This window comes from Epinephelus moara, chromosome 7, assembly GCF_006386435.1.
Source record: "Epinephelus moara isolate mb chromosome 7, YSFRI_EMoa_1.0, whole genome shotgun sequence".
Classification (NCBI taxonomy): Eukaryota; Metazoa; Chordata; class Actinopteri; order Perciformes; family Serranidae; genus Epinephelus; species Epinephelus moara.
The window spans coordinates 20,105,198-20,177,286 of record NC_065512.1 but is presented as its reverse complement, the minus strand read 5'-3'; the positions used below and the strand labels follow the sequence as shown (position 1 = coordinate 20,177,286).

At 41.6% G+C, this 72,089-nt stretch overlaps 2 protein-coding genes across 2 annotated transcripts; both read right to left on the bottom strand.

The window, feature by feature from the left end:
• Positions 1–22,639: 22,639 nt before the first annotated feature.
• On the bottom strand, positions 22,640–44,158 carry LOC126392986 (protocadherin-17-like). The gene is made up of 4 exons (XM_050048794.1): positions 40,509–44,158; positions 39,298–39,356; positions 38,977–39,146; positions 22,640–24,081 (listed from the first exon to the last, which is right to left on the bottom strand). Exons 1-4 carry the CDS (start codon positions 42,975–42,977, stop codon positions 23,504–23,506), a joined length of 3,276 nt encoding a protein of 1,091 aa, XP_049904751.1. The 5' UTR covers positions 42,978–44,158; the 3' UTR covers positions 22,640–23,503.
• An 18,007-nt stretch (positions 44,159–62,165) lies between these two features.
• pcdh8 (protocadherin 8) lies at positions 62,166–65,885 on the bottom strand. Its single transcript, XM_050048748.1, has 4 exons — positions 63,443–65,885; positions 63,233–63,303; positions 62,853–62,986; positions 62,166–62,702 (listed from the first exon to the last, which is right to left on the bottom strand). The coding sequence occupies exons 1-4, from the start codon at positions 65,798–65,800 to the stop codon at positions 62,353–62,355; spliced, it is 2,913 nt and encodes a 970-aa protein (XP_049904705.1). The 5' UTR covers positions 65,801–65,885; the 3' UTR covers positions 62,166–62,352.
• Between the last annotated feature and the right edge of the window lie 6,204 nt (positions 65,886–72,089).

Genomic DNA, 72,089 nt, shown 5'->3' with positions numbered 1-72,089 from the left:
GTGCACTTACCCTTTAAGTCTGTCAAATACTAGCAGCACAGCTCAGGGAAAATAACCTCTCATAATTTGATCATAAATTCTGCGCATTTCATTTCATCCTGTCACACACATTTTCAAGTAAAACAACCAAAAGTTAATTTGGTTGTGCAGGGGGGGAAACACACACACACACACACACACACACACACACACACACACACATTAATTAGCGTTTAAGCATTTTAGAAACACCATGACAGGAAGCAAAAAAATAATGTCGTTTCACTTGGCTGAAAAATAATATCCAAAAACACTGTGAGCCGCCACTTGAAAAATGCTACATGTTCTGGTTGTGGAAATCAGAGGGGCTGTCTGAAAGCACAGCTGTTTACTGTCTTCACAGCTCCTGCTTAGGGCTGATGGGAGCAAGATAAAGTCTTGACATGTTCACTAAGGTCAATTGCTGTGTGGTGTCTGTATGTACCCAGATACCAGGAGGGCTTCCTACCCTCTTAATTAAATACTACATCCACCTTATCTCAGTTCCTCATGCTGACAAGACTCTCCTGCAAACTAAAGACATCTTTTCTTTGGCTGACAGATCAAATGCTAATGAATAAACAAACAAGCAGAAATCACCACGCAAGCCGAGAATGAACAACTGTGCTGAGGCTCTCTGAGGATTGCAAAAACCACACTGCTAATCTGATGCAGAAAGATCTCTGCGGCTTTATCTTTGACTCCGATGACTCAAGAGCCGAGGTAATTACCTTGGTCAGAGAGGTCGTGGTGGAACATAATGGAAAAGTAAGTGTGCGGGGAGTTGAACTTAGTTACATTTAACCAAGTCGGAGCAAGGACGCTGAATGAAATTACCAGAGAAAGAGGAATATGTCAGCTGTGTGATCGTCTTAAATCAGTAAGGGAGCGGAGACGAGAGACACAGCTGCGTTTGTGTTGTCGTTCAATTACCGTGACCTACATGTGTGACAATCAAAATTTGACAGTTTTGTCATTTTGTCTTTGGAGTAATTGTTTTAAAATTAAATCCTGGCTAACACGGAGCTACTTTGATTGTCGAGTGTTGATACTTTGCCTACTTTTCCCCACAGAAACAGGTTGTTACAGAATTCCCCACAGAGAAGAGACAAACAGTGGATTGTAAAAGTGTGGCAGCAGGGTACTTGAGCTTTATTTAGCTATGTGCCTTTAATTCTCAGGGGGATTGGGTGCAACGTTGATTGTTCACAGCCACAGCATTAAAAAAAAATGGAGGCCTCTATGATGTTGCCACGGTAACACACATTGTGCCTTTAATGACAGCCTCTGCTCACATCTTTTGGGTGATCATTTGCAGCCATGATAGTATCCAACTCACACTGCACAGCCTCTCTGTGCTGAATAAGTCATGGGGTTGCATATGTCTTACTCATTTACTATGCATTTCATAATGGGAAACATATTGTGTCATTCACTTGTTTACACATGCTAATTAGCACCCATGCAGTGTGTACATTTGCATGCATGTTGTGTCATGTTGTCTGACAGTGTGCCGCTGTATGTTTAAGACTTTGTACGTGTATCAACACGTTGCTGCGGTTTGCTTGGCGTCATGTCCCTGTTCCACACCAGCAATGATCATTCGGCTGACCATCACCCCTCTCCCTGCTCTCATGTGGATTTAGTTATAAGGCTGGGGAGAGCACAGGCTGAGATGACATAAACAGCATGAGTATTTCCATCACGTTTATCAGACCATCCACCATCCAAACAGTTATGGAGTTGCTTTCATTTTCTGCTCATATTTGTATAGCCTTAGGCAGTAACCCAGAGTAATACCTAGTGGCAGGCAGGACTCAGATAGTTGTACATCACTGACGTTTTAATGTCTTTACTCAATTAAGGTGAGAGTGCATGTTTGTGAAATGTTATTCCACCTAATAGCCCAGGTTTCTTGCTGCCATTCATAATCAATATTTCATCTGGATATGCATAGAAATAGGAGCATGCGCCGGTGTATTCATTTAGCCTGGATTCTCTGTATAAGATGACAGTCTGCGCTGCATACTTAATTGCAAATTCAAAGGATGAGGGGATAATAACTTGTGTGTGCTTGCACACGTGCAAATGTGTGAGAATCTGCAGCCGGCAATACATCTCAAGGTCTTCCTAAAATAGAGACAAATTTTCATTTTAACACATTATCACCCCATTAAGTCATTTGGAAATTGGTACCGAGCAGTCTCTTGAAAGCTCAGTCTGTTCATCTCAGCACTGAGCTCTATGGACTTTATTTATGCTTACCTTGAGGCATCTGCGTGTGTTTGTGCGGTCTCTTTAAAACCTCCTTCAGTAAGCAACGGTGGTGTTATGAGGATTCGAGAAGCACACATCGCTATGAGTTTAGAGATAATCTTTGGAAGTAGAGTTTTGGCCTCAGTACACCTTTGCTCAAAGAAAAGGTTTGTGTTTCGTTTAAGCTCCTGGAAATGACACGCTCCACGCTTTTGCTTCCTTAAAACAATGTTCTTTTGGGGGTTTATTTTGACCTGTTGGAATTTCAAAGAGAGAATATTCCAGCTGTGGGCTACCTCTAGGACCTCAAATACTTAAAAGGACCGTGTATTCGCATGTTTGGGGATTGTTTTGGGGCCTTCACGAAGACTTCAAAGAATAATGGGATAATTATTGCACTTACCACCAGAGGGAAAGAGAAAGGGAGAGAGGCAGACACACACACACACACACACACACACACACACACACACACACACTGAGATAGATAGACAGAGAAAGAGAGAGGGAGGGAGTAATGAGTGTTCAAAATAGACAATAAATCTAATAGCGTGCAAATTGAATGGAAATATGCTTTCACAGGAACATCAAATCTGTGATTATTATTATCAACTTTGATGCTGTGATCTTGTCTTTTTTTAGAGGGGGTTATTTAATGAGAATTCGGAGTTTGAAATTGCTGTAAGAAATGTTGAGTGTTCAGCCCAGGTAACACAAAAAAACAGCTGGTGCAAGCGTGGCTGATAGCAGCATGCTCACACTGATTAAATTGCAATCGATTGCTGCAAAATGTCAGGAAACGCCAGGGTCTAGTGCCATTTAATGTGCGTCAGATGAGGGCTGAAGGTAAGGGTCTGTGTTATCACTCATATGTCACAGAATGTGGGGAATGACAGGGTGGTGCCAGGAGTTTAATTGGCGTTAACACTCGTGGTGTAGAGTGCTGGCTGAGTCTCCAAGGCAATGCCCAGTCAATGCGAGTCAAGAGAAGCACTCAACAGGCTTTGAAGGGAAGCAGTTATATTTACTTACTGAGATGGATTTTGGGGGGAATTTTTTATAAAGCCTTACAACAGTCTGGAGAGTGATGGGAGGCATGAAGTTCAAAAGAAATAAAAACAGAAAACAATAACTTGAGTACACAGACATCAGGATCAGTCAACACTGGGGCTCTCCTGAGCAAAAGAAATCCTTCGCTGATAAAAACTGACTTTATTGACTAATAAAACAGAGCCTATGATCAATATGCCTGTAAATTGCTTTTGTTGGATAAGGCGCCACTTGAGCTGAATAAATATAATCATGCAAAATAGCCTCCCTAGATCTATTGGTTATCTCAGACCTATTCATACATGTTGCTGTTACTGCAGCAGAGGCAAGTTACTATGGAATAACTTGTGTAGAAAAACAATTGCAAACACAAATGAAGAGCAAAACGACAAAGCAATTGACCTAAAAGCATCTCAGCTGACAAAAACCATAAATACTAATTAGCCTCCAGTAATTGACCAAGAGGGGGCGGCCAGCCCTGGTCAACCTGCTCAGTTAAAGGTATCAAAGACATGAGAAGATTATTCTTTTGGATTACCTAAATGGCTTTGCAGGGAAAAAGCCATTAATCAAAGGCACCCACTGCTCAGGAAATAGCTCCATAGAAAATATCTACAACCTTCTCATTTCGGTGCGGAGATCTCTGGCGAAGCTATAAAGCACGGTGTCATGAATGACTGGCCCCACTCCAAACCCATTAATGATGTGATGATTGAACTCTCATTCACAGAATAACCCAAGACACTCAAAATGTCATATCAGGTTTGTCAGCAAGGTTCGTTCTGACAGACCAAGGTCACACGCTGTAGATGTTGATGCCTCGATGTCTCTTGTTAACTTTTTGAGTAACAATGCGCTCATAATTCTGGCAAATGATAGACAGCCTTTGCATGCACATACCTCACAGACCTGGACCTTTAATCATGTCGACCGTACATAATCATTTCCAGAGCACATCAAGTTGTCCAGGAAACAAAACCTGACTCATACTGTATGTTGGCCCATTAACTGCTGTCAAACAGAATAAATGTGACATACAGTATATAAGAGCTGCGCCGAAACACTCATTTTAGAAACATTATACACCACCTCAACGGCATCAGCATAGAGACAATGAATCTATTTCCCTTGAGAATTTGTTGTCATGAATTTCATGGTCATATAAATTTCCCGATGATAAGTCACTCTCTCTGCCTCTGCCAGTAATGCTCTGTTTCATTCATGTAAAACACTCTCCTCTGAATGTTGTCCTCCTTTGAGTCGACTCGGAGGATCCTCCAAAATTCCCACACGAAGCATGACAGATAAATAAAATGGAATTCAGTTGGAAGTTGTCTCAAACAACAGATAATTTATTCTCCTTTTGTTTCCTTGTTTTTCTTCCTCTCTGCAAGGGGTAGGGAACATGTGTGAAGTGCCGGCTAATTCATCACACGGCAAAACAGAAGATTATCTGATGAACACCATGCATATCATAGATGTATGTGAATAATAAGCCGTTACTGCTGGCACGCATATGCATATCGGTGAAGTTAAAACTCTTTAGGACTTGCAAAGCTGCAAGAGTAATGAGCGAGGTGGAGTGGGTGGATGAGAGGGTGAACTGGATGTGGGGGAAGGTGTTTTGTGTGTTATTTTGCATTTTTCTGTCTGTCGGTTGTGTTCGTGCCGTGCCGTGCTGTGTGAATGGAAGGAGAAGCTAATACAAAGCTGGCCACAAAAAAGACATTATTCATATCCTATGAGTGAATTTGTAGCTTTAAGCTATCGTTTTTTTATCAAGTTCCAGTTCTGATGATAGTTTCTGAGCTTTAAATTCTCTATAAGTCTGCGCTACATCGTTTCTCAGAAGATGCAATGTTATTATATTACTTTTTTCCACTGAAACGGCCAATTACTCTCTGCACTGTGGCGCTGCTTCCTATCAGTTTTTGGCCTGGGGAGGCCGAGGACAAGAACAAGTTTCCGGGGGGTCAGAGTGCTATCAAAGCCGTATGGGACTGGTAGTTGTTGAATGCTGAGAAAATAATTGCTGCTTTATTTTAGTGCTGAAAATATGAGGTGATGGGAGCAAGCAGTGCCGGCCTTAGCAGATCCAGCGCCACAGGCGAGCTCCCCCTGCCTTTGATATTTAGTGTATTTATTACAAACAAGTCTAAAAGCTAATCAGAAATCAAGACAAATAAACAATTATCTAACAAACAATAATAATATAAAAAATACAGCATGTGCAAGTTTGCAAATTTTATCCTCTTCTTTTGTTTTTTGTTTTTTTTGGAATGTGCTCCACCACCCTGTTCTCACCCCAATGTGTCAAATACTGCCGACCTAAACAGCAAAATATGACATGCTAGTTACCCTCCTGCATCTGTTCTGGGACAGCTTGTCAATTGTTGTTACATGCATTCTGTCCTTTCAAAATACACTTCCATTTTTCCAACACATTCTCACTCCGACCTTGTCACATATTGACGTTTGGTCATGGACTTTCCACGTCCAGATACGACAAGAAAAGTAAGGTGGTTGTTGACATTCTGGGACGCCATGTCAAGTTCTACCTGTTGCATTGTCTTCTTTCAAAATACACTTCCGTTTTCACAGGAAATTAACCGTTTACATACAGTCTCTTTCAAAATAAACACACCACATCGGCACAACACCGCAAAGATGTTTTTTTTCCTTCAACAACAAAAACACGTGGTTAGGTTTCAGAAAAAGAATAGGGTTTGGCTTCGGAATCTTACCGGACAAGAACACTGCTTTCTTGGGTGAAAGTCGGTGTTTGTTGGACCCATCCACCACCCCTCACACCTGCCCTACGCGGACTTTCGCCACTTTAACTTTGGTTCTTGTCCCGCTGCATTTCCCTCCAATGCCGCCAAGTGCTGTTAAACTATAATGCGTATCATGCCAATGGTAAAGGACGGCTTTTTTCGTCAGTATCTGATGCCGCAAGTCACTGCTCAAGCGCTGGATTTCGACGACTTCGGAGTGAGACCAGGTTGGTTTTTCACAGGAAATGTAGTTTCTGCAGGTTACATGCACACAGTCTTATTCAAAATTAACTTCCAGGGCTGGTAAAACACCTTGTTTTTACATTAATTTCCTCAAGTTTAGGCAACAAAAGGCGGTGGTTAGGTTCAGAAAAAAACATCATGACTTGGGGTATGGTTGTTACTGATGTAACGTAACATAACGTAACGCAACTCAATGCAACGCAACGCAATGCAATGCAACGTAACCTTGTCAGGGAACTGCCCATTGGTCCGACAGTCCATTGGTCCGACATCCCATTGTTCCGACCATATTAAACCCATTGTTCCGAAGTCCGTTCCGAAATCATCATGATGCCCTGTGGTTGAGGTCTGGTTAGGTTTAGACACAAAAAACACTTGGTTAGGGTTAGGAAAAGATCATGGTGTGGGTTAAAATGAAAAAGAAAGTGACAAACACATAAGCCGTGAGCCTGCTTCGCCTCAAGCCTTTCCCAGCTGACCCAGAGCTGGTCACGGCGCACCATCAAGGTAGAAATACGTCCGCCGGGAGCCGTTCAGCACCGTGGACCGTCGGATTAATGGGATGTCGGACCAATGACATGGACCCACCTTGTCATGTCACATGACGCAGCATCACCACATCTCACGTGATGTCACACAAGTCATGTGACATATATTACTACTACAGCATCCTACACATACTAGCACACCACACTGATATGATAATAACTCCACTGACTTTTGGTTTCACACGGGAGATGAACAGCGGGTTCCTGGATGAAAGTCCACAGTTTGTTTGACCCATCCACCTCCCCTCTTACCCACCCTATACGGACTTTACCGCTCTTTATACTACTATGTAGTTGTGTGTGGCATTACAAACTCTTGCCAGCTGGTGCATTTTATAACACCGCGGGGAGTGCCTTTGTTCATAGGTATCACAGACGTCAAGTGATATTTAACAACTTCAGTTGTTGGCCTCTGCATCAACAACCAAGATGGCTCCCCCAGCTTACAAAAATAGACAGAAGATCTGTGTCACCCAATGTGTAGTTAGATTTCTGGGGAGGTGCACGTCAGGCTACAGCATAGGGTCGACGTAGATCTGTAGGTACAGTGTTGATTTGACGCAGAAGTATCAATCCTGCATTATACAGATGTCAATTAAACATTGTTGCTACCTCCCGTGGCGGCCTGAATGTGAGACCATTCTGTCCCCCCATTCCGCGATCATACCTCATAAACAGCATGGTGAGGCAGCATAGCAGCATGATATCCCCTCCAACAGGCAGTATTAAAGGGCCTTGTGTCACCTGTAGGAGGATCTGTCACTGATAGCAAGACTAACTTTAGCTTAGCATATTGGGTAGAAAACCCCAGTTATCATATTACAGCTTTTCAGAAAGGCTATAAAAGAAAGACTGTCTGAGAAAATGTTTTGTGGAGCCGAGGCCAGTAGAACAAAGGCTAGCTTGGAAAAAGGGTGAGACTTCTGCGCTCCATGCAAAACTGCCTTAAGATAAAGTTCTTAAAGTGGCTGTCAGATGCTGCACTGAAGTCAATAGTGAAACTCCCGCAAGAGGTTCTTCACTGCTCCCTTTTATTTCCCTCAGCCTGAGAAAAACAGCACTGTCCTGAAAGGAAGGAGATATTGCAGTCCCCACATGTCCTTTCTCCAGTAATATTTTAAAGATGACACTCAATTCAGGTGTCAGTTCCAACCATTGTCACTTCATTATATGGCAAGCTTTTCTTTTAGCTGGCCTATTTCAGAGCTGTGGTTGTCTCTTCTCAGCTCCTGATTCCTCTGCCACACTTGACCCCATGATGCGTTTCCATCAAGGTCAGGGAGACGTGGTTTTAAAAGAAAAAAAAACACAACATTGTATTCAGATCCAGCTCTAATCTCCTTTCTCAAGATGACGGGGGGGGGAGGATCACATATGACGGAAGAGTCTTTATAATGGATTGGAATATAAAAAAAGATGACGAGAGCCCACGCAATCACTCCACCCTCTGGTGCAAGAACTAAATCCCCAAAGGAAACTCCTCATAAACATTCGATTTGTTCAAGGCTGCTCAAAATGTGTTCAGTTTCTCATTTATTGTACCTTTGGTGCATATCCAGTGGAGCGCTGTGGTAGCATGTCGGCCAATCAAATAACCTGGAAACAGGTTTCCTGCTCCTGCCATGACTGCCATCATTTCCACCCCTCTGACAGGCCTTCCAATTCAATTCGGTTTAATCTCGCTAAATTATACATTGAATTAATTGTATATTAATTTAATTTCATTTGGGTTTAATCAGAGGCATGATTTGTTTGTTTGGATCAGCAGGAAAGGTTCATAGAGAGGCTGGATTGTGGGATTTAAACGTCATGCTGGATGGTTACGTTTCATATCCCTCACTAAAGGGAGAAAAAATAAGGGATCAAGGGAATGTAAATGCTCCCTCACCTCATCTAAGCCAGAATGAAACTCCACTTTGGCTGCCATTTTCATCCACACATGTGGAGTTTTCAGGAAAGGGACTAGTGAAAAGAACACATTTGCCTTCACAAATTGCATGAAATCCTGCCCGGGATTTAGTGATAAGGGTTTGGGGCTTGAGGAGACACACACATTCTGTCGGGGAAGCTTTTGGTAGATGCCATTAAAGCGTTTTTTCCATCCGCAGTAAAATAGTGACCTTGAGGAGGCAGTTGCCTAATTACCAAGGTTATAATATTCAGAACGATTAGAGTAATAGTGTTTTTTTTTTTTTGTTGTTGTTGTTTTTTTTAAAGTTGTTTTTTTTCTGGGTTAGATGCTGCGTCCTTGTTGCAGACAGACCGTAATGAGAATTGAAATGAGAGTGGATTGGACAGGAGGTATTGCATCACTGTCTGATGCGGAGACTTCAGTCGGTGCCAGTTAAAGCATGCAGGTTTGAAATGGGGATCCAGCTCATTTTAGTCGAGCTGCCTCTGCTTTTGGCTTTGTTCTGGCGTTGGGTAAACAGACCCCGCATGATCTGACTTTAAATGTTTGACAGTGTAATTATTTCCAAAAAGGACTATTTGCAAAACTTAACTGAAGAATGTAACATTTTACTGTAACACATTCTGGGGAGGAGAGCGGCCAGATGGACAAGAAACAGAGCAGTGGATCTCACTGTAGCCGCGGCTCTGGGGGTCAATATTGCAAACAGTGTTTCGACTCCAACACAAATAATTTTGATCCTAGTGCTCCCACTGATCCAAACATTTACTTATCCAGATTTACTTCCAGTTATTGCCTGAAAAGACAAAGCAGGCCTTTGCCCAGCAGAGTGTGGATGCTGTTACTGGATGTGCCGTGTGATCGTCGATTTAGCATTTGACACGCTTGTCTGTCAACTCGTTCTTTGATGGTGTTTTATCGCTTTGTGCACCTACTGACACGAGTTTAAGATTCAGGTCAACGTCGAGACCTTTTTAACCTCTAATCAGCATAGATGTTGCACCGTGCAAGCACTGAGGTTTCCGGCTTTAATTATGGACTATTATTATCATTGTGGGATGAACGCAGAGGTCACTGAATCTTTACAAATTGACCCTCACAACTCTGCTTTTGTTCTCCGCTTAGACTAATGTTCTTCTTGAGGTTTCAGAAGGAGGATAAATAAAGAGCAATGCATCTTTCACTCCTACATCTTAGTATCATCTGTGTAGAAATGAGCAGGAGCAGCGATGAAGGGCTATTTATTGTCCATTAATAGATACTTCCAAGGGCACGCAGGCTGTTACAGGGAAAACTCATCTGTCTTCATGGTTTTGGTTTGGTTTTCATATAGCACAGTGACGATGAACAGGATTGAAAAGAGAGATATAATACCATTGCATGCAATTAGATTCAGACCCATGCAAGAGCTGAAAATGGATGATTTCCCAGGGGGTTGTACTAATCCACTCAAGTGCCATGGCACCTTGTCATGCACTTCTTTAAACAAATCATATTTTTATCTTGGCGTAAGGTCACCCTATTTACATGCATTTCTGCGGCTGCCAAAATTATTAGTTGGCGTTACTTCTTAAAACACTGCAGCCTGTTCTTGGTAGCAATTTACCTTAACTGGGCATTCATAATGGATCCATTACACGTCTATAAATGTACTGTGCTTGTGAAACAACAGCACCACAGGACATCCATGTCAAGTCTCAAAATTGCATTGTGTTTGATGAATGCATGTAGCGAGACTCCATCATCAAGCAGCTGCTGGTGAAAATGAAAAGAGTGGCAACATTCATCAACACTTGCACATAAATTCCAGTGTGTAGGGTGTTTTGTGACTAAATAGTTGACGCATAATCACGCACACCGCGGTAATAATGTGTTCCTTTGTAATAACACTGACGCTTACCATGTGTTAACCTCTGCTGATATGAGCTGTGTCAGCGGCTACATGGAGCTACTTGATTCTCATGCTTGCCCCACTTACAAAAGGAAACCTTGACTTTTGGGTCAAAGTATGGGGGCTGCTATAACTGGCCTATAATAGTTCATATAGACAAATGCTCTCATTATGAGGTTAAGAGGCTTGGCTTGCTGTGATATTTACCCGACTTGCACAGCGTTATGGTTAACCTACTTTCGCTCATTCAGAGAGGGAGGGGGTAGCTGGCAGCTGCTTTTCATACTTTTATGCCAGCGGACTGATCTATCTGTGGGTGAAACACCACGATAGGTGGATAAGGATATTCTCTTAAATGCTTTATTTATGATGACAGAGCTTCTCATTTGAAAAGGGTATCAAAGTTGCATGAAAACAGCTTAACCTATGTGCCCTAACCAGAGTATGGCTAATCGAGAAGATTATCTGCGGACACAAAGCTGCTGCTGGCGTGTGAGAGACTTTAAATTACCCAGTCTACCAGTTGCCGAAACCAGTGAACCTTTAATGTGTATTGCTGTCAGATTGCTCGGCTGATTTGTAACCAAAAGATGACCCAGAAAACTTCATTTCAGTCACAGCGCGACATGTTTAATGTTTTATTGACTGGGCTGCGTCGTGTAATGATAAAGCTGTGGCTTACTCATCCCTGGCTAACAATATAAACATTCTTTCAAAAGCATTTTAATTCACGGAAAACTGTAGCATATCAGTAGAATGGAAAAATCCATATGTAGCATGTTAAAACAAACTAAGGATAAACAAATCAAAATAGCCAATTACTGTGAACGCTGCACTACAGCAGAAAGCTGTGTGTTGAGGACAGTGGGAGAAAAGGCAACTCAGGAATAATTTGAGTTCCAGTGCTAATTTAAGAGTCGAAAACTTGATGGGTAAATAATAATTAAAATCAATAAATTATTAGTGTTTGCCCATTTTCCCATAACAGCTCTGACACATCTATAATTTGCCTTCATTTGACATAAAATATGAAACATATCTGAGACAGGTAGTCCATTCAAGTCAACTCTCATCTCTGTTTCATATCCATTTTCAGCGGTGCTCTGACACCTTAGACTTAAAGGCTCCATACAGGCGTTTTCAGTTATTCTGCCGTATCAGACCTCTGTTGGATGTGAGGTCCCCAAACTCTCATGTACTAATAATCATAACGGTGTAAATTGACTGACCCTAACAGGTGCAATAAAGCAGGAGAGTGAGGGAGATGTCAGTGGAGCACTCGTCTGTACACACCCACACAGTCCTCAGGCGAGGTTTAATCAGCCAAAATGAGTGAAAACACCTGGGTGGACCACGGGTGCATAAGGGCTTTGATGTCAGTGGAAGTGCTGCAAAACAGCCAACTTTTGAATACAAGGAAAAACTACTTTACATCCTCTTCATAGCGTGCATATTGGCTTATTTTTGTCTTGTGGGTTTGATTTTCTGACAATATTTGTCACAAATGCAATGCCCTTTAAGAGCTGACACTCAAATCAAGGATTTTAGAGTGTCTTTGAATGCACTGAGAGAGGCTGAGTTTAGTCACAACCAAACTGCAACACAATGAGCAGTAAAAATAAGTACATGTGCAGTGTGACATTGCAGCTCCTCTTCCTAAAGGATGTTTCAGCTCTCTACAAATTGATTTGAAAAACAACTTGAAATGCATGGAAACTAATGGCTGCCTGTTGCAAGTGGGAATCCACCGTCAATGTAAATCCTGCGTGCTGTATATACAGTAGCCTATATAAACATGTACACCCACACATACTGTACATAATCACCCAGTCTTTGTCTATCCATTCAGGATGTATTTATTTCCACTAATTGTATAGTTTAAGACCTATTAAACCCCTGGATTGTATGTAGACAATGTTTTTTGAGTTGGTCTTCACTCTTTTTACTTTCATGGACCCCTTTAAAGACTGTATCTTAAATAGATTCCCTTTCAATGTGTAATGGAAGCCTGAAGGCTCAGACAGGAATGGAGTGATCGAGCTCATTCTGTTCAAAAGATATGGACTGTCAAATATGTCTTGTGCACTTGTGACTTCCATCCCCATCATGGGGTTGATTGCCCCTGTGTTGGGAAAAATGGAGGTGATCTTAAAAATGAATTCAGAAAGTTTCATTTCATTAAAATTTTGAAATTTTCCCACTGAAATGCAACAAGAGAACATATGCATTCCTACTGGTACATTTTCATCCTTATATATAACATTATAAAGACCAAAACAAAGAACAATATCTGTGACCAACAATCCAATAAAGAGAATGTGACTAGCAACTGGGATTTTTTTTTGCTGCTGACAAAGCTAGCAGCCACGTGTTGTAGCCTAGCTTAGCTCTAGCTACGTAAACTAAAGCTCTCCCTTTATCAGCCCCTCAAGGATGTTGTGATTACACACAGTTATCGCAAATTCAGCCAATTCCTATTCTGCATGACCTTGCAATCATCTCTAAGCACTGTAAGTTGACAGCAAATTTGACTATTTGAAACTGTTGACATTTAATTTCACTGTGGAGCTTTGTGTAGTGTATTGATTCAGTCAAGGAGAGGGGCAAGGAGAGCAAGAGGGGAGCAGCTCCCCGAGACAGTCTTTTAGCATCATCGGCGATCAGCTCCCCCCATCATCACAAACAGGTCCTAATTCTGTGGGAAACACTGAATGCTCATAACAACAGGCTCCGAATCCGAGACAGCATCACAACTATTTTGGCAGACTTCATTTGCCCCTGTGGTTTTATTCCAAAAAATGAATAAATGCATTGCAACATCCATCACAGTTTTTAGACATTTCAGGCCACAGCGATCACAAAAACAACCTGCAAAATCTTGGAGAAACTGCTTCATACTTCTTAATGGTAATAATTGTTCTTCTTATATAATAATAATTCTTATAAACCCACTTTGTAAAAGCCTAGAGAGAGAAACACAGAAGAGATGGACAGTTACATTTGGACCAACCCGGTCTCACTCCGAAGTTGTCGAAATCCAACGCTTGGGCAGTGACTTGCAGCCTCAGACACTGACAAAATAAAGCCGTCCTTTCACGTCGGCATGCGGTTACTGATATAGTTTAAAGGTGCTCAGTGGTGTTAGGGGAAGATGCGGCGGGCAAGAACGAAAGTAAAGGTGACAAATGTCCAAGTAGGGTGGACAAGAGGGGTGGTTGATGGGTCAAACAAACACAGACCAAGATTACAAAGCCAAACCCTGTTATTTTTTCTCTCTCTCTTATTCTTTTGTTGCCTAAACCTAACCATGTGTTCTTGTTGCCTAATGCTGCATTCCCGAGCATTGGGAGCTAGATCCAGATTGTCTGGAATCCAGCATTCCAGACGATCAATGTTGAACGTAAACAACAAACATGGAGGACCGCAGATCCAGGTACAACCAGATATCGCTATGTAAAGTAATTGGGCATTTACATTTCACCGTGTATCGTCATGGAAAGACACTATAGCAACATATTTTCACACCGACAGCGTGCAGAACGAGTTGTGTTAACATTACAGTGTGTAATGTAACCACATACATGCAGAGAATTATAGTTTCTTGTCAATTCGTTGAAGTATTACCTGTCACGATGTGCATCTCTGTGTGCGCCGCCATTGTTGTGTTGACGTCACGTTGTTGATTTGCGGTGAGGTTGGGGTAGCTCAATCTGGCCCGACTCCACAACTAGGACCTCTGGCTTCGACGGCATTTCAATGCTTTTTTTCTAGTTGGAGGTCTGAAACTTCCTACCTCCCAGCACTTAGGAACACACCATAAACCCAACCACATGCATTTGTTGTTAAAGGAAAAACGACGTAGTGCATTTATTTTGAAAGAGACTGTATGTGAGCATTACATTTCCTGTGAAAACTGGGGTGTATTTTGAAAGAAGACAATGCATGTAACAGGCACCCAGGGTACCTTTCACGACATATCTTGACGTGGAAAGTCCATGACCAAACGTCGATATGTGACGAGATCAGAGTGAGAATGTGTTGTTTTGACATGACAAACAATGAAAGACCTCCCACCTTAATGCAAAGCATCTCACCCCTGAAACTGCTCTGAAAATATCAGTACAAATGTTTTGTAACAGTGCCCTCTAGGGAGTGAGATCTAACCAGCTCGGCCATCCCCCACATAATAGTCCTGTCTTTGTCTTACCTTTATTTGTCCAGCTTTGTTGTCCTTGCCTCTAGCTGTAATCTTAAATTATGTGTAAGTACATTGAGAGCATTGAAAAATGAGTCAGATTCCTTGTATGTGTACACATACTTGGCCAATAAAAGTAATTCTCTCTCTCCTCTCTTCAAATACTTATATAGTTAATGTGCTAATGCATGCAAACTGTTAAAAAAAAAAAAAAGCCCAACTATCTCACACTGAAACCGCCTCCAACCAAGGTGGCTGCATTATTAACTGCAGAGTTAACACACAGCAAATGCTAATGAGAACTCCTCTTTAACAGCTATAGAAGCTATACAAAAAGCTTAACGTTCAAGCTATATGACATCCTTCACTTCACTGTTACCTTCACCGCTAAATAGTGTGGAGACCCGCTGTGTCTGACAACCCCAAGGATGGCACACTTATGTCTGTATGACACTTAATCGGGCCACGGTACTCAACATCTACCATTTTCGTCAGACAGACAGGTTTCGCACTACACCAAACTGTGTATTGATTCAATAAACTGTCTATTGATTCTAAAAAGGCTGGGCATGTTCTATACTCCGACTCTCTCCGTCGAATGCTCCCTTTCTCCCTTTCTCTCTCTCTCCGTCTCACCTTTGAATTTTCCATCTTATTTGTGATGGCAGACAAAGCACTTAAAGGGTGAAGCTTTTTAGACTCAGGACTTTTGAGCAGATGACAGAGCGCATTAGCTTTTCCACTTTATGCAGATATTGGCCCACTTTGTCACTAAAAAGGCGTGTAGAGGACTATTTTTGCCCAATTCAAAGTGAGGAAAGTGTGTCATGACCCAGTAACACATAGTGAAACCTGTGTGAAGTCCTGCCGGATCGCTTCCCTTATGCTATATCCTTTCTTGGCGTTGAACATTAATCATGATTGACAGATTGGCGTGCATTTGAACTCCTCCCAGAGGAGAACGCCATAAGTAACACCTTTTTTAACAAGCGCTCCAAACCGAATGGCTGTGTAGTCTGGAATTTACTGTCAGACGGGGTCAATAAAAGGGGTGTTAATTCCTGTGGGTCTGAATGAAAGCTAAATGCAGTCAACAGTGTCATACTCCGGGAGGAGAACAATGTTTAAAGGACAGTATTTTGCAAAAGCCTCTCACGCTGCCCTGTCAGGTCTGTCTACAGTCACAAAGGGGAAATAAATGGTGAAAGTGCGGCTGCTTCAACACATGCATATCTCACAGTGCTACTTTGAATCCAAATTAAGGAAATCATTGCCGAATAGTGGAAGATGGCATTTACATTTATTTCCATGTCACAGTGCTCTGTGGAAATTTAACAACACATTAATCAATTTGGTTAACTGCTTTTTCTCAGTGTGGTTTCAGCAGGGATTTCACAGTCATCTCCTTTGACCAGTTTACTCTTACTTTAGACATTATAACAGCTCTCTCTTCTCTCTGAAGAAAACTGCTTTTACAGTTTCCACCAACGCACGAGGAAAAAAAGCTAAAACAAAGAGACAGTGCATAGGCTATATTTTAATATCACCAAATGGCAGGGTGCTCAATATTTCTTGCTTGAACCAAAATCTTGCATGGTCAAAGTGAGGATAATATTCTCTTATGAGTTTACAATTTGCCTCATAAAATCTGCTGTATGAGTGAACCAAATTTAGCAAAGTGACCTAAAAGGATTCTGAATCTGTGCATTTGTGGTATTAAACTGTGAAACAGGTTTCACGGTTTTTTTAAAAATAGTTCCCTGATATTAAAAAGAGCGGTTGGACGATTTGGGAAATAAGTTTATTTGCCTTCATGCTGGGAGTTATATGAGAAGACTGATCCCTTTCATTTCTGTGCACTAAATATGAAGCTACAGTCAGCAGCCAGTTAGCTTAGGTTAGCATAAATACTGGGAACACAGGAAACAGTTAGCCCGACTGACTTCTCACTCTTTGCTGTAGGCTACTTCTCAGGCATAATTTATGTTAAACTATTCTGACCAGCAGTGAATTAAAGGTTAAGGTCTCAGCTTTAAATAGATATGTTTTAATGTACACAGATCTTTTTCTAAAAACAGCTTATTAGTGACTAAAATCATGTTGTGCACAATGTTAAAATGCTACAGGCCAGGGGTGTAAAACATACAGCCGGCAGGCCAAAACCGGTCCACCAAGGGTCCGATCTGGCCCACTCAGGAAGCCAGTGCACTTGGTATGCTTACAGCACCTTTCAGAGCTCAAGGAATATTATATTCAGCACCAATATCAAACTCATCATGGTGATAAATACAACAATTTGTGAGGAAAACAAAGAACAGGGAAGATAAAATATTGGCAGGTTTTAAGGAAAAAGAAGTCTGGGTTTAGTTTTAGCAGTGCAGCTGTGGAACTAGCTACCTTACTGCTAACAAAGCATCAGCACCAAAGCCACACCCTGAGGGTGAGTTTGCTGAAAAACAGATATATTGTTGAAATTGCATGTTTTTTTCTGCCATTCTTCAGCCCTTGTCTCAGGCTGTTTATCGTTTGTTTTGTACATGGATTGTTCATTCATTGATTTCAGACTGTAAGCTACTTGTAGGGTTCCTTCTTTACACTAAAAGAGAGGGACACATTTGAAGGCTTTGTTATTTACAGGTATTTATGCAATGGCCCATTGGAGATCAAATTGGGCTGTATGTGGCCCATGTACTAAAATGAGTTAGACACCCCTGCCATAGGCATTCAATCATTCATTATCCTTAACCACTTCTCCAGGTACAGGGACGAAGGGGTTGCTGGAGCCTATCCCAGCTGACACTGGACAAGAGGCAGGGTACAGCCTGGACAGGTTGCCAGACTATCACAGGGCTGACACATAGACACAGACAACCGTGCATGCTCACATTCACCTACAGGGAATACGGAGTCACCAATTAACCTGCATGTCTTTGGACTGTGGGAGGAAGCTGAGGAAGCCAGAGAAAACCCACACTGACACGAGGAGAACATGCAAACTCCACACAGAGGGCCCCCAACTGGCTGGTGAGGCGACAGTGTTAACCACCACCATTTAATAACTGCTTAAAATTTGCCTTGTTTAAAAATAAGAACATTTTTAAGCATTTCATCAGTAGGAATATCTAATTACTTCTGTCATAAGCCATTACAAAAAAAAATAATGTTGTTTTTTAAAATAAATTTTCAAAATAGTTTTAACTTTTTAATTAAAATTAAAATAGAGTTAGAGCTACAACTGTTGATTTTACACTTGGTTGGGACCTGTGAGATCGCAGACCACTGCTCACATTTGACCCACCTTTGTGATGAAGCCAGCTGCCATCACTCATCACAGACTTTTAAACCTTATATCAAAATGTAGCTGTGTCAATGTAGATTCCTTTAACTAGAAATAACCATTTCCAGTATTTCTATTTTTATACTCTTTTTAGTCCACAGACCACTTATTTATTTATTTATTTTTTACCTTTGATACTATGAAGCGAGGGAGTTCAAGTGTCTCGGAGTCTTGTTCACAAGTGAGGGTAAAATGGAGTGTGAGATGGATTGGCGGTTTGGTGCAGCGTCTGCAGTGATGCGGGCACTGTGCCAGACCGTCGTGGTGAAGAGGGAGCCGAGCCAGAGGGCAAAGCTTTCGATTAACTAGTCCATCTACGCCCCAACCTTCACCTATGGTCATGAGCTATGGGTAATGACCAAAAGAATAAGGTCACGGATGCAAGCGGCTAAAATGAGTTCCCTCTAAAGGAGCTCGGACATCCGGGGGGAGCTCGGAGTAGAGCTGCTGCTACTTTGCGTTGACAGGGGTCAGTTGAAGTGGTTCGGGCATCTGATCAGGATGCCTCCTGGACGCCTCGCCTTATAGGTGCTCCAGGCACGTCCAACTGGTACAGTAGGAGGCCCCGGGGCAGACCCAGATCATGCTGGAGGGGTTACATATCTCGTCTGGCCTGGGAACGCCTTGGAGGAGCTGGAACTCATTGCTGTGGAGAGGGGTGTCTGGAATACTTTGCTCAGCCTGCTTCAGATAAGTGGTTGAAAATTGATGGATGGGTGGATGCTATAAAACTGAAATTTTACCCTCACCAAAAAGTTTGTGACTTTCAGATGTTTTAAAATAGAAGATGAGTGCAGGTCAGGAAAGCAAACATTCTGATGTTACATTTTTGTTTCTGTGACCTTCAAAGGAGCAGAAAAACGCTGTGTGCCAACCAACCCCGGTCTCCTCTAACCTTTCATACACTTTGTTCTATACCAGAATTAAACAGATGAAATATAATATTTCAATGTGTGAACTTCAGAGGTGTTAGAAGGCAGATTTGTGTTACTTCAAGAGCAGAGCCAGGCTAGTTGTCTCCTCTGTCTCCAGTCTTTGTGTGCTAAGCTAAGCTAACTGGTTGCTGACTATAGCTGCATATTTGCAATCGAGAACACGGAGCAAGAAAGAGAAAATCACATATTTTCCAAAATGTCAAAGTATTATTTTAATCCACATTTAAAACTAATGATAATGACAGCACACTGCAAATCATAAAACCTATTAGTGTCATCTCTTGGCTCATGTCAAGGCATTTTGTCACTCGGTGGGACAATGTTGGTGAAAAAGGAGCATGACAAACGTTCACACCAGTGAAGTGCTTCTAGCACACTTCAAAGCCTGTCATTAAAAATACATGCATTGTGTTAATGAACCACTGAATGAGTGTATTAATGAATTAACAGTATGTATCATACAAAGTGATTCTCCAAGTAACACCTCTTTAACTTTAAACTCAGCAGGGTCACATTTACATTACCTAATTGGGCTCAGTTTTTGCTATTTATATGCACACGTTTGTTTTCTACGCTTAAAACAAACATGCAAATAAACCTAGAAGCAGCATTTTAATATTTTCACCCCGAAGGCATGCACGCTGTGCTCAATGACATCTCTCGGTTAAAATGAAAACTACACTCTCAATAATGCTTATGTGTTGTGTTCGCTGTTGTTTCCCCACCAACAGTTCTCAGCCAAGTGGAACCATCTCCCATAGCATTTGGTGGAGGTGGAAGACAAGCTCTTAATCGGCTGTGTTATTGAATTATTGAATTAAAAGCTTAAGTACTCAGGGTGAGCATGTCAATTTTTCACAACTGAATGGTACACTGCTCATTCCATTTTCATCTGAATAGATCATTTGTGTATGTAAAATGTAGAAGAATGGAGGTATTACACAGATCTGTTTCATTGTCTGTAATTCCCTTTCACTGTGACTGTAATCATTCTGAGAGACAAGTCATATTCATTCAACACTGCATGTTAGTCCTTAATCTGCATTCAGCTCCCCTCAACAACATAGCACTTTTTTTTTTCCCGTCAAGCATCTGTACTGTAGCACAATGTTAATTAAGAAAGGGTTTGGTTGAAAGCAAATTCTGAATAATTACGGCAGAAGTGGAAGTTTAACCTGTGTTACTGTCTTGTGATGTAAAACGGCGATATAGTGCTAAAAAAATTGGAGGTGTAAGTGTCGCAGCGGATGGTTCAACCCTTTTCTACTTGACATTCTGCTCACCTGTCTTCATCCCCCGTGTTCTGATACCCTGGGACTGATACAGATAAAATGATGTGATGTTTCTGTCTGTATTTCAATGGGATGAGTTGCTGTGACCCACGCAATCTCCCTCTCAAAGAGTATTTCAACTTATGCAGATGAGCTCATCAGAGCTGCCTGCTGAGATGAGACATCTAGGTCTGGAATTGTGTCAATACCAGCACCAAAACAAATGCAAATCAAAATCCAAATTAATGTGTTTTCCCTGAGGAGAAACTGAGTCGTACTTATAGTCAGCTCTCAGTAGATGACAGGATTCTGTTATCCAGAGCTCATGAAAAACAAGGCATTCTCAAACCGCTCACCGAGCCGGGGTACAAAAGTCAGTGTCTCCAGATGGAGAAACTAAACTAAACTAAGTAAAAAGAAACAGGAGGCTCTTTTGTGATTGTTTTGCACATGAAAAACAGAAAAACAGTTCTACATTTCCAGGATTCCTAAGTTTAGTGATCCATCTCGGTAAACATACATCCATGTTTATATTTAAACGTTCTATATAGATGTCAGGCAGACGTGGTGGATATGCTGCAGGTTCTCTAAATAATATTACTCCGGTCACGGCGACGTTTATGCCCTCTGTCTTCTGCTTGAATGAATAAGAGGCAGCCATGTTTAAAAAAACAGCAGAGAAATGGATGGACTGCAGCAGTTTTGGCTGCTAAAATATGTCTGCGGACTGTGGCCTTCTGTCACGACAACCACCCTTTCTGCATTTGACTGAATAATAAGACATGTACAATGCATACAGTATAAACAGCAGTTTTGCACATGCACTCTTGCAGATCAAACAGGGAGCAAATGATGGACATCTGGAAATCTCTTCAGTGAAGACGTTCTATTTTTATTAGTTGTATAATTCTCTTTTGTATTTACTTGTGATAACCTTTAATAGACTCTTTGTTCAATGCTTTGCTGCTGCGATGACCCACTTTCCCCCACAGTGATCATTAAAATTTTATATAATCCGTCAAAGAATTCATTGAGAAAAGTCTTCACTTGTTACCGCTAGTTGCAGCTGAAGGTTAAAGGGAAAGATCTGATTTTTTTTGAAGTGGGGTTGTGTGAGGTACGTGTCCATAGCCAGTGTATTACATACAGAAGATGTCAGTAGGCATGCTCCTAGTTTTAAGGGGTACTGAAACTGAAGCTGAGCAATGTACTGCTGTGGATGGCGGCAGCAGCAAGATGTATTTTAGCCACAAAAATTCTATAACAGTGTAAGTGTACACTATGTCAGACAGCCCGTTCCAACAGGGGAGCCGTTAATGGCTTTAGTTCCCTATCTGTGCTCTTGTCTAAGACTCCATTGAGAATAACAGAAATTTTGGCTCGCTTAACACAGAAGCTGCTGGTCTACCGCTGCCTCGATCGGATACTTTCTTTGCATTATAGTGTGACTCTGGTGTATCCAAATTAACCCTTCACAACGCTTAAGTCACACAACAGCACAAACAAAATAAGTGATCGAGGCAGTGGTAGACCAGCAGCTCCTTTGATCAGCAATGTTAAATCACTGTTTTTCTCAATGGAGTCTGGCTTTGAAGAGAGCGATGTAACAGCTTCAGTTCCTTGTTGCAAGTTGCTGTCTGACGCTAAGAAAAAGCAGTGAAAAAATCTAAATATAGCACACTTCAAGTGATAATGAATTTTTTTTAGGTGGCTAAAATATGTTTCGTTGTTGAGCCCCTCCCCCCCTTCCTTGTTGGACTCCAGCCTGCTTCTCCAAACTGGGGGTGCCAACTGACATCTATGTAATACACTGCCTATGGATAAGCACCTCATACAAACCTGCTTCAAAAATTCTGAACTGTTCCTTTAACTTTAAATTTTTTAAACTAGACTCATTCCTCGTTATTGTCAGACACATTCATAAATAAACCTGTAATCACAAGTAGACATAAACTGACAGCAGTGACTTTCAGAGTACAAAAGCGTGAGCACTGTTTTCATCTCCACCTCATGATGCATACTGGTAATAAAAGCAGTGAGCAGAGGAAGTCAACTCATATTCCAGTGGGTGCACTAATACACAGTGCCTGCTTTTATTTGCGTTTTTGAATATAAATAGCTGTGTAAAATGTTGATTGTGATTTTTTTTTTTTTTTTGAAGTTCCCCCTAACTAGGATCTAGACTACTGCTAGATAACATGTGCTGGTATACAGTATATAGCTAAAGATGGCACGTTTGCAGAGTGCTTTTTGTCATGAGAACACGTATTAAGCACCTTGTAGACATAAATGCACTTCTCTCACCTAAAAACATGACAGCTTCAGAAGCTGTCGCCAGTCAAAAATAATTGCCTTCCATGCACACAGTGTATACAAATTTAATAAAATACACAACAAGTACAGTAGCCCACATTCACGTGTAAGCTCAGCTTATTTTCACATAAACTGCAGAGGACAACAATAAAATTACAAATACATTCTTAAAAAACTTGTTTTTATAGGAACCTCAAATGGTTTTATGAAAAGGGACATTCCCTGTTGCACCACCATTAACAGTTCATAAGACACTTCACTTTTTGTATTTAACGTCACTGATATGTATTTCAGTTGCCTGTGATATTCAAAGAGATGTTCCTTATACACTAAATGGAGACAAGAAGCTTCACTGTACAAAAGCAGACAGGACTCAATAGCTTAACAGTAGCAATTTGTTCCACAGCCTCACAAAATTGGAGCTTGAAATGTGTAAAATACAGACATCTAAATTGACAGGTACAGTACACCATGGAAACACTTGAAGTCAGGTAAGCACTGATTCCCCCCCCGCCCCCCTCCCCAAACCTTCACAGCAGTCAAGGACACATATTTCACCTAAACACAACAAGTCACAAACTAAAAAAGAAAAGAAAAAGGGGAAATAAAAAACAAAAAACAGACAAAGCAGATGGTTTTTGGTTATACAATGCGTGTCTGGACACCTTTGTGGGTCAAAATAAATCACATCTTGGTCATTAATCTGTGATATCATCATCACACCCCTGGCAGGTGAGAGCGAGCGGGATCACCTGCCCTGTCAGTTACCGGAGTCCCGCGGGTCGAGAGCACACTCTGACCCCCCACACTCCTGGCTGATGACAGAGCTGTGAATGAGGCTGCTTGACAGGGACTTGGGCCTGAGCTCGCAGGTCAGGTAGGAGGGCTCCTCCAATTCGGTGTGCAGCGGGGAGCACTGGCCATCTGGAGGGCCATAGGCACTGCTGTCTGAACCCCCCCCTCTCTCTTCTTTGGACTCTTGGTTGGCCAAGTCCATGGGCACACTACTCTTGGTGGGACTACTGGACGCAGATGGACTCTCCTGGAGCGGTGGGCTTAGTGCACGCTGCGATTTTAAGTAAGGTTTGACATTGGCCACAAGGATTGTGCTGTCCCGCTGTTCCTTTCCAAACGTGCTGAGGGTTTTTCTGCTGCTGCAGCTGATGGTGCCATAAATCTCTGTCTCTACCATGGCATCCATTCCCACAGGGATGAAAAGGTTGGTGCGATTATCGGCGCTGTCTGCTTGGCTTCCTACCCGTAACTTTGGCATCCAGCATCTGTCAGAATGTCCCAGTGCACGACATTCATCGGTGCAGTGGACTGATTTGTCTTGCTCTGCAAAAACAGTTAAACATTTGTTATTGGACCCTGCTGGGGTAAGAATAAACAACCTAGGAGGAAATGCAGATGACATTTTGAGGGATGAGCAACAATAATAAAACTCTCCAACAAACACTAAGTCCACTACTATTCATAGAATCCTACAAACAATACTATCTCTGTTGTTATTTAGTATGCATCGCTGGATTTTTTTCCAGCATAAAATAAGAACCAGCAGCTTGTTGCAGCAGCTATGGGCTCAAATTTAGCAATCTTGTGTTAATGTATTAAAGTACACACTTTTCTGTTCTGGACATCAGTCGCAATGCAACTTTAAAGTGATAACATCATGTATACGTCAGGCTGGTCAATGTAGCAAATGAGTAATTCAACCTATCCAAGAAACCTTTTCCCTCTGCTATTCTCAACGACCTGTGTAGGTGTTTCCTGGAAAATATCATCTGGTGCAGAGGAAGTGATGTGCTGTTCATTTACATTTCCAGCAGCAGAAGCAGTTTGTGTTGAAACACGGGAAAAAAAAACAACAGTGGAATTTGCATGAGCAGTGATATTCACCATTTCTGATCAGAAAATGCAAACTCCCTAGTTAGAATGCTGTTAGTTGGAATATTGTGAGGGCTCATTATTTTAATTTTTGTGTTTTTCAAAACCGAGATGACAGATGGGTGATAGTACAGAATTCATCAGTGTTAATTTTGGGCAGTCTGAAATTGGGTGAAAATCAGATCAATGACTGAAATAAGAAATTCAAGGTGAATAGGATCTTGAGATTCCATTTGTAGCACAAACACTCATTAGTTTGACCTTTGGTAATTTTTCTAATTACTTTGAGGGACTCTGGTGCATTCTCAGCAGCCCATTTGCATTTCCTGCCCATTTTTAATTTCACTTCTTATTAATGAACCTAAATTGTGACCTGTCCTTGCCACAAGAGGACCTTGTTTACTAAGAACAGTGGTCAACAGTTTCCTCTTGCAGCAGGAAACACTACTTTTAGATGTGTAAAAAGCAATATGAATGGATTTGAAGCTGTCTAGCAGAATTTGGGAGGAGGACCACACCTTAACCGTGTCACTTCCTGAATTAATACCTGCCTTACACACTCCTCCTTTCTCTCTCTCTCTCTTCCTGTCCTCTACATAGAGTTCTGAGGGGGTTCGTTGTGCCTGGTGCTATATAGAAATTTCCTGTCCAAGCTATCCCACAAAGTATTCAGCAAAGTGGATGAGCAACAAGCAGTCCAGACCTCGCACATCAGTCATGTTTGTCTTTAATTAAACACATCTTGTTGATGGTGTGGTCCTTGCTGGTAAAATGCCTCTCTGGATATGCTCGGTGCACATTGCCAAAAATGCAAAATAAGCTTTGTAGCACCTGACTAGAAATAATTAACTAAAAATGTAATGTTGCCCGAAAATGTGATGATATTTAAAGGTCCAATGTGTAGGATTTAGGGGCATCTATCGACAGAAATTATATATAATATTCACTATGTTTTCACTAGTTTATAATCACCTGAAAATAGAAATTGTTGTGTTTTTATTACCTTAGAATGAGCTGTTTATATTTACAAAATGAGTGGGTCCTCTTCCAAGGAGTCTGCCATGTTGTTCTACAGTAACCAAGAATGGACAATTCAAACCCTGCCTCAAGATAGGGCAATTCACAGAAGACGTTTCAGTTCTGCACACTCACCACTAGATGTCACTATATCACACACTGGACCTTTAACCTAGACAAAAATGTAATAAAACCCAATAATGTAATAACTTGGCAGATAGTGTAAAGTGTGCAAGAGTAAAAAAAATTATCATACTGTGTCGTGTACTGAAAACACAAACATCTGACACTGAATTTGTGTTTAGAAATGTAAACCCAAGGCTTTATGTAGAATTTGAAATTTGCAACAGATGTTAAGTGGGATGCTGTTATCAGGCAAAAATGCATTAAACCAGTGGCTCCCAACTGGTAGGTCCCGGTTCAAAAATGGGTCGCTGGTCCAATCTGAATGGACTTGTATGTCGAATTTGAAAAAAACATTCTTTATTTTTAAGTACGGTGAATTTCCAGCACAGAGCTGCATTTTTTAAGTGCTGTTTCCTGCTGTAGAGTGAGTGACTAACATACAGCTACTTGACAGAGACAGCAACCTAGCTCAACAACATGGCCTAACACAAGTATGACACTGAATTTGTTCAACTGTGTGGACCTTGACCTTATGATTAAGGAGAAAACTGGACCTTGTGGCCAGACCAGTTGGGAACCACTGCATTAAACTAAAATCCCTACCACTTGGAATTGAACCTGCCCATACTCCCCCATGCTGATTGGTCACTGTGCATTATACCAGAGTGGATCGCAGATTAGACACCATCGAAAGAAGCCTTTGCTGTTGGCTGTGGGGTACTATGTAATTTATTTTGGAGAACAAAACATAGATGTCTCATAAGCTTGTGTTAACCAAAGACCTTATTTCAGACATGTAACCAAAATCCCATTCGAAACTCCCACTGATTTCATGATGAGGGAAGCCAGAATGCTGAAACGCTGAATCACTTGTGGGTTTTAGGACTCATTCCTGCACCATTCTATTATGCAAGGGAGCAATCAAGGAAAACAGTTGATTCAATGTCAATGAAATTTTCTTTTTGGACTTCTTATTGGATGAAGTGTCTCTTTTGTCTCACTTGATCTTATGAAATTTCTTTGTGGGCAGAAGGGAGTTTACACATCCAAACAGCTTAATTAATACTAATAAATATCTTATACAAATGAGGAAGTGGGTAGAGAAGAGTTTGGTTGTACTTTACAAATGTATTTACTTACTATTAACGAGAGACCTAGTGATGGCGACCCGTCGTTACACCAGTACAGCTTTCATATTTTGGGTTAGGGTTAGATATATGATGTCACTTTAGTTTACGGTACAGTTCTTTTTTAAAGTTATTATAATATCTATCAGGACATTTGATCAAATTGTTGGTCAGTTTCTGGGTTCAGTGGAGTAGGCTTTGTTTCAACACTTGTCGGCACACAAAGCAGCAACCTCTGGGGCTGAAAAATGAAGCCGATGTGGAAGTGCCAAATACTGCAGTTCTCTGAAAGGCCACTTGAGGCTGGCTCCAGAAGCGAGTCAATCCTCATAGACCCCCATGTTAAATTGCCCTGCTTTATAGCAGAAATAAACACGTTTATAGCCTGGTACAAAAAACGATGTCAGTCTCTATAGCTATTTTTTTTTTTATAACTCACCCATTAACATTTTATCAAGGCTTAAAGTTACATATATTTAAGGGTTCACTTAAGGGAAAGGCTGTTTGCGAGACATGGCTACAGTCTATGAGTCAGATCCATGTCTCGTTCCTCCACAGCTCCACTGTCTCATCCAAATATTGTCAATTCTGTCTCCAAAAACCAAGATGGTGACGGCTGAAATGCCAAACTCGATGCTTCAAAGCAGGAGTCCAGAAAACAAATAGGTGACATCAAGGTAACTACATCCTTTTTTTATACAGTCTATGGTGGACAAATGAAACAGGGTTTGGGGGTCTTCTGCCAGAGCATTTTGAGCATCAAACACTTAATTCCCCCTAGTGAATCTGTATGCACCAGCTTGTGTCTTTTGTTCATGAATTTATAGTGTTAATGTTTTTAATTTTGTCAACATAAAAAGTCCTCTGCTACTTCAACTAACTGACGGAGACATATCCCGTGCGTCACGCCTGAAATCTACACCTATAATTGGGTTTTATTACATTTTCAATCAAGTTTAGCGCAGGTTTTTTAATTCACATTTTCAGGAAGTTATTACAGTACTGGGTGCAATAAGCCTTAAATATAGCCCACATTGTACTGACTCATCACTAGACTAACACTACTAGTAGTAGAATTTAAAATTAAAGTGTTGGTCATTTCTGTTACTTGATGCAAAGAAAACATGCAATCTTTTCTCCTTAACAACTTTTCGTTGATTGGAGTTGTTCCCTGATCCTTCTGTAGTCGACTTCAGCTGCATGAGTTGATGGTGAACACCAAGCCAAACGCCACGGGGCTGAACAACATGTGCGACTGACTGTGTATTAGTGTCAGCGGTAAAAACTGGAGCAATGGGTAAAGCTCTGTCTTTGTGCCGTAACTCAGTCTTTTACATTTCACACCACATCTAACCCTGGTAGACATGAAATAAGCACACAGAGAGCAACGCGCAGAATGAGCCAATTTCCACGGTGCTATGATGAAGAAGGTGTCATGTTTTTTTCTGTAGCCATTACACTATGCTATCAAATTAATTTGACAATGATGCATGGAGGTATTTTGCATGTGGAGTCATGAACCAAAATGTCAAATGTGTCTTTGTAAATTGGTAGTAAATGACAGTTTACCTTCATTTGTTATACATGGGAGCAGAATTTCATTTGTAAAAGTAGAAATTTAATCTTCTTGTTGTTCTGATGACTGATTCAACTTTACTCTAATAAATGTGTCTTCTTTGCTGTGATTGCCATGAAGTTGTAATGTCATCCTTTATGCTGGATATGCAAACGAAATTGAAATAATGGTCGCTGAATTGATCAGAATTTGACTATTTATTTAGGGGTTTCAACACTGTGATTCTTGTCAGACTGCAACTCTAAGAAATGAATGAATGATCCAGTGAAACTCACACAAGATAACATGCACCACATCTGCAATATCTCCCACTCAATGTCGATGTCTCTCCCCGCAGGAACCAAATGTTCTTAGTAAAATATTATGACAAGTAATAGAAAAAGTTCTCACATCTACAGATGCAGTCACACGTTAACACTTAATATCCCTTCTCTCTCTCTCATAAATCTGTTTCCAAAAATTCCAACCAAAACATTAAACCTGTTTTTTTTTCATAGGAATAATCACAATATTTCATCCAATCACAACATGGTCTGATACTCCACTGATCAGCTCAGCTTTGGTCTATAAATAAGGCGTCTCTATCTTGCTCACATGCCATTCTGTGATATCAAAGACAATGAACAAGTGACTAGCTGTGAATGAGGTACTTGATCTCATTTCCCTAACCCTGATGAGGACGAGAATATCAGCCTGGAACGAGGGAACGCTCCACATGACGAGAGTCTTCCTAGAAGAGGTGGGGAGCTCCTCTTGTTCAAAGGCAACAGTACCTTCCTCGCGCAACCAGCCTCGGCCAGTTTGCTGGAGGAAGTTCTAACAAAAAAAAAAAAAAAAGGATACAGTCTCTGTCTCTACAAGTCCCTCAAGAGATGGGAAAACCAGCACCATGTGCCACACATGCAAAGCGAGCTCATTTGCAAAGTGCCACCACTATCACATACTGCTGCTCAAGTCCATGAACACCCACGCACACACTTCCAGCCATAGGACAAAATGGAGCAGTTAATTATTCGATGACTGGACGGAGATTTAACATGCTAAATGGGGCTGTTAATTTTGCACCCTAACTGTTTTAGAGATTTAATAAAGAATGCTTACATTAAAAATGTTAAAGGAAAAGGCTTTTCGACATTTCCTGCCAAGAAATATGTATCACATACCTCCTTTATGTCCCGCATTCCTTTCTTTATTGCATTATGTGTTTTTATGTGCGTAGTAAATTGCTTTGGGATAATGGGTGTCTCTTTGTGTCATAGGATCTAATTGTAGGTGGGGCTTTTTCCTGAGGGACTCCCTGAGGGTGCATGCACACCAAATCAGGCGTTGCTGTGAAAATACCACTCCTCCCATTCATTTGAATGTGATTGGTATGTTTAGGCTGTCATGCTGGGGGAAGCAGGAGATGCCAGAAAAAAAAAAGGACTATGGTGAAAAGTTGAGCCAGAATTACATTTAAGGGAAATCTGACATCATGCTGCAGTGGTCAGACAGAAAGATGCCCACAGTTGACGAGGACAAGTAATACAGCCTCTTTGTTTATCGTTCAATATTATAGTGAGTTAAATAAATAAAGTATGTATTAACAGCTACAAGGTCGGCTTGTTTGTGTGTGAGCATGTGTATCTTTTGTGGCAGTAGAGACAGCAAAGCCCCATTTACACCTAGCAGTATGATACGGTTCAGTTCGGTTCGCTTTTTTTCCATTTCCACTGTGAAAAGTTGTGGATGGTACCAATGGAACCGTTCTGTACCGTCCCCATTTTTGGTCCCCCCTCTGTTGGGGTACCTAGCACACAGATCTGGTACTAAAAGGTGGAGCTGTGAACACTGCAGTCTGTTGATTGGTCAATAGCAGATGGTCACTCTGCTCAGGGCTGAGTTGTGGCTGGTTTTGAGGCTCATTTAACCACTGTTCATACCGTGGAGAGTTTTATTACTGTAACTATAAAATGAAAGGATGTTTTGCTGCCTCTTGCAGCAGCTGCAGTCAGAGAAAAAAAAATTGAATTCACCGGGCCGACAGCCGGCAACTAAGGTGGAACGTTTACCTGTAATGTTACTCAATGCATGAGCTGACGATGTGAATCCATCAACACACCTTAAATTTTAATGTGACATTGAGCATTACTTTAGTTTTTATTGTCTCTCTTGGATGACCCAGACTTTTAGTAACGAGTGGATCTTCAAGCGTTTAATTATATATATATGTATATATATATATATATACATATATATATAATTAAAGTTTATATATATATATATACATATATATATAATTAAACGTTTGAAGATCCACTCGAAATTAATATATATATATATACATATATATATATTAATTTCGACTGGATTATCTTAATTGCATATACTCTAATCCTCACTCGTAGAAAAAAAAACCGTTGTGGATTGTAGTTCCTGTGGGCTGCAGCAACACTAAGCCCCTGAGCTTGCCTGAGAAGGACAAAATGCACAAACCCACTATTCACTTAAATATTCCATGGAGAGAGACTCTCACTGCAGCCTTTCTATTTTGTTCTGAAAATGTCAGTGTGCAGTGTCGTTCTGTCGATGATAAACGAGGTGCAGACTGATAAAGGAGGAAATACAGTGAGTGCTGGATGGAGCAGTGAGTGACAACAACCTCGCCCACATGAAAGTACTGTTTGCGGTGGAAATGCTAAGCGAACCTAGGGTCTGGGTACCATGTCTGAAGGGTTACTTTTGGTTCCAAAGGTACCATACCAAAAGTGTTTGGTGAAAACAGATCTTTTAAGCCAAAATAACCAAACAAAGGCAACCTAAAAATCTGGTATTTCACCCGGGAGCTGTGGCTTACGCCCTCGTCAAACACTATTGTGCACATGATGTAAAATGTTGGCGGCTCGCATTGGTTCATCTCATCTATTTTTGGATAAGCTAACAAAAATATAATCTCAAATGTTGTTTATTAGACAAACTGTTGCCTTAAACCCCCAGAGGACCTTACACTTAACTGTAACTTCAAATAGAGTTGATTTTTCATTTTTTGTAATCACTGATTTATGAGGATCCACTTACACTTTTGCTCCTTGTACTGCTGCACAGCTGCAAAAATGACCAGACTCCCCTGCAGATTTTCAAATTACTCCTACCTGACTGCTAATTAAGTCTCAAATTGACCATCATCACATTATACAGGAAATATGTACAGCTAAATATAGTGACATTAAGATGAACTAAATTATATCCAACAACAAAAATCTACCTAGATAAGGGGTCTGTATTCTGGTATCAATGTAGTATCTGCCATCACGTCCAGCCCAAATAGGCTTACAAGGCAGACATCAGTTTCCATGGTGTGATTCAACTTATAGGAAAATATGAAGAGTATTCTGTATACCTTCATACTTACAGCATGTATTATTCAGTCTAGTTTGCCACTCAGTCCTCATTTTAGTCAAACCAAAATAATCCAGGATTTTTGTTCTGCATCCTTTCAAAGGCGCACGCAGGGCATATCGTGCTGTGTAAAGTAAAAACGTGCGGCAGTCAGAGCACAGGCTGCTGAGAGGGTCATGGAGCTTGCTGAAGCGTGCACTGCTGCATCCTGCAAAGCCACGCCCATCTGGGTGAAACACCAAGTTTTCAGGGAGTTGCATTAACCTGAGAAACACTTTGCAGGTCAAAACATTGCATCAATTTTTGAGAGATTGCGATTTTTCCACTGTTCAGAAAACCTCTCCCTTATGTATGCTGTTTTTATTCTGTACTTTCCCCCCTGTGTCTGTGCACACCATTCACCTTCTTTGGTTTACATAAAAACTACTCACATGAAAAATAAACTTTACTTGTCACGCACTAAAATCAGTTAAGTCTGCTTTGACCAAGAACACAACAGATGCTTATTTAACATAACATTATAAACCTTGAAACAGCCTTTATTAGGATCCTGCTTAAATAAATATTAAATAACATATTAATTATGCTTATTTATTCAGATCAAAGTGGTAAAATTACTGCTGGTGAATTAAAGTCAATTTCAAGGATCTGGAAAATAGCACTCTTAGTCAATGTGTTTGCTTTTACAGCTTGTACTTCATTACCTCAGCCAAGGAGGTCATGGTTTCGGAGCCGTGTGTGCATTTGTCTGTTAGCGTGTCTGTTTGACAGCAGGATTACGTTAAAAAAAAACAACTGGCCTGATTTTCTTGAAACTTACTGGAAGGATGAACTGTGGGCCAAGGAAGAGCCCATTACATTTTGGAGCAGATCCGAATCACAATGTGCATACACAAATTATTTTTCACTTTCGTACGTATTGTGAGATAGAGCATTTGGCCTTGGTGAATGTCTGCACTGTCTGAATGCCCCTCTAGTTTTGGATAGTTTTGGAAAATCATACCTGTTTAAACACCTGAACTGAAGACTGATTCTACTCTTTGATTGCATTTTAACTGGATAGTGCGTACTCTTTGTGCATCCTCTCTTGCAGTGTGTGACAGTCCATTTATGTTGTTTGTATTTATTGTTGTAATGGTGTTTTTATGCTGCCCTCTTGGCCAGCTCTCTCTTAAAGATTTTAATCTCAATGAGACCTTTATCTGGTTAAATAAAAGAGATTGAAAGGAAATCATGTGAAAATGTCTCATTTTTAAGAAATGGTGCCCCCAAAGGACCATGCCAGCCCTGCTTAATTGGAGGCTGACATTACTGTGTTTCAGAGGCTGTTGCGGCTCTTTCTTTTAAACGAGTGCTAAGGTAGTAGTATCTTTGACAACATAAGGCATCCATTGGTACCTTGTCAACATGGCTTGTTAGGAAGCGGGCTAAACAACGCTCCAAATTTATAGGCTAACTTTTGGCAAGGGAACAACTGGCATGGCCATTTTCTTTTTTTTCTTTTTTTTTTAAAACTAATTTCATTTAGTATCAAGGTTGTACATTGATCCCATACAATCTTGGACATTCCTTGACAACAAAACTCCATGTCCATCTCCGTACAAAAATGTCTTTTTTCATTTGCAATTGTGCAGTTAGTTCTTCCATTATGTACACCTGTCTTAGGCCCAATCCCAATACCCCCCCTTGTCCACTACCCCTAGCCCTTGCCCACTACCCCTAGCCCACTACCCCTTGGCCCTCGAAATGAAGCAACGAGGGGTAGGGGTTGAAATCTTTCCCTAGGAATTGTGACATCACTCACTACGTCACCGCGTCAGTTACGTTCACGCATATGTAACTATTTCAAACACGAAGCTGCAAGCCATCTACATTTCCAACCAGCATCTACAATGGAGTCTCACTCATCCTACTGATCCCGTTTGCCGCATTCATCATGCTTTGTTTGATGAACAACAGACGACAGGGGACTTCTGCTAGCTAGCTAACCAGCTAGCTGTAATCTCACTTTTAATGTTCTCCCAAAATCTCTGCAGTTTCGGACAGTCCCACAAAATATGTGTATGATCACCAACCATTCCACATCCTCTCCAACATAGTGGTGAGGATCCTTCAATGAACTCAGACACTACTTTAGTGGTCCTGAAGTACCTAACCTTAACTTTCCAATCAAACTCTGAGTCAGATTGTTTCAGTCATATCAATGAAATACTGTTTGATACCTGTTGGTGGTCCCCTTATTGCTTCCCACTCATTGTGAGCCATTAGATAATTCCTTATTTAGTAATGACAGAGGTCTTTCGCAGGCAACCCAAACCTTTGCTGTAGCTTTGCAAAGGATTTCAACTGATCACCTTCCATTAATTGGTTAATTGTAACCAGGCCTGAGTCAGCTCATCTTCTAAAGCCTCCATCACACAAAGATGGGCAGAAATCTGTATTACCAGCTAAAGGCATAGCCCTTGATATTGAACTTGGTCCTTTCCCCCTTTTCCTTATATTTTCCCACACATTCAGTGTGTTTTGTATCCAGATGTTTCTAATCTTCATATTTTTCCAGTGTGCTTTCCCCCAAATATATTATTGATCGGAGAGGGGTCTCTGGAATCAAATTTTGTTCAATCTGTACCCATCCTGTGTCCAAGTCATTATTAATCCAGTTCACTAATATCCGTAGTTGGGCTGCCCAGTAATAGTCTTTAAGATTTGGCATTCCTAGACCACCTTTGCTTTTTGGTAAAAGGAGTGTTGTTAGCATAACTCTGGGTCTTTTCTTCTGCCAGATAAATTTTGATAAAAGTTTATCTAGTACCCTGAAGGCAGTTGCAGGAACTTGTATGGGTACAGACTGAAAAAGAAAAAGAAATCTCGGTAGCACATTCATTCGACCTGACTCTATTTGTCCCTAGAAAGAGAGAGGTACAATTTCCCATCTAGCAATGTCTGATTTGACTTGTGAAATTAGCTTCCCATAATTAGTTTGATATAATTGATTGGTCTTGGGGGTTAGAGTGATTCCTAAATATCTAAATCCTTCACTAGCCCAGTTGAAGGGTGCTATGGCATGGCCATTTTCAAAGTGATCCCTTGAACGCTCAAGAAATCAGAATGATGGGTAACCACAAATTTACCCTAAACTCGAGAATGCTTGTTCCCAGTAAATGTTTTGTTCCTTGCATTAAGTTTACTCCTTCAAATTAAAGCTGTATATTTGTCTTCTTAAGGAACAGGGTGACCAGCCTGTTTGCAGAGCAATGAATCACCTAGCATGCATAATACATCAAAAGGATTACTGTGGAACTCAAAATTTTAACTGTGCCAGTGTTAGTCCATACCAGCGCTGTCCAAACCTTTTGAATGGGAGCCAGATTAGATGATGTGAAAATACCAGGGGGCCAGCTGCTTCTTGCATCACATGGGTTACTAAAAGAAATGTCCCATACAAATGACACAAATGCAACTTTTTCATCTTTGAGTGAAAAAGTAGTCAACTTTACACCTCTTTTGAAAGTGGCAGCCATCACCCTTGACTTTACGCTTTTTTGCTGCGACCATGTCTGCTATCTTACACGAAATATCTTGTGTTAGGTAATTATTCGTTTGCTTGTTTACCATCTGTCTACGAAAACACATTAGTTCTACCTGCGTAGTCCCTACTTAGTGCATGTCTACAAACTGTATCATAGTCCTGCCATCGTGAGGTGAATGAAAAAAAGAAATGCAAAGTGACCTTGCTTGATTAAAGAATATCGTGTTATTCATATATTATATTGAAAGACGAGCCAAGGGCTGTTTAAAACTGGTCTGCAGGCCACAGTTGGCTCCTGAGCCGGACTTTGGACACGACTGGTCTGTACACATCAGATTATTACTGTCACTACTACTGTAAAATAAGAAACCAAGGTATATCAGTATGCGATTTTCTAACTCTTATATTGACATAGTTCTCAATTAGTCTATATAAATTCAGTTATGGCTTTTTGTTTTGGTGTGCCACCCTGAGATTTTCAGTGGCATCATCTGGCCATCCCTATATGGATAACTTCTGGAGGTATAAATGAAGTTGATTAAAATAGTAGTAGCAAAGTTTCTCTTTAAGAATTTGCTTGGCTACTAACTTCAGTGCTGAGTTTATGGTGCAACAAATCATACTGCACCTATTTACACATGACTACACATTTGTACGTGCCATTTTTAACTGCAGCTTTTTGCAATAAGTCTAAATTCAAGGCTGCACACTGTGATTTTCCCCCTCTGTCATGTTACATATTATGTGAACTTACATTGTTGCATTCTTAGCATAGAGCATTCTGGTGCTATCTCTGTCAGGACTAAGATCAAGAGAAAATACGCATTTGGGTTCAAAATGCATTTTACATCAAAAGGGAGAACTAAATGATGGCTTTGATTTGGGAAAACCGCAACACAGATCCTGCATATTATCGCTGCTACGCTTTGAAGCAACTAGGTACACCCCAGATTACAGCTCTGTGCCCCATGATTTTGTGTTTCTGTCTTTTTTTTTCTTTTTTTTTTTTTTGTACTAGCGCCATAGAGAAAAGTATTTTTTAGGCACGGATACACGAGGCCGGAACAATGAGCATAAGCAGGGAGACACAGGGAGATGCTGAATTCATTTTCATGGTACCTATCACCACCGCAGAGGAGCTAGCAGATGATGCTGATGCAAAGAGATGTATGCGCTTAGAAGGTTATGAAAAAAAAAAAAAAACACAGTAAGGTATTTTTGTCATTGTGCTATTTGTCTCGCTGTACAACCGGGAGCAATTTAAGGAACATGTCTGCATGTTTACATAACATTTAATTCTTAATGCTTACAAGAGATTTATCTTCCCCTGTCATAATCGCACGCTTTAGTTTCCCTTTAACACAATATATCAAAAAAAGCCATTAAATACATCTACCAATATGGAACAAATACATGTATCACAGCACTGTTAGTAGCTTTATCATTTCTATTATTTAAAAACAATAATGCAGACGGAAGAGGATGAGGAAGTGAGGGTGCTTTCATCTATCGCGCCTGGCATTGGCTTTCCATTTTTCCATTTCATAACTGAATAAAAACGTGTTAAATAATAGCTCCAAAATGACATGAGTTATACAATGGCTTTATATAGTCCACTGCATTAACATAGCCGCATAATAGAATCATGACAAAGTGACAGAATAGCTGTGATCTTATGGGCAACTGTGAGAGGAACAATACCATGTTCTCAAAAACAAAGAAACTGCCTGCCCATTATAAATAGAATCAGAGAAAGCCTAGCAACATACCCACTGTGCATCTGGTGTCTGTGAGAGTGAATAAATATTCAGAGTGCATGATAGTGGAAGCTGCACAGGTGCATATATTACCTGTATCAAAGCAGCCAGGAGACTAGAGGGATGGTAAAGGTAAAGACATAAAAGCAATACTACTTAACCCACAAGCTTTTGTGTTGGTGCATTTGGAACTAAAATTCTGTGGTGTCTCCATTTTGGATAATAGTGCTATCTTGTCAGAATCTGCAAAACAGTGACTTTGTTGTTCAATAAATGTACCTGTGTGCGTGTGTGTGTGAGCGAGAGGCAGAAGGAGTGTGTGGGTTGGAGGGTGATGTTTTTAGTGATCAGGTCTAAGGCATTATGCGTAATGCAGATCTTCCATCTTGTACTCAGCAGACAGTGACACCATTTAATGTTCAACTGACCAACCCCCGAGAGAGAGAACACCATTTAATCTAACCATTAGTTTTGTTGTTTTTTTTTTAACTACATTCCCCACATGCAAACACGGAAGGCATTAGCAAAACCTATTAATATTAAAAGCAATGCCCCACTTCTTTGCATTTCTCTTATCTAACAAATGCAGGTCTATAAATTAACTGACATTCCCGTCAAGCGGGCGTCAGCGCCGCACATGTAAATATTCAGTCTTGCATGTACAAAACATCTCTTTCAATATCTGTCTATTTGATTGGCCTTAGAACTTGGGCTGAATCAGATTCAGAAATGTGCTGCAAAAAAAAAAAGTGTGATTGAATTTACACCTCCCACAGAGTCAAGTTTGGTCTGCCATAATTCCTCATTGCACACACTCACACAAACACACACAAGTGAGATAGATAGAGAGAGAGAGATTCACACATCCTTTTGGCAGCCACAAGAGTGTTTCCATCTCTGCCCTCCTGAGCATGCCACAAACAAACAGTTCATAGCAATGTAAATGGTGTGGAAAGTACTGCATAGGGACCTGATGACCAGAGCCATTCTCTTGCAAGGCTCACACAAGGAAATGAGAAACACCACCACTTCGTTCAAGTCCCCCATTATCTTTTATCTCACCAGTGAGAGTTGCTTTCATATTTTCAGTTTATATCCGCAACAGCTAAATATATCAGTCCCTATCAGGTCAGCCAGGTTGCAACAGATTGACAATCATCTATGATTATACTCCTGGCAGTGTGGATCGTTTCAGATTTGCGAAATAAAATTTAACATTTCTATTTTCAGTTGCAAAGCAAAGCTCCTCTCAAAACAGTGTAACCGCGGCAAAACCGATAATAACTGAGAAAATCTTTCCCAGCAAAAGGTGGAAACACTCTGTCATGTTGCACCAGAAATACCTGTCATTTTGCGCTGCAAGTGTCTATCATGCTTTCTTGTCTCTGTCGTGTTATTCAAGACATTCATGCGGCGAATCTGTGTTCAAATAATGACGTGATCAAAAGAGACACAGACAGAGGTACACTTTGCCATGCATATGAGCTTGTTTGATGGCAAAATCAGACGCAAGATGTTTGAACATTTTCTACCTTCAGCCAATGGACTCTTTTATCCTTTTAAACTACCATCTACCTTCCACTCTGGTGCCTTCATGTCATCTTTGCAACACACCTCAGGCTGTCTGCAATGTAAAGCGGTACAAAGTAGCACTACCTGCGTCTAATAACACTGAATTTACATCTTCCGTGTTAAATGTTTATCTGCGTTGGCTCGCGGACCTCCACTTAAACACCGGCGAGCAGCATGTTCTCAGTGCGTAAAGTATAAACAATGTGAGGTACAAGAGTCAGTTAGGCATCTTCAAGATGTCAGGAAGAGAGTGCATCCACTCACCCTGCTCAAAAGGCTGGCCATTAACTGCTGTTGCTTTCATCTTGAGGGCCTCCCTAGCAGACGTGTCGCAGTGTGAGCCTTTATTAGTATCCTGGTCACTATCAGCCTGGTCACTATCACCATGGCCACTGTCTCGGAGGCTTGCTCGTTCTGCATCCTTAAATGTTGAGCTGCAGCAGAATGGAAGGAGGGGGAAAAAAAACATAAGTTACCATTACCTCTGCATGAGCGCTTCCATTTGATAGCCATAGTCAGCTGGCTTGATACAAAGATGAAGAAGCTAAATGCACTGGTCAGGAGGCTTTTGGATAGAGCTCTTACCTTTGAACAAACGGCTGCCTGCTGCCAGCATAATTGGGCTCTGAGGGGAAATTTTCCGTCTAGAAATGAAAGGAAATAATATTTTGCATTGGTCATGTTAAAATTTTCATACGGTTTTCGACAATGGCCCGAGCAACATGACATTCAGACAGGAAAAGAAATCTTTTCAATTCAATTTTTTTTTAATATTTATCAGAACACCTGAAAGATGTCAATGAAAGCCATAGAGCACCTGCCAGTGATGACGGCATGATAAGAACAAATTTCCATTGTGACCATATGTGCAGCTTTGGCAAGGCAAAGGAGAAAAGCATTAGCCACTGTCATCAGCATCCTTTTTCTCCTATCTTGAGAATAATGTGTTTCACACCCACATACCCTAGTGACTGGTGACAGTGCCAGGCCTTGTCATCTGTGTTATCATCTCCAAATGAGACTGTCTGCGAGACTGTCCTAGATATTTACATCGTTTACAACAGATAATTCTGCTGTGCTAAACAGCACTACAAGCCCATGCTGTCAAATTAGCATGTTAGCTGGCTCGTGTATACAACCCTGCCATCTCTACAAGGCAAGGCTGGACCCTATTAATGGCCTTATCGTGCCAACTTTGGATGCGGATGGGTGGATCTGGCCCATATTTGCAGGGAGCGAAAAATGCGATTGTAAGGTTATGCTGTGTGCATCTAGCTGTCTGGTGCACATTGGTTCAGTAATGTGATCGGACAAGCTGCTCAAACACCTGTCCAATCCCACATTTCAGGCAGGGTTTTGTTTTCACTCTATAGCAGTGGATCTGGCAGGGTCACAGCAGCCTTGTTCAAGACTCACACTGTTTGCATGTCTAACTGCGAGGACTTTCTGATTATGCAGGCCACCTGTACCATTTTGCAAAAGTGGACTTACAATGGAGCAATTTCCCATAATGACTCTGATTCCTCAAATGCAGAAAAGCATAAAGTATATTTAGTGAAATACCATTAACAACACATGAATAAAAGCCGGCACCAAGTTTCCATATCATGCAGAGCGTATTTCATATTGTCATAACAGGGAAAGAGAAGTGATAATAATGATGTCTGCTCAGAGTGACAGAGTTTCTCCTTTTCGGTCGATTACTTTTCTTTTGTCAGATTTGTATGGCAAAGCAGCGGGTGCAGATAAGAGAGAATAAAAGGGAGATAAAGAATACAGTGCAGCATCCTCCTTACCTGTATCACTGACATCCTATTCGCTGGAGTGTCTGTGCTAAGCCCGGCAAAGCTGGAGTGGCAACCTGCCCTGGGGACTGTCAAGCTGTTTGGGGTGGTTTTCAGGTACATGACCTCTGACCTGGGCAGTGTGAGTGGCAGAGGGCTCTGGTAGTCAAAACATATTGGTGAAGTGATGAGAGAAGGACTGCTCACCACATTCATCCGGCTCGCAGAATCTCTCTCCTCCATCTCACTCTGCACCAGCATGATGTCACTCTTGTTGATCCTTTTCTTTTTGCCTTTCCCCACTGGAGGATTGGAGTACTCAGCCATGCGGCAGTTATAATTCCCAGTCTCCTTATCTTGATGTTTGGACTTGACAGCGATGGCGGTCATGACTGCTAAGAGCATGACAGAGATAATGCAGAGGGTAACTATGAGGGGCAGGGATACATCCCAGTGCTGCTGTTCCCCGCTCGCGCTGGAACCCCCTCCTGCTGCCGTTTCTGTGTTCGCCTTAATGATCAGCTTAGCCACGGCAGATAAGGGGGGCTTGCCATGGTCAGTTACCTTCACCACCAGCTCAACCACTGGGGCGACCTCTTCCCAAAGAGCATGAGCAGTTCGGACCTCCCCTCCCACCGGGTCCATCTCAAACAGGTGGTCGTCATTTCCCTCTGTGATCTCATAGGTCAAATGGCCACTCTCTCCGTGGTCATGGTCCACTGCTTTCACTGTAGCCACAATGTATCCAATACCTACATTTCTAGGCACTGGGATTTCAGCTGTATCATTTTGCAGCAGGGGTAAAATGATAACTGGGAGATTGTCGTTGACGTCAAGGATGTTGACCCTGACTGTAGAAGTGCTCTCCATGTGAGGGGATCCTCCATCTTTAGCCTGAACTTTGAACTCAAAGGATTTTGTCTGTTCGTAATTGAACGAGCGTGAGGCATATATGGCTCCATTGGTGGGATTAACAGACACATAGGTGTACACTGAAACGTCTCCTATATGTGACGGCAGAATGGAGTACGACACAGTTCCATTTCGACCTACATCTGGGTCGTGGGCGAGAACGGAGCCCAAATACTCCCCTGGGATGTTGTTCTCAGGCACCTGTAGCACGTACACTGTCTTTGTAAAGCGCGGCGCATTGTCATTCTCATCCAAAATTTTCACAGTGAACGACTTAGTGTAGTTCAAAGACGGGATCCCATTGTCTCTCGCCACTATAGTCACATTGTACTCATCTTTCATTTCCCTGTCCAGGGGTCTGTCTGTGAGCAGCGTGTAAAAATTATCATTGTTTTCCTGCAGTCTGAAGGGTACATTTCCCAGCACCCTGCACTGAAGTTGGCCGTTGCGGCCGGAGTCTTTATCTGTCACTCTCACCAGCGCTATGACAGATTCTGGAGGTGCTGCCTCACTGATGGCTCCCTGCCGGACAGAGACAAAACTTATTATTGGCGAGTTGTCGTTTTTGTCAAGCACTTTGACAGTAATTTTACAGTGGCCTGGTATCGGGTTGGGCCCGAGATCCTTAGCCTGTACATCAAACTCTATGATTGGATTCTCTTCATAGTCAATTTCTCCCTGGACCTTAATGACGCCAGTATTGGGGTCAATGGAGAACAAATCTTGGATTCTCTCAGATGCATATCCAGTGAAGGAATAGACAACCTGCCCGTTGCTTCCCTCATCTTGGTCAGTGGCGTTCAAATCTATGAGCACTTTTCCAGGAGGCGAATTCTCCGTAATCTCAATCACATAAGAGGATTTTTCAAAAATGGGGCTATTGTCATTCGAATCAGTCACTCTGACGTTGATTTGCATGGAGCCTGATCTTGGATACTCCCCACCGTCAATTGCAGTGAGGAGGAGGGTGTGATGACTCTGATCCTCCCTATCCAGAGGTCTCTGAACCACCAGCTCTGGATATATAGTCCCATCACCCCTCACTTTTAAATCCAAAGAAAATGTATTGTAATCATCTCTGGTGACCTGATAGGTCTTTATCCCATTCTCCCCTGAATCTGAGTCATGTGCAATAGTCAGAGGGAAGCGTGTCCCAGCAGCTGCGTTCTCTGAAATATCAATATTCACATGATCTGAGGGGAAACTGGGCGAGTTGTCATTTATGTCCTGTATATCAATCTTGATCATGCATATCTCCTTGTCGTTGGCAAACACCTCCATGGAGAGCTGGCACTTTGGGTTGCGCCTGCATAACGTTTCTCTGTCAATCCTTTGTTTGGTGAAGATTAGTCCACTCTCTGGGTCAACATCCACCAGATGTGGAGCAGAATTCTCCAGTACTCTGAAGTTGGATTTTTTCCCCCTCTCCATGGTCCCATATCCAGCATCTTTTGCTATATTACCTATAACAGTGCCGGGTCCTTGCTCCTCCGGGACAGAATAATTGAGATTTTTCAATGTCAGGGCTTTAACCCACAGCAGAATGAAAATGGGTACAGAGAGACGCATCCCTTCAATTGGATATGCGGTAGTGGCAGACAGAAAGAAAAAAAATCCTCGTTGACTTTCAACCTGTTGATTACGGCAAACCTAGAGGACTAAACCCAAACCAGGCATGTGGTTTACGCCGATCCCACACTAATTAGGTATTAAATCGATCTGTGAATCCTTACTGCCTTTTTAATCTCTATTTTAACCTCTTTCACATGCCGCTCGGCTATGATGAACTCTTTCTGTAAACAAAGATGACCGCCCGACGACACCTAATGCATGAATAAAAGATCAAATTCAACATAGTGTACGTGAAATGCTTTGTTTTTCCTCACAGGGGGGGACTTAATGAATAATCGATGACTATAAAGTATTAATATTCCCCACTGCATCCAAGGTTAAAGCGTTTGAATCTCTGTGGTGAAGGTTAGACCGTAGCTCACAAAAGCGCATTGCCCTCATGCGACATCTACACCTAGGCTACAGCAAATACTGACATGCCCGTTCAAAATGCAGCATTGTCCGATGTTACCATTCACAATGCATTTACTTTTTCTCCTGTGCGGCACACTGTTGCATATGGGTTCTGCTCGCGTTGCATATACAGCCTGCCCATGCCACAAAGTAGAATAAAAGCAGGATACAGAGCTGTTAATCCCGTCCAACCTTTTGTGTTCCCGTCATTCAAGAGCATCTATAGCACGGCTGCGACTTTTGCCCGATGATTGTCCTATAATCAGTCCAGTAATCCCATAATCCAGTCCAATTGGACCCAGTGCTCTTGCATCCTTCATTCGGACAATGCTCATCTGCACTGCCCCTGTGTGAACGTTTGCCGGTGGAAAAACGCGAAAAAGAGGTGCTGGAAGATTTGAGATAATCAAAATTAATCGCTTTTTCCCTGCGCTCAGTTCTCTCCGCGTCAACTGTTGAAACCTGCTCCCTTCGCAGTGAGATCTGACCGGAATCCTCTCGACGCCTTTATAACAGACTCCAGTGTATTTCTTGCTGCATTTAACATAGTTTCTGATCGTCTTCCAGCAAATGAGTGAACAGTGACAGATCTTGCCTTGGGGGGGTTTCTCCAATAGGTCTGGCAAGATCGCATGAAGAAGGGCTGTTCTAGTGCTACGTGATTCATTTACTGATGTGCGCGCACAGAGCAGCAGCATCAGAGGGGAAACGTGCTGGTGGATGTTGCTCCTAATACATGTGGATGTGAACTAGGGATTATGAATAGATCGACGAAATGTGTCTGGATGGGATGTAGTGGGAAGCAGTGAGTGGTCATTCTCGGGGAGAAGTGGATCAGATGGGCAATGTGGTGTGGAAAATGTAAAATTAAAGAGGACAAAACATTTTAAAGATTTACTGGGTTTCTTTTTCCACCCTCAGAGAGCTGTGTTCTCAATATCAATGGATATTCAGAACTGAAGATTCTTATCAATAATTGAGAACAATACAACCTGTCTCCTGTGTTGCACATTGTTATCATTAGTTCTGAGACGAATCCAGCCGCGAGATAAAATAAAAGGACAGACTGTGAGTGTTTTTGCAGGATAATCTCTGTAAAGGACATAAGAGAATTACTTATGCTTCTGGAAAAAAAACAAGGCTTATTTCACAGCTCAAATATCACAGCTGTTGGTATAACCTGCCTTCTGCAGCTTTCACACTTGCCTTCAATAGCCTATCCACATCAATCTCATATCTCATATTGAAAAGATGGACTGACATTTAGTTCACTCAGCATTTCGACAATATGACATTTGCATTTTTATTCTCACTTGACCAGATCTCGGTGACGCGCGGGGCTCCTTGGGGATGCAGGTACACACTACGAGAGTAATTCTGAGAGGAAGCTGTGTCAACATTAGGGCAAGCTCAGTGTGGCCTGGTTCCTCATTTAATTCCATGTTGCCCAGGATCTAAATCAACCTTGAGTTGTCCCTGAGTTCATTTCCATTGTCTGAAACATAGCTGCTTTCTTCCTCTGGGGAGCATCAACTTTGCCTGGCCAGGGTGCAGCCTGCATAAATTGGCCATTTCTGCAGGTAAGAGATAAGGACAACAAAGGGAAACTAATTATCATTCAGTCTATGTTAAAACCTGCAGGAAAGGACTGCTATTGACAATTGTGTCCACATTGTCACAGTCATTTAATACCATATCAATACCATACCATTTAATATGATCTGAACCCCGGATGAGAGGGTGGTTCATATCCATAATAAATAGGCCACATCCTCATGTGTGGCTTCGGCCGCCTTGTTTTTGCAGAAGCTGACGACTTTGTCATGGATAACTTTCTCTAATGAGACCACAGCACCTGCCCTGGAATGAACCGCCATCTCTGCTGCTTTGTTGGCAGTAAAAAGACACGGATGCATCGGTTGTTTCATGACGAATTGATTTTTACTTGAAAGCACATTATTATGTTGGTGTAAAATCCTACCTGTTGTAATTCCACAGAGGTTGAAATGACAAACAGTAGCTATGCTCATTTAAGCATACGTGCAGTATCTTGGCATCGCTTTCATGCGATTCACTTACCACTCCGCACAAGCATGATTAGAGGTGAGATTAAGTTGTTTATCATTCTGTTTTTGCGCCCGTTGCTGGTTGCACCACACCTCAAGCTGCACACTGGAATACTGATGGTGGTGAGTGGGGGTGACGAACAGCACAAGTTGGTGGATTTTGCCGCAGAGTAAAATGCATGAGAGCTCTGTTTGGAACAAATTTCTCCATGTGACATTGTGTTAACATGTGGATTTCACACCAAAAAATGAACATGTACAGCAAGGGTTTTAAGAACATTATCTTAATCAGTCACAGAGAAAATAAAAGTTAAACATCATAACTTCCCTAAGACTGCCAGAGTAAACACAATTCAGTTGAATCATGTTACCACTATCACTATGATGAATATTTCTATCCAGTGTTTTTTCTCTTGCCAACTATCATGTGTCCTCTACCCTGTAATAATGATCCATATCCCTGCATAATCCATGTGTCATGACTCCTCAGCAGAGTACCCAATTTAAGGGGTCAGTTCACTCTAGCCATGCATAACTCTTTAGTTCCATGTGTCAAGATTTGGAAAAATCCACCCCTGAAACTTCTGCAGCCCAATACAGTGGAGGTAAATGGGATTTCAATTTTGCTGCTTGGAGAATTGAAGTAAAATACATTTGAAAAAAACGTTAGCAGCATGTTTTTTTGTAAACAGTTTCGCACTTACTCTGGATAATCGACAGAACTGATACTGCCCATACTTTTCATGGGGTGTATTCACTTTGTAGAAAGTAGTTGAGATGAAATCTGTCCACGGAGGTCTGTGACTATATCTGCAGTGACATTGTTTCTAGATAGCAGCTTTGTCATTTTCCAATGTTTTGAGCACCCAAAAGAAAATGCAATTCTCTTCCAGTCTATCAGGGTGCCTGCAGAATCGGATATCTTGAAACTGCAGCAGATAAAACTGACACTATTGGGCGTGGCTAGGCATGTTTAAACTGACAAAGGAAACGCAAATCGGCGCAGCATCGCTTGGATTGGCATGGCCAAAAGTGCCAATGGAAAACCCCTATGCATGGCTTGACATCACCTCGGTGGCATGGTGACACAGTGGTTAGCTTTGTTGCCAAACAGGAAGTGGGTTCCTGGTTCAAACCCAGGGTGGGAGCCCTTCTATAGAGATTTTTTATGTTCTCCTTGTGTCAGCCTGGGTTTTCTCCAGGTACTCCGGTTTCCTCCCACAGTCCAAAGACATGCAGGTTAATTTGTGACTCTAAATTGGCTGTAGATGTGAATGTGAGTGTAAATGGTTGTCTGGCTTTACGTGACAGCCCTGTGATAGTCTGGCAAGGGTGTGCCCTGCCTCCCACCCAAGATGGGGTCCAGCCTCCCTGTGACTCCCAACAGGATAAGCGTTTACAGAAAGTGAATGAATGAATGAATATCACTAGGGGCAAGACCTACATTTTTCAAACCTGGTGATGTCCTGTAATATTGTATTTTCAATATTTGCCAATGTTTGTGGTGCAAAATGTGTTGTTTTTTTTAGGATAAGTGTCGTGATATTCTCTTTTTTTTTTATCGTAAACAAATCCCACAAAAGACAAGACGACAATTCATGTATCCGACTAACAAGATCGTCAAACGTTAGCTTATTTACTTACAAAAACCACTAAAAACTTGTCTATTAGCTACAGTGTCAATCCTGTTTCTTAGACATGGGCTAAAATATTACGTTTATAAAGAACTAGGACTAATGGTGTAAGACAGTGGTTCCCAACTGGTGGGTCGCGGCCCAAAAGTGGGTCACTGGCCCATTCTGAATGGACAGCAAGTAAATTTCCAGAACAGAGCTTTTATTTTGAAATGCCGTTTTCTGCTGTAGAATGAGAGAATAACGGACAGCTACTTGACAGAGACAGCAAACTAGCTCAACGACATGGCCAAACACAAGTAAGATGTTTGTAGTAAACTGTGGGATCTCAAGCTAATGACTAAGGAGAAATCTGGATCCCATGGCTGAACCAGTTGGGAACCACTGGTGTAAGGTACATATGATGTTATCACATCACTGCTCATATTACGCCAGCTAGAGCCCTTTGTTTCATGTTATTCCCTTTGCTTTCTCCCCTAACTGTCTCTACTGTCAACTATAGAGTATAAATGCAAACATGTCAAGAAAAAAAACCTCGATGGTGGAACTAAATATAGGTATAGGACAGATATATGTCATTTTTGTTTGTTTGTTTGTTTGTTTTCTTTACACTGTATGACCAGGCCTTGGCCTTCCACAAGTAGCCATTATTCCTGCATTTCTGTAGGTTGACATTTGTCATGTGGGTCTTCCACACAGAGGCAGAGAGGCAGGGTGCAACAAAAGGAGCCTCACACATCCCACAAGCCTTGTTATCATGATACATGTCGAATAAATTATTTTTTGTTACAGACCAGCTGTGGATTTGCATGTAAATGCAACTCCTCAAGGGGTCAATGTGCCAATTCTCCAACATTTCAATTCAGAATCAAAACTCAGGAGTCGAGCCGTGCTCTCCAGAGTGTAGGGGTTCATGAGGTGATGTTTTTGCATTAGATTTTTAGAGAAACTCTCTGGGGCTCCAACAGCTAAGTCAACCCTCTGCCAAATTCCGAAAGTCCGACTTGAAAGCATTTTGGATTCTTATAGCCTCCAGTGGAGTTTCGGCTGGTGGTCGGTAAGATGGGTTTAATAAATTCTGGACCTGATCTGCATTTCGGGGAGGAAGGAACTAAGACTGTGACTGTCTGCTGAGAATGCGCCTTTTAAAGGGTTTGTACAAATATCCGCCCAAAAACTCTCAAATTACCTGCTCATCAATCAGTCTGGAAAACAAGCGTGTAATATGCTGCTCTGATCCAAACACAAAACACATTAGGATTGAAACGTGTACTCTCCGGAAGAGAATTCACATTCAATTCACATCAAACAGTTGAGACTGGAATCATGAATATAATTATGAGAAACAAGAAAACAAACATCATAACCTGCGATGAATCAACAGACAGTCCTTTGGGTTTCCGCCCTGACAGTAAATGACAGGCAGACTGAATATACTGTGATGTTCAGGGGGTCAGGGTTACAACAAGAGAGCTTTCTAATTGCTTTCAAACAAGCCAAAATGTCAGTAGGTTTCAGATTATGTTATGTTATTACCTGCACTTTGTCATGGCTGCTGGTTTATTGTTCAACACCCATATTACAACCTTGTTAATAAGTCAACTAGTTAACACAATACAAACAGTCAATTACAGTGACATATTTGTGTCTGCCTCTTGTTAAGTTGCAAATGAGAGATGGTCGCAATATTGTAACAGCAAGAAAACACACATGCTTTGTAAATATTTCAGCCAATCCATACTATTTACCATCTAATCAAGTCGGTTTTATAAAAGAATCTGGATTTGTATTACAAATTAGTCTTCAGTAATTGTAAATAGCCTGAGCTGGAGAGACTACAGTATTGCAGTCATCAGGAAGAATCACCCGTCCAGAAATACATTGATTATTCATCTCAGTAATGACCTCGTGTCCCAACTTGTTAGACTTCAGTACTCTACAACCTGCCGCGTGGCTTCAGAGGCTCTGCTTACAATTTGATGCTCAAATTTCAAAACAAGCCTTTAACACATGTTCACAATTACTGAGAGAGTCTTTATGTCTTTGATGATCATAGGAATACAATACAATATTTTAAGTTTGAAATTTTGAGTCAGGCTTTCAACGGCGGTTGGCAGCTCAGTTGAGGGCTTTTTTTCCCCCGTCTGACAAGCCTATTGTAATGTCTGCGACTCACAAGGACTCAGCACTTACCACAAACTATTCAACACTTTAAGATCTGCACTGATACACCCTAAAGATAGGATACAATTGCTGGTACCCCCACTGCCCCCCCCCCCCCAACGAAGATAATTGGAGGCAGATATTGCTGTCTGTATGTGGTGCAGTCATTTTTTAAGCTAAGGTAGTGGTTCCTTGTGAAACTAGACAGCCAAAGGCAACCACTGATATCATCCATGTCGGCATAACTTATCAGGAGGGGGGCTAAATGATGCTTTAAAGTTAGGAATTTGGTGAGGGAGCAACTGGCATGGCCATTTTCAAAGGGTTCTATGGTTACCCACGAGTCTCCCCTAAACTTGAGAAAGCCTATATCCAGTAAATGTGTCTTATAATCAATATACCCCTTCAAATTATAGCTGTATATTATTTGTTTTAAGAAAAAGGACAACCAGCATTTGAACAGCAAGTTAGAGCTCCTGAAATTCAGTTTTGGCTTTCGCTTTTGGTGTCCCACCCCAAGATTCTCAGTGGTCCCTTCTAGCCACCACTATGAAAAATTTCTAGAGGTTATGGACCTTTTTTTTTACCTTTGGCCATCCACTCTACCTGGACTATTATGAGTCATCCTGCCTTTTCATTGTGTAAGATTTAAATGGGATATAATTGTTTGACATTTTGACAGGACCTAGAAGAAAAGATTGGTACGTCTCTCATGTCCGTGCATTAAGTATGCACCTGCAGCTGTGAAGTGATAACTTAGCTAAAAGACTGGAAATGGGGAAATAGCTGGTGTGACTGTGTCCAAATTTCCAAAATATGCTCACTGGCGCCTTAAACCCTCCCTGACTGATACAGTGTATTAAGTTTGTTTAATCTGGATGCAGTTATGTAAAATTGGTGGTTTTAGAAGGAGCTGTGATGTCACAGCTTCTTTATCTGTCAACCCAGCACGTCTGTGCAGCGTCTTCAGTGGTTGCCTGGTAACCTCAAAGGTAGCCATGGAAAGTTGTAATCTCCCATACAGCCCATTCTCATTTCCAACTCGTCAAATACTGCTGCTTATTCACTGATCTCAGTGTCACATATTGACGTGGTGAGGCATCTTCCGTGGGGGTATGATGTTTATGGGTGGCAGCGGTTGTTGACGCAGTGGGCGACATTTGAACTTGTCAAATACCCCTGATTTTTTGTATCTGATTGATCTCAGTGTCAGATACCGAAGCAGTTAGGCACCTTTCACAGCGGTATTCATGCAGCAGGCAACAACCAAACTCATCAAATACCGCCGCTTTGTCAGTGGACTTCTGTGTCTAACAATGACACACAAAGGCACCTTTCGCAGCATTATAAAACGCATCAACCACCGTAGTAAAAAGAGCGAGAAGTCAGTACAAGGTGGATGGATCAAACAAACCTAAGACTTTCACCCAAGAGCCCAATGTTCGTTTCACGTGTCAAACCAAAAGCCAGTGGAGTTGTTTTAATAACAACATGATGTGTTAGTATGTGTAGTGACGTATAACAGTGACATGACATGACGTTGGTAATAACTGTACTTATTTTAAACCAAACCATGGTGTTTTTTTCTAAACCCAACCACGTCCAGATCTGTCGTAGGTGGGTACCTAGTGCGTCATATTGTAGCATTCAGGTCCACTGACAAAGCCATGGTATGGCGGTATATGACGAGTTGGGAAGAGAACACGTTGCATGAAACCACAAATTGTCACTTTACATTTCTGTTTGTGCATAGATTAAACAATCATGACGCACTGTATTAATTACTGAGCTTTAGAGGTGCTTGTAGACTGATGCTCAAGCTTTAGATGGATCTAAATTGGCATTTCCACTGAACACTTTCAGCATAGCACCCTGAGAAACCGTAGGTAACCTGACATGTACCTAAACCTTAGATCTATTTTGCGTTTCCACTGCAAACAGAACTCTTAAATGTAGACAGGGTTGTTACTGTATGTCATTATGCAGAGGAACGTCTGCACCTCATTGATCATCCACAGTATGGGGGTATGTGCCGACACTGTCAGAACAAAAAAAAACAAAAAAAAAAAACAGGCTTGAGTGTTAAGAGTCTCTGTCGCAATAGATGGGATATTTAAAAATAGTGGGGATTGTACATTGAGTTCTGTTGAGCAAGAGTGAGGATTCTTGATCAATCAACAGACTGCGGTGTTGTTAGCGTCACCATTTAGCATTGGATCAGTGTGCTAGGTACCTCATCAGAGGGGTGATGAAAAAACAGGGTGGAGTGGAGTGGTTTTATTGGTTCTATTCAAAACGTTTGACAATGGAAACACAAAAATTTCTAGTGTGTAATGAACTGGACTGAACAGAGCCGGACTACAAGGTGGAGACCAGGCTAAAGCTAGCCTTATTGCTAAGCTAAGCTAATTTTCCTTTGCCTTCAGCTCCACACTTAAAGCACAAACATAAGAAAGTCGTATCCCATCCAACTCTCAGATTTAATCCTGTAAGAATTATATAAAGGAGAGAATAAAGCCTATCTATAATGGGATTTGGGGAGTACACAAGTTCAGAGTAAACTTAACAAAGACTTATGAATGTTTAAATCTATTTTCATCTCTTTTCTCCAGCCCTGTGCTCTGTATCGAATAGTGAGTTTGATCTGTGCCACAAAAGATCCATATATTATCAAGATAAATATAACATGTGTGCCAGTTTATTTTTGGGGGGGCCTCTGTCTAAATTTCACCGAGCTGAATCTAGCGCACAGTCTCAGGAAGGTTGTGCCAGATGCCTCGTCTCACTCTTAGCTCAAGTGTCCCACATACAGTGTGAGAGAATTGCTGGTTACACTGCTCTTAGGACCGGCAGAGAAGCAGCAGGTTAGAAAAAAACACCTCCCAGGAGAAATGATTCAAGGTATTGGAGAGCCAGAGAGGCGAGTAAAGTGAATGCAATTTCAAAGGGGAAATAATGGAGGTCATGGTGTTTGATGTTCCTATGCTGGCCACGAAAATGACTTGGTTGATGATGGAATCAATCACACCTCCATGGCACTGAATGTTAATGAAGATATGTTTAGTTGTTTTTTTGCATTTTTAATAACAGTGTTAACATCAAACCTAGCCATCCATTCCTCCAGACAGAGTGAAGTGCAGTTATCTGCAGCCGTGCCGGGTGATATCAGCTGACTGAAGCAATAATATTTGAAATGTGACGGGTGGGTTTTTTTTTTTTTTTGTTCCGCTTTTTTTTTTTGGTGCTGTTCTTCTCTTGTGTTTTTGTTGTGATGAGTGAACACAAGGTCAAAATGGAGTTTATCCTCTGATATCACCTGCCAGTCCGGACAAGAGAAATGCTCACTCAAGGTGACATTACTTTGGTGTCTGTACTCAGCATGCCACTACATCTTTCATTTCCTGTGAGCTAAAATTTACAACTTATCCTTTGACAGGAGGAGTAAACATCTCTAATATGACCCAGGCTGTGATCTTCCTGGGTAAACAAAAGAAAACCTGCCTCATTCTCCACGATCCCTGACAATCCCACAGAAAACAATAAACAAAGCCCTTTTTTTGTTTTTATATATTTTAAATATTAGACATGAGTCAGAAGCCCTTGAAAAAAACGCCTTTTAAAAATGCAGGGTATTAAAGAAGTGTACAACAATGCGATAAATTCATTATAAGATTTGTGATGTTGACAATGACTCAATTTCAGTATTCTGTGTGGGATTACTCGAAGGTGAGAGCCACAGAACGGGCGCCGCTTACATAATTAGATGGAAACAGTGATAAGAGATAGATACAATAGCAGTGTGATTTAGGAGAGCTCATGACATTTCCTTATTCTTTCTGCAGTGGCACTTTATCTAAGGCCGGGGAAAGTTATTTAGTATGCAATGGATCAATCACCATCCTCAAGAAGTCATTTAAATTAACTTCTTGGGCAGATATCTATCCAGCAAAGTGGTCGACAGAGGGAAGGGACTATCAGAAAATTAAAAAAGGGACGCAACAGTTTTCTGTGTGAAATAGAAATGGAACAAAACTGAGCAAAGCATCGGCTACGCAAACATTCCAAGATGTTCCCTAACAGATTGCTTTACTCCTTTTTTTGTCTTTGGGTGTTTTTCTTATCAAAATTTTAAACAATGAGGAGCAGACTTGTTATCGCATCATCCTCGTTCTGGCACATTCACACTCACTCTGATTGTGTCCTATAGCTTGCAACTGATACTCTGGTCATCAAAACCATGACAGCTAAATTCATTTTTCAGTGAAAACACTGTCCGGCTTATTAATACTTAAGAAGAACTGAGGGTGAAACCTCTGCACCGAGGCTCCCTTTAAATTAAGAGGAGTCCAAAGTGAATGTTTGATTCTCACTAAATAAAAATAAGCCAATGGCCATGCAGTGCATGTCTAATTGCAGATGAAGCATCAAATTAAAATGTCAGGGACTAGTTGGAGGAGCAGTGGCTGCGGAGTTAGTGCATAAATTTATGTTTGAGATTATGCCATTTTCAAGGAAGGTGTAATTTGTGCAGCAGTATAACCGGAGCAACACCATGTTATTAGTTTCGACAATTCTCAGTCATGTTAATGTCGGGGAGGAAGGAAGACAGCATGCCACCTAGTGGGATGTGAATAACCCATATATCTCACCACCAATTAGTATTAGGCTGTACTGTAAAGTGACAGGAAACTAATTCATAAATACTGTAGCAACATGAAAGAGGAGGGAAGCCATCCAGAGAAGAAAAATAAACTGTCAGTCCCATACAGATAGGGAAACATCAACGAAGCCTTTCCAATTACTTCAAGGTTAACTGTGAGCCACTAATAACTTCAGGGAACCGGAGAAACAAAACATTGTTAGCTAATTACATAAGCAAGTCATTTAGACTGATTGATGCAACATATTATTTTGTGCTCCCTCTCTCCTTCTCTCTTTCTCCCTTTCTCTCTCTGTCTCCCTAATTTCTCTCTTCCATATAGCAGAGGAGCATAAAGCCTGTTTCCTTTGGCAGCTGTCTCTGTGACGGCCCACACTGACACAATGAGACACTCTCCCAGCTCGGCAGTAAACCACAATCAACTGGTGAACAACTGGCGCGGATTTATCATCATCAGCTCAGGACCAAAGCTCTATGTGCGAACTGACACACGCCGCAGATAGGGAACTGCAGGCGCTGCCATTGCTGTTTAAGACAGAGGTCAAGCAGCCTGTTACTGAGGTGAGAAAGCAGCAGCCACTCCATGTGTACATTTATGCAGCGATAAACTGAATTAATATTCCTCTGGCTGTCAGCCTGATGAGATGAAGCATTCTGTTTTTCAATCGCTTTATATGGACGCCATATAACAAAGAGGCTTAAAGGGAGATCATTTATGTTTATTGTTATTTTTTGTTGCCTCCTCTGTCGCTGAGGTAACATTCAGAATGCTCTGCTCGCTCATGCACGCAATGATATTTGTTATTTATAAAGAGGCATAATAACAGCTCATCCTGAATACAAGCTCAATCGGGATTTCAGCTTTTGTTGTACAGTATTGTAAATATGCTCAATAGGAATATGAATTGGTTATCCCAAGTGTTTCTATAGAATCATGAATATGATTTACAGAGAAGGCAAAAACGAGAATATTAATTTGCTCCTTGCCGTGTGTGGGTTTGGTTCTGTATAAGATAAAAGAGCAGAATGTGGGATTGGTGGCACTGAATGACTCGCTGAATGTGCCCCAGCTGAAAACGAGCACTCGATGGCCTGATTGCCGAAGCCCCTCGAAGTGTACCCACCACTTGTTTATTCACCAGACTTGAATGCAACGCGTATAAGCCCTCCACATGCTGCAACCCTAGAGTGAAAAAATTTAAATTACTGGTGGCTCTTAATGAAATTACGTAAACAGCGACAACACTGCTGTGTGGTGAACTTCTCACTGAAAGCACTAGTCATACAGTGAGAGGACGCATCTCAGATAGCAGCCTGGATATAAAAGTACAGACACATTACTGCATTGTACCGTTGGACACAGGCTTCATGTGTAATGCTCCATTTAAAACTGACATTTTGCAATAGCACAGCAGCAGCTCATGAATTCCACCTCCCTGCTTCAGCAGTGACAGATATTTAAGTTCTGATGAGCCAATCACAACAGCAGTGAGTTAAATATGCTGTTTAGTTTGATAAATCATATCCCTCTTATCATGTTTTAGCCAGGCTGCTGTATATAAAGCTGTGGCCTATAGGTGTAAATGGTGTTTGGGTGGTAATGTTGTGAGGTTGCATAGCTTGATGTTTCCCCCTAGTGGTACAAGAACTAAAATAGACCAGATAGGCATTGCTCAGTGTTGCTATAGGCTACATGAAGTATGTGCTAATTAATCAGGCAGGTATGTTGTCTTAAATAACAAGAGAGGGTTCATGTGACTTTACTTCACCTGTGTAAATGTTTTCCTCACAGTTTGCACAATATTATGAATATAAATGAAACATAATAAATGTTTAGGATGGATGCTGTGTAGTTGTACTTGTGTAATTAACCAGCTTTCCTTTTAGCACCTGAAGAATTAGGTCCAAATAATGAACAAGTATCAGCCTTTCTACTTGTCCAGGACTGTTTTGAACATTTATGAATTTAGGAAATACCCCCAATAATAATAATGTAAAAAAACAGCAGTGATTGATGAGGCGGCTGAAATGGCTAGAGGACTTCTACATCATATCATCTGACAACTCTTCCTTTGAAATGGGCTCTTTTTACTGTGATGAATTGATGTTAGTGTCTTACTACTTCTCCCGCTTTGTCATTATCTGTATCAGACTTTCGAGATACAAAAGGAATCTAGCACATCATATTAAAGCAGTAAATATATCAAATCAATCATTCAAACCCACACAGGCACAGATGTCTGGAGAGAATGTCACACCGCACCTCATTGTTCATTTAAAAAAAAATAAAAATCTTCATCTAAATCATTATTCGCACCCGCGTGTGCTCGAAGGTCTACTATTAGTGGGTTTTCAGGGAGAAGATGCCGAAACATAACTGTGTTTTATGTGTCTTTAATGTATTTTAAATGTCCATTCAGAGCTAGAACGGCTTCCGTATTTATAATTAAGGAACATAACTACAACATGTTCAATTTTTGCAATCGTCAATTCCAAGTTTAGCTGCACTTTGCACTTTATTATCACACTATAATGTAGTATTAACACATCACAGTGTTTTCAAAACAAAACACTTCAATTCCCCAGATTTCCATAAAATCATTACAGCTGAAAGAAAAATGCTTATATAAAGATGAAATGAGCACTTTATTTTGCAATCCATATTTGGAGTAGTTCTTAAAGTCTTTGACTGATTTTGGAAAGGTTTTTCGCAATTTGCCCAAACCCTTAAATTATAGGTCTACTCCAATCTGGCTTTTGTAAATACTATAAATGCAAGCAGACATTTCAAGTCTACAAGATAATGTATAACAGTAATATCTCTAATATACTGAAATGCATATTTGACAAGATAACTGCTGTACAGATAGAGCAATGCTTTCCACAGTCAAAATAATACCTTTACTTAATTCAAACAGACGCAGAAAGAGCACCAGTGCAACTGAGGACAGCACCATGTGACCACAGTCTGATGCTCTGACATGTGTAACACGGTGGGCAAACCATGACTCCCACTTGAACAGCTTTGTACTATCATAGGCACAAGCATATGGCACAACTTGGCAAAAAAGAGAAAACAATGTTCTCAGCCCAGATTAGAAAATGAAGATCCAAGTATTTATGGGATGATTTGAGTGAGCGAGAAAACAGAGGAAACGATGTCCTTGATAGGTCAATTTTAGGTTTAAAGGAATAATTCCACATTTGGGGAATTAGCCTTATTTGCTTTCTTTCCGAGAGTTAGATGAGAAGATCAATACCACTCTCATGCCTGTCCTTCAATGAAGTCGGAGCCAGCAGCTGGTTAGCTTAATTTAGCATAGAGATTGGAAACAGGAGGAAACAGCTCACCTAGCTCTGTTCAAAGGTAACAAATTTCACCTGAAAGTACCTTTAAAGCTCACTAATTACACGTTCTGTCTTGTTTGTTTAATCCAAACAAAATCCAAAGTGTAAAAACAACAATTGCTGTGCTGGAGGTAATGTGTGGTTAATTTCTGGAGTTCAGCTGGTTGACTGGCAAGTAAAGAAAGCTCCTGAGCAAAGCTAGCTGTCTCCCCCTGTTTGCAGTCTTTATGCTAAGCTAACCAGCTGCTGGCTCCAGTATCAGACAGTGACGTCACATCCCTGGCCCAAAATGATCCAAGTCGGATGCCAAAAACTGTGATGCGGTTACAAGTCAGACGGGCAGATGCTGATGTTGTTTCCATGTCCAGACCCTCTCTTACAAACCAGGAAATAATGATATTATTATTATAATAAAAGCAAACACATGCATCTTTTTAATGCAACATTTTATTGACAATTTATTTGTTTGGTTGTGAAAAGGTTGCTGTCAGGTGGCCACACTCCACATCCAATGACTACTATTACTCAATGCCCTTTTTAGAAATAGGAAAGAAGACATTTATGCAATTATCTATGTGTAAATTATATTCCTATCTCATCATTTTAAGCCTGTGGGGATTGTTAAAGCCAAAAGTCTTTATCCAAGCTGTCTTTGCACATGGGGGAGGTAGCCCTCAGGGCCTTTAGCCATAAATTCAGGTGACGTAGTATAAAAAGAGACAGAGTCCACAGAAATAAAAAGTCGTGGTGGATGAACGGCTGAAGCACAAAGCTTTCACCCAGAAGATTAGTGTTTAAGTCCCATATGGGTCAACATTAGCTAATTATTCAGTCCTACTTGAACTTAAGGCGGCATGGTGGTGAGGTGGTGCATCGTCGCCTCACAGCAAGAAGGTTCCTGCTTCAAACCAGGGGTGAGAGCGGAGTTTATGTGGAGTTTGCATGTTCCCCCCATGTCAGTGTGGGTTTTCTTTGGGTACTCCAGCTTCCTCCCACAGTCCAAAGACATGCAGGTTAACTGGTGACTCTAAATTTTCCGTAGGTGTAAATGTGAGCATGAATGGTTGTCTGTCTCTATGTGTCAGCCCTGTGATAGTCTGGCGTCCTGTCCAGGGTGTACTCCACCTCTCGCCCAATGTCAGCTGGAATAGGCTCCAGCCCCCGAAAAAATGAATGAATGAATGAACAAATTTCAATTTGTCAGCACAACTTTATTTTTGGAACTATTTTTTAGGATGGCTTCTTTAATGCACTGTTTGTACCTACAGAGAGTAACGCACCACAGCTTGTATATAACCCAGGTAATCATGAACCAGGAATTTGTATATAACCCACGTAATTGGAGAGGCTGCAATCACACGATCAATGCACTGATGGGCGTAATGTAAGTAGCATAAAGAGCGGAAGTCCACTTAAGGAGGCAGGTTAGCGTGGTGAATGGTTCAAACAAACACAGGACTTTCACCCAGGAGACCGATGTTGGGGACTGTGTAAAACCAAGTGAACTATGAGTTATTTAAAGGTACTTGGTCATCATGTTTCTTTTCCTAAATATAACCTATGTAACTCTACAGTAAGCAGGTAATGTGGATGATAAATGAACTTGCACCACTCAATTTTAGCATTATACCACCCACATTCAACCATTCACACACTGGTGACCGAACCTACCATACAAGGTGCCACTTGCAACTCAGCATCTTGCCCAAGGATACTTCAACATGCAGATTGGAGGAGCCAGGGATCGAACCGCCAATGGAACCATCCATCCATCCATTTTCATAACCGCTTATCCTCTTGAGGGTCGCTGGGGGGCCAACACATAGAGACAGACTTACATAGTAAGTAACATGATGTCATGATGACACCATTTCATAAGAACTGTAAGACGACATCTTGATTGGACGCTTAAACAACCGTCATTCAACGCCTTAATGTTTTCTGGGTAGAATCTTCTTATGGAACTCTCTGAAAGAAATGATGAGCCTATTTTCCAAAATATGGAACTATTCCTTTGAATTACTTAACATCTGTACTGACCTGGACTGTCAATTTTTTAACAGAAACCAAAATATAAACTTGTGTCTATACGTTTTCCTTTATGATACGCGCATATGTTGAGGTGACAAAAGACGTACGTGTAGATCCGTCCAGAGGATAAGTTACAACAGTCTACAACATGCTGTATGTTTAGACAACAATTATATGGATGACAAAGCCCAGTGATGGCATCCTGTAATTTAGCAGAAACGGTTGTTTTTACCTTCCACAAGTTTCACGTTTTAACTATCTTAAAGTATGAGATTCTGTTGTGGGAGTGAGCTTGCTTTGATATAACTTTATTGTAAATGAAGCAGACAACATCTTAATGGTGAATGAAATAGACACACAACTTCTCCTTCTAGACAAACTGTCAAGTGGAAAACAAATGGTGTTATTTTTTCACACACCAGCCCCACAATTCAAAGCATCCAAAAGTCAATATCCACACTTGGCAGTTGAGACAAAGATGAAGATGAGGTGTGAGTTGTACAAAACATTGCATCGCGGGATGGGCCTCGAGCGCCAAATGACATCGATTCAAAAAGGGCTCCATCTTTACACACTTGGTAAACTGGGGACTTTAAGTTGAGATGCTAAGAGGCCATAACAGCATAATCACAGCCGTACAGTTAGCCATTTGTCAAAAATAAACCTAACACCAAAAGGTGCGGAGGCTAAAAATGACGTGTGCACATCTGACTCATTTGTCAGTGGACTACTGATGAGCTGAAAACCAGCTCTGAAACACTCATTTTCTATTACCTCTGGAGATTTCAAATGTGTTGTGAGAGCTGCTGCAGGACATTAATGTGAAGTCCATTTGGATAGGAATGAACACAGTGTCTGCCAGCAGTGACTTCTCAAACAGACACACGTTTTATACCAAACTGTGCAGATGAATATACCTTGTGGCACAAATTGCCAGGTCAATGCACAACTATTTGACCTACAAGGAGCATATGAAGCAATGATGAAGGGAATCATATTGTATTGATTGATAAATGCATTTTCCCTCTCTCTACAATTGGCTATCTGTCAGACCAGTGCACATCACTGGGGGCACAGATATGACCTTCTTTCTTATTGCTTGCCTTTTGTACAGCATGGCCTTGAAACCTCAGCGGACTCTATGCTTAAAATAAAGTTAATAACTTTGCAATTTCCAAACCGCCATGACTTTGCAGACTAAGAGTATTACATTTTTTTTTTTTTTAAAAAAAAGGGTGATCAGAACTACTTAAATAGGAAAAATTGTTTTTGAATGTCCTCTATTCATGAGGCATATTGTGGTAACGTGTCAGAACTCTGTTTAGTGCTTTACAGTTATGTAAAAAGGTATCTAATCCACTCTATTCCAGCTTTTATCACAGCTATCAAAAAAGCAGGTATTTATGCTTATGTAAATGAGCGATGCTCTTAGCCCCCCTTTTACCGCAGATGAACAGAAAACAGAAGAAAAAAAAAATAATGGCTCAGTCTGCTGTCAGCTTCCACTGATAGCTCTTCCTTGGCAGCAGTTTTGGAAACTATTTATTTTCTCTTCAGGACTGGCCCTTAGATAGCTATTATGTAGTTTGTAACAACCCTTTACTTCTGTCTCATTTGCTTTCGTACATCAAAAGCTCATTTAGAGTGACCTTAAAAATAATGAGGACAAAATGCTGTGACAAACTTGTGCGTGAGCAGATAAAAAAAATTTAAAAAAAATCAGCAGGTATTTAATATTATTTAAAATGCATATTCTCAGTTAGCCTTTCAGTGACTCAACTTGAGTGCAGATTCTAAAATGTTGATGAAAAGCAATATTAAAGCGGGTCTGTACATTTGAAGTTGTTGATGAAAACCCATGCACCTCCCCATGGACATGGTCCCTTGATTGAGAGATGTATTTAATTGATTTTATCTTGCATAATTTAGCTAGACTTTCTGGTTTCTTGCATCTGTGTGTCCTGGATTTACTAAAATCCTCTTGCTGCTCTATTTTGGGAGATGTATATAAGAAAAAAGAATGCAAATGTTGTATAATTTGTATGCTACAGCTACATATAACTTCTCGCCAGTAGTCAGGGTGATGTTTGTATGTGTTGGTTGTGGTTTTTACACTCAATGTTTCATCAATAAATCATTTGGGACCAGCGACAGCTTGCACTTGCCCTACATATGGTTGAATTGAACTTAATAAAAGTGACCTGTTCTGCAAATAGGACAGTACAGCTAGGCAAACAAGTGCTTGATCAATGTCAGAGTGCACAGAGGAAGAGTTGCATTTTATCCAGAGTATATTTTGTCCCATTTTAAGTCAACATACAAGAGCTAAACACCCGCCCCTCACAGCAACAAATGACTGTCAGGGATTTGCCGAGCGACCTAATACGTGCTGTACTGTGTTGTGTAAAGTGATGTAAATTATTTAGAAGAGTCGAAGCAGGTGTGACAGCACCGCGCATGATTTTGTGGGAATAATGGTTTATACTTTATTTTCCACTTGAGTACCGGCTCTACTCTCTCATTTGCATGCAAGAAACTCAACCACGCAACCTAGGAGTCTTCAAAGCCAGTCTCCCAGGTAATGCAGCAGCTTGAGATTTTACATCTGATCATCGCTGACTGGAGTCTTGATCATGTAGATTCAAACTGGAGGGAGAGTTCTACATGTTTACCAATTCAGAGTGGAGTCTCAACTGGCAAGGGAGCGATATTTAATCTTCAAGATGCAATATTTCTCCGTTGAATCGATGCATTGTCTGATCTCTCTATTTTCGTTAAATTGTCACATTTGAGAAGACTGTTGAATAAATAACCCTTTTTTATGATTTCAATCACATTTTTATTGGAAAAAGAAACAGCAGTGTGCATCATATAATACAGAATACTGAAATAATCTAACAGGAATAAACATAATAGGTTTTCTAATAATTCCTCTCATCTAAAGAAATATATACACCTGTTGACTGTGTAGCAACAGCCCGTTTTACAAATATTTACATTCTCCAGATACATCTCAGTTAAAAGATAGTTGCAACCTCTAACGCTGTGGCCACAGTGACAATATTTGGACCCTGGCTGTGGATGTCAGCATCTCCAACACTAGTGTCACGCTGCTGCTGGGGGAAGTAAGAAGGCAGGGTTCCGGTTCTAGAGAAGGTCTGCATGCTGCTCCTCGATTTGGGGCGATTTGTACCATAACCAGAGTCCTTCCAAAAGTGAGGATAGCCATGAGGATTATTGAAGACTGGTACCGGGGAGAAGCCTATTGTGTATGCATTGTCTCTGGGGCCTCTAAAGCTCTGGGGTGGCACAGCACAATACGTGCCTGGGCAATCCACAGACAAGCTGTTCGCAGCACTGGATGAACCTGAAATAAAAGCGAAATAGATAAAATAAGGATGAGGAATTGGTGATGCAGGTATTACATTACCACCATATATCATTTATGTCATTCTGGGGAATATTTATGTTTAATTCAGCAGTGCGTGATGTCAAAACTTCCGAGTGGAAAACTCACTTTTTAGCCTTGGCTGGAAGGTGCTGAAGTTCTTTTTGCCTCCATCGCCACTGATATCAGAGTCGCTGTCGTTAAAGTCACTGTCCCCTTTACCGCTGTCCTTCACGCTCAGCTGGTCGCTGTTGCCAATGCCACTGCAAATACAATCAACAGATACAGTATGAGCCACTGCTGCACCACATTAGCTTGATTATTGATATCTTGTTGGGTTTTTTTTTCACACACACTCTCTGCAACCCATCTAACCTCATTCCACTGGAATGCCACGAGCAACAAAATGCATGCACGGTGCATGTTAAGTATCCTCTGTGTACAGACAGATTCGACTGTGAATAAAGCTTATCCTATCTGAGAAAAGAAATTACATGTAGTTGTCTTACCTCACTTGCAAGCAGTATTTGTCACCTTGCCACACAGATGTTGCTTGGAAATGCTTGGAGGGCAGGAACATCTAAGAGAACAAACACAAATGACAGCACAGAGCTTAGTTTCCATTTCTGGCACAAAGATCAAGGCAGCACTTGGGAACATCATATGCATATGAAAATAAAAAGATGAAAAAAAATTGCCTACTCTTGTAGTTGACTCACCTTTGTCTCTGAGTCCCCACTCCTCTCCTCATACAAACAGGAACCATCCAGAGAGGAAGAGGCTCTCTCGTGGAAGAAGCCTCGCTGGCCGGTGTATATGTTTGGTTCTGCTGGGCCCAGCATGGGCATGGGCCTGCCGTCGAAGAGGCTGCGACACACTTCTCTCTTGGAGCCCCGGTTTCTCCCCCCACGGCTGAGTTTGCATGTCACAACAACAACCACTATTGCAATCAGCAACAATGCACATCCCCCGCCGAGCATAATAATGACAATTAGCGAGCCGTCCAAGCCGAAGCCTTCTTCATCACTTGACCGCAACACAATGACGACTTGGTCTTCGGAGGGCTGTGTGTCTGAGACGACAAACCTAATGGTGGCACTGCTGGAGAGCGGGGACCTGCCATTGTCGCTCACGGCGATTTTCATTTCCAGCACGTCTCCAATTTCAGATGTCAGCCATTGTTTTAAAGCAATTTCTCCAGTGTCTTTGTTTATTGCGAAAAGCTGCGGGTCACCTTGCACAATTTGGTAAGAGAGCTCGCCATTCACTCCCTCATCCTCGTCCTCAGCTGAGACGCGAAGGGCGAGATAGCCGGCAGGTGCATTAAAAGGCAGAGGGATATCAGCAGAGTCATTTACAAGGACAGGAAATGTGAAGTATGGATAATTGTCATTCAGATCTACAACTCTAATTCTAATTGTGGATGTGCTTGAAAGAGAGGGGGAACCTCTGTCCTCAGCTTGGATGACCAGCTCAACCAGCTGCAGAGTCTCATAATCAAAAGACCTCAAAGAATACAAAGACCCTGAGAGTGAATCCACAGAGACATAAGTGGACACTGGGGATCCACCTGGCACCTCTGAATCTAAGAGTTTGTATGAGACTTTGGCATTCTTCCCCACATCAGGGTCTCGGGCGACAACAGTGGTCACATATGAACCTGGGATGTTATTTTCCAGCACTGAAACTTCATAAAATGTCTTACTGAAGAGAGGGGGGTTGTCATTCTCATCTGTGACACGGATGGTGTACTGCCTGACAGTTTTGAAGGGTGGGCTTCCCAGGTCCTCTGCAATGACAGTCAGGTTATACTCTGGGATCTTCTCTCTGTCTAAAGTAGTGCTGGTAACAATCATGAAGGAGTCCCCATATGCCTGCTGGAGGGTGAAATGCTCGTGCCCGAGCAGGCTGATGCGCACGTACCCGTTGGAGCCAGAGTCTCTGTCCGAGGTGCTGATCAGAGCCACGAAGCTCTCCGCAGCTGCAGCCTCGGTGATGTACGCGACCCCGTCACTGCTGGAAGTCATCGGTTTGATGCTGATCTCAGGTGCATTGTCATTCACGTCCACGATGTCGATCATAACTTTGCAGGTGGACGGGACAGAGTTTGCGCCTGAATCCGAGGCTTTGATGTGCAGCTCGTATGACCTCCTTTTCTCAAAGTCAACCAGCGCTTTCAAGGTCACGTCCCCGGAGTAAGGGTCGATGTGGAAAATGCGCCCCGCTTCTGGTGATAGCCCGTCTGCAAACGCGTACGTCACCTCGCCGTTGGCACCGTCGTCCGGGTCAAACGCGTGCACTTTGAGGACCCGGTGACCCACCGGAGAATCCTCGTTCAGCTCAACTTTCAGCGAGCTGTGCTCAAACGTCGGGCTGTTGTCATTAAAGTCCAGCACGCTGATGTTAACAGTCATAGACCCGGACTTTGCAGGCACTCCTCCATCACTTGCAGTCACCTCGACTGTGTAGGAGTCCTCCACCTCCCTGTCGAGCTCCCTCACCAGCACCAGCTCTGCAAACTTCACTCCATCCTCCCGATCGCGCACCTCAATGGCAAAATGACTACAGGGGGAAATGTTGTAGCTCTGAATGTAGTTTTCACCCACGTCCTGGTCGAGAGCAATCTGCAGAGGGAATCTGGAGTCCAGCGGGACGTTCTCCACTATCTCCAACTTTGTCTCGTTGCGCGCAAAATAAGGAGCGTGATCGTTGATGTCTTTCACCTCGATCTCCACGTGGATGAGTTGAAACTTTTCTTTGGAGAAGGCCACGACGTCGAAGGTGATGAAGCAGCGCGGGGACCTGGGGCAGAGCTGCTCCCTGTCGATTATCTCTGCAACACTCACAAGTCCGTCAATCTCTCTCATGTCAATCACAGAGGAGTTGTTTTCCTGCATGAAGCGGAAAGATGTGTCCGGGTCATCAGCTGGATCAATCTTTAAATCTTGGGACAGGTTTCCAATCTCTGTCCCGGGCGCATCCTCTTCATAGGTGACATACCTTGTAGTTGTACACTGAGCATATTGTAAAAACAAAGAAAGCACTAAGCACAGCGCTGCAGTCTTGCAAAATCCCATGTTAAAGGGTTAAAAAGTGCCGCTCAGAAGAGTCATAAATGATGCAAGTAATCCACCTCTGTGCTGTGACAGGTCGAGTCACAACTGTGTTAAACTCTGACTTTGCTGTGGGACTATAAGCCCCGGTATATGCAAATAGCCTGCCCCCATCGACCAATGGCCTTCCAGTGGTCCACCAACAGGGGAGCGTTTGGCTCTGCAGCAAACTGCTGGTCACTTTTGGGGGGAAGCAAATGGTTTATTGGATAAACTGACTGTGGAGCTTTAGAAGGGCTGATAACAATGTGACTTAAATAAATCTGCACATGGTAATTAATTAAGTGACTAAAACACTTAGAGGACAGCAGGGTGTTTAATAAGACTATAGGTGCCATCATAGGAAGCTGAACTGATTGTTAGTCAGTCAGTTAGTTACAGGTAATTATGCAGAAACTGTGGTGGAAAAGCAGGAGGGAAACTTCACATGCCCATAAAAATATAATTAAAATAAATAACTTGCAACAATTTAAAAGCATTCACAATATCAGAGACTTGTGAGAAACAGTGGCACACTAAAAATTGTTTTGTTTTGCTGAACTTAAAAAAAAAGTAAGGTGTGAGTGGTAAAAAGCAGCAGTGGAAGAAGTTCTCAAATTATTTTCTTTCAGTCAAAGCACTGATACCACAATATAGAAATACTACAGCATTAAAAAAACAACTTAAGTATAAGCAGGCTACAAGAATCATTAGCTAAATGTACTTAAAATAATAAATATAAAAGCACTAATAATGCATAATGACTGCTTTCACAGTGTTGTATTATAGATTAAAATACTGGATTGCATTTATTAATACCTAAGCAGCATTTTGATGTAGTTAATCAAGGTGGAGGCATTTTATATATTCCTGGGTTGTTAAATCTATAACAATGCATTACATATTAACTTTATCATCTAACTAATCAATAGCTGTCACGTAAATGTGAGGGAGTAAAAAGTGCACAATCCACATGGCAGAAAACATGTTGGCATTGTTCTGCAAACCATGATTAAAGAATGTGGTGATAGAGACATGTGCTTGTGTTTGAATAGTTGTTGTTTTATTGTGGATTTTTGTATTATATGTTGCATGTGTTTTGATTGGCTGCTACCTTGCCCAGCTCTATCTTGTGAAAGGGATATCAATCTCAAAGGGGCTTCCTGTTTTACCCTTAAATAAAGGGTAAATAGATAGATGAATAATTGCATTTGCGTGTTATAATGTAGTGCAGTTAACATGTGATTGGTACAAAAACCACTTGGCTTTGGTTAGGAAAAGATCATGTTTTGGCTTGAAAGAACCTGGTATGGGGGGCACTGTCCCTGCAGGAAACACAGCAACATCTCAATAAGAAAACAACCACTTTTCATTGCACTGTGTGTGCTGAAGAAACAGCAATGGGTTGCAACAAAACACCCACGTTTGGTGCCTAAAAAGCCGCTGCAAACAGAGCAGTGACTCACTACAACACAACCATTTTGTGTTTGTTTGTTGGTCTTGAACAACGGTCTGCAGTGGTTTGTAGCTTGGCAGGCGTCTCGCCTCTGTGACACACATCCACCATCCCCTCCACCTGCGGATGACAAAGTCAGCTCATGTGTTCTGTCACTTTAGAGACATTGATATAAGTGTGAAACGTGCAAATGTCGTATTTGTGGTTTGCAGACATGCACAATGCCAACATTTTCTTCTAGCAGCTGGAAAGCAGTGCAATAAATCCCTCTGAAATGTAGATGAATCGAAGTATAATATGACATAAAATGGGAATAATCAAGCAAAAATATTTCAGTGAAGTACTTTTACTAGGTAGGAAATGCAAAATACAAAACTCAAGAAAACATTTAATAATGGAGCATCCCAGAGTTTGATGACTTTCATTGTTATTCACACATAACTATATATTATAATCACACAGCCCAATAAATATCCTTACCCTGACATTTCAGCTTAATGAAACCCAAACTATGAAGTCATAAATATTTATTTCTTTAGCTTTTTCTCTCATAATCATATCTATCCATATTAAAACGGCCCATAAATTATTTACAAAATAAGGAAAAGCAGAAATCACTCTTTCTGTTGTACAGCAGTAGACACCATCTCATCTGTTCAAATAGCGGGGGAGGAATTTAAGTATAATGTGGTGAGGGAAACCCACAAAGCCAGACAAGTGTCATTTGATTAGTGTTGTGTTTTTGGACACCCACGATGTTAATTACACATAGAATATCAGTAGCGCCGTGTTCGAGGGAAAATCTGCCTGTATAATCAAGACCATCTGTATTGTAATAAACACTCAAATGCACTTAATTTACCCTTTTCAACAATAGTTCTAAAACAAGAGCCTTGGAAGTCAGAAGAACAAAGAAGTCAGGAGAATAAACTCCACTGAATGATTTTCCCTCCCACCTCAAATAACACACACACACACACACACGCAACAGCTCCCATAGTGATAACAAAAGAGCATGAGTCAACCAGACCTTTGTCAACCATATGGGTGATTAGCGTCTGCTGATTAAAAGGCGTCTATGGCCCTTCAAAGGGCTCTTGACACCTCACAAAAGTTTCAGTTAAATCTGTCTGAGCCCCCAAGTGGGCACATACAGGGAGGTGTGAAAAGGCACACAACAGCCACAGAGACCAGAGATCGTTGTGATACTGTGTCAGCAAGAGGTGATAAGCCATAATTAAAGTGTTACACAAGCCCAATTTTGCTTACATATATCCAATATATCACCACCCATCCGTACATTTCCTGCCACGTTTCTGGGCCAGGCCATGGTGGCAGCAAGCTAAGGAAGTATAGTCCAGATGTCCCTCTCCTTAGCAACGTTTTCCAGCTGCTCCGGAGGGATCCTGAGCTGCCAGATGAGAGATATAATCTCTCCAGCATGTTCTGGGTCTACTCCGGGGTCTCTCACCACTTGGACATACCCTGTTAAAAAAAGAAAAAGAAAAGAGGAGGGTGCCCAGGAGGCGTTCTGACCAGATGCCCAAACCTCTTCAACTGGCTCTACTCAGAGCTCCCTCAAGATGTCTGAGCTCCTTGGCCCATCTCTAAAGCCCATTTCCCGCTGGACGAAAAACCCCACTAACGCCCACTAACATCTGGCTTTTGTCTTTAATGGGAAAGGTTATCGGTATTCATTCTGCAGTTGTTGTGGGTGTTTATTGGCTCCAGCTGCGACTGGCTTCGTTTGGCAGTGATTGAAACATGTCATCCGCGTGAAAGCGTTAATTTCTGCCCCTTTTCCAGCGTGATGCAGTGATGTGCTGCCACTAATTCCATCCGTCTCCATCCAAGCAGCACTCGAACATCTTTCCAAATTGGTCTGCAGTGATTTTAAAGCGAGACTAAGTAAGCAACAGATATAAAAAAGAGGTAACAACTGTAACATTTACACTGGCCTCCTCCTGCTTTCTACTGTTTACTGACCCTGTTTTCCTATTAGTGAAGTTGAACATGACACACAGAAAAGCAAACTTGTGCAGGCCCCTGTACACAGCTCTGGTCTCTTAATAAACCTGCATATACACACTAATCTGGGTGGCAAAAGTGTGTGGTTCTAAGAGTGAACCCAGACATCTTTAAGACTCACCAACTCATTTTCACCACCTATTCTCTCTGTCATTACCCAAAGCTCAAACCACAGGTGAGTTGGAACACAGTTCAACTTGTAAATCAAAAGCTTCGCCTTCTGGTTCAGCCCCCGCTTCACCTCAAAGGTCTGACCCAACACTCACATTACTGCTGACACCACACCAGTTCTCCTGTCAATCCAACGCTCCATTTCACCCGAAAGCTGCAGCACTTCTAGCCTCCTGGTACCTCTCTGCTGCTCCAGGAAAGCCCTGGGCCATCCAAGCCTCCTTCTCAAGCTTAAAGGCCTCTTCAGTGGGTTCTCTGGTGAGGTTGGTGCCACGACAGGCTCCCTACGACCTTCTGACCACAACTCTGAGCAGCCGCCTCCACGATGGGGGGCTCTGAACATGGCCCACACGGATTCCGTGTCCCCAACGTCTCCTGGGATGCATGATAAATTCTTCCGGAGGCGGAAGATAAAGATAGTTACAGTGGCTTCGGCCAGACATTGCCAGTTCATCCTCACTACATGTTCCATCTGATCCAACAAACCACAAGATGGTGGGCAGTCTCTTCATCTGAGTATCCTAGATGTATGGCTGCAGATCAGATGATACAACCACAAAGTTTATCTTTGATCTTTGGCCTAAGGTGCTCCGGTACCAACATGGTGTTTGTTATGGATTTGAGGCTATTAGGAGTCAGGAGATAATGTTGAATTATTAACCAAATTAGTTGCTCTTGTACCAACATGGCGTTTGTTTCAGCCAATCAATGGCTGGCACAGAGATCCAATAATAAAAGCACAGCTCAGGTTCAGATGGGGCTGGCCACATTTAGTATATATAAATGTAAAAATTGATTTCCTTTTCAGATAATGTTGCCTGCTATATTCTTGGCAAGAACACCAGAGCGGCATGAACACAAAACAATAACAAACTGCTAAAACACTTTGCAGCAGAGTAAGCCAATTTATAATGCATGCCATTGAAAGCTGCTGTGTTTATATATTGAACTTGGAACGTGCTTCAGTCGCACCACATTACAGCAGAAGTGTTAAGAGTTTGCTCACAAATCCACAAGGCATCAAACCAACAAGTGTTTTTTTTTCTTTCTTCTCCTGAATGCTGAGGTCTGTATTATGTTGCAAACCATTAAATCAAGTGGTATTCTGGGCTGTACGCTAAGCAGGCCAGTACAATTTAAAATCGTTAAGTCTCGGAAGTGTGAAGGTGTCGCGTCATCACATGTGGTGCTCAGCAACGAGTGAGGAATCTTCTGATGTTGCGTTGAGTGTAAACAAGAAATGCTGCCTCCATATCTCATTATCTGCTCATTTCTTGTTTGCTTTTCGTTGTATATCTCTGTTTTAATAAAAACAAGATCATGCTGAACATATGAACACTCAGCCGGGGGGGATCAAACATAAGATACTTTTCTGCCATTACCAGACACACAAAGCCTTCAGCACAACAGGCCCATGCTGGTTGGGTGTTGAAATCCAGGATTTTGTGGCTATGAGGAGTCAGAAGGTAATGCAGAATTATTAGCCAAATTAGTTGTTTGCCACTAAGAGGATTATGCTTTAATCTTATCACGCACTTACCACTTTGTGTGGCAGTGGTTTCAAGGTAACAGCTGAGCAGCTGCGGATGAAAATATTTCAGTCTAAAATTAAAGTGCAGACATAATGATTAAAACAGCTGCTGAGCAGGTAGCCAGGTCTTGCTCATTTGTGATTTTCTTCATGTATCCTACATTGTGTTCCAGCTAACTGCCTCAATATCAAACACCGCCTACTCGTGTCCCAAGTATTTCTCTGATCAATACATCACTACAAGGTCACCAGAGGCCTTCACCACAAACAAAGCCCGGCTAACACAGGAGTGATACTTGTTTGTCACTTAAGTCAGGTGATTAATGCAGATCACGGCTTGATTAAGACGTGTGTGGTGACAGTAAGAGCATTACAGCAGATTAATGGGTTTGGCCATCTGTTCCCTCACTGAGGTGATTTTAATTAATGGTAAGAATATTGTTAATCTTGCCCTGGCAGCCAACATAACAGTAATCATAACGATGGTCAGAAATCAGTCCGATGTCAGCCCGGGCTTTGACATCATTTGAAGGCCTTTTGAAGATTCTCCACCTCGCACGCCATCAGGTAGGAAGGCAGGAAAAGCATTTGGTGACACTGGGAGCAGTAATCCTGGCATATGCCACTGGGAACAAATGTCTCAAAGGCCCACCTTTTGGATAACAGCCACCATGTCACCCACTGCTAGAAAATTGTCAGCCAGGTTTTTCTTATTTTCATAGTTTCCAGGTTTCCAGCTCCCAGTAAAGTACTTTGAGATACAGTAAAGATGCTAAAAAAGCTTTTTATAAACATGCTATTTTTGATATGTTTATTGTTTTCAATTTTGCATGTTTTACAGTCTAATTTTGTCAGTCTTCCCGAGGTTACTGCGAGGATTTTTATAGCAATGTCAAAATATCTGGTTATAGTGATCAACAGGTGAACTGGGAGCGTTAGAGTTGTGTCTGCGACTTGGATCCTTTCTGTCATAAAAAAATACACAAATATACCTGCGAATACACCACTGACACAGATACAGGGCAGAGCCACATGCATACAGGTATGTACAGAGACCAAACAGAGAATGAGCATTATGCATAAACAAG

Bases quoted from the DNA above. Each gene is read 5' to 3' on its own strand.
- LOC126392986 (XM_050048794.1), bottom strand. From the start codon at position 42,977: ATGCGTCTCTCTGTACCCATTTTCATTCTGCTGTGGGTTAAAGCCCTG. The intron at 39,357-40,508 runs GTAAGGAGGATG...TTTCATTTCTAG, and splicing joins ATAGGATGTCAGTGATACAG to ACGGAAAATTTCCCCTCAGA. The intron at 39,147-39,297 runs GTAAGAGCTCTA...ATTCTGCTGCAG, and splicing joins AGGCAGCCGTTTGTTCAAAG to CTCAACATTTAAGGATGCAG.
- pcdh8 (XM_050048748.1), bottom strand. From the start codon at position 65,800: ATGGGATTTTGCAAGACTGCAGCGCTGTGCTTAGTGCTTTCTTTGTTT. The intron at 62,987-63,232 runs GTAAGACAACTA...TTGTATTTGCAG, and splicing joins AAATACTGCTTGCAAGTGAG to TGGCATTGGCAACAGCGACC. The intron at 62,703-62,852 runs GTGAGTTTTCCA...CTTTTATTTCAG, and splicing joins CTTCCAGCCAAGGCTAAAAA to GTTCATCCAGTGCTGCGAAC.